This window comes from Vulpes lagopus, chromosome 3 (assembly GCF_018345385.1).
Source record: "Vulpes lagopus strain Blue_001 chromosome 3, ASM1834538v1, whole genome shotgun sequence".
Taxonomy (NCBI): Eukaryota; Metazoa; Chordata; class Mammalia; order Carnivora; family Canidae; genus Vulpes; species Vulpes lagopus.
The window spans coordinates 129923055-129995098 of NC_054826.1; the positions used below are offsets into that span (position 1 = coordinate 129923055).

Genomic DNA, 72044 nt, shown 5'->3' on the forward strand with positions numbered 1-72044 from the left:
GTCAAATCTAAAATATATACACATTAAAAGCAGGAAATTGGGCTCACTTGTCCTAAATTTCCAAAAAAAAATGAGCAAGGTTCTCTGTGTGGCACCCTCTTCAGTACCACATGACTGGAGTTAGGGGTTGTTGTTCCCCAAAGGCACTGGGGGTGCTGGCCTGGCAAAAGCCATAGATGCTCGGCGCCGTCCACCCTGTGACTGTCACATGTGCGTGCACAGGCACCTGCTTCTAGGGCCAGTCTAGGGCCAGTCTTTTTTTTTTTTTTTTTTTTTTTTTTAGCCAGAGAGGATTTTTTTTTATTATGTGAGGAATGCAAGAAATTTATTCTGCCATGGGACACAGCCTTCAGCTTTTCAAAGGACCTGTGCGGAGCCCTTTCTCCCACTTCAAAAGTGAGATGGGGGGGGGGGGTTGTCGGACTTGCCTTGGTCTCTCAGAGGCTAGGGCTGGAATGGGAGCCCCTAAAATTCCATTTGCCCCAACCCCTAGGCTGAGTTAGGGCACCAGCTATACTACCTCCCTAACAAGGGGGCTAGGGTGGTGGATTGGGGTACCAGGTGGGAAGGACACATTCCAAGAGGATTAAAACCCCTAAAGCACTCTTGTCAGAATTGATAGCGGACAGTAAGAGAGGTGCAGGCCCAGGCCCCCCTGTTCCTTTATGCTCACAGGGACTGGGCTGACTTCCATCTTTGAGCCATCTTTTTTTTTTTAAGTAAGAAAATACCAAGGCTTTATTATTATTCTTTTTTTATAAAGACAGCCCTGTTGTTGGCTACGTGGAAAGGACGTACACAGTTCCTGTGAGTAAACAAGACATCCCTGCTTCAGACTGCATACCATAATGCCAAAGAACAGATGCCAAGGGGGAAGGGGTAATGCTCTCATCTTCATAGCAATAAAATGCAATATAAAACAAAAATTAAACAGACTTAATTAATGCTAGACATTCCCACAAGGTAAAGACCAGATGAGTTTCCATCAGTCAGTAGTAGTTGGATATCATAAAGATTCTATTAGACTGAGACACCGTCACTCCTCTCTCCAACTCTCCCCATCTGAGGTATTACAGTCTGGAACCAACCAAGCTGGTAGTCAGGAGCTTTTGCTTCAGAGTCCCCTTGAGATGAGAAGGGGAGAATGTCTTGGAAGACCAGATAACCGGACTTTGGTGAGGCACCTATGTGCAGCAGTGTCGCATATGGAAGTTGACAACATACTCAGCATTAGTCCTCTGCACTGAAATAGCGAAAGGCTCAAAAGGGTGAAAGGTGAAGGCAACAAAGCGTTTTTGTTTGTTTGTTTGTTTGTTTTTTCCTAATACCATTCCTGGCACATACAACATACCAGACAAGGATTCACTGCCTGAGTCTGGGGAAGGGCATACTCTTGGCCTGCACTCCCAAAGAGAATGGGGCTTTCTATTTGGTGGGAAGGGAAAGGAGGACTCGCCCCAACCTGTCACAAATAGAGGGACTCCCCCTTGGTGTGCACACAACCTGGTGGCTCACACAACAGTCTTCAGGACTTACTGCAAGATATGGAAGGGGGAGTAACTTTACTACAATTAGTATGTATGGTGCAGAATTTCATGCAAATGAGGTGTGCCAGCAGTGTGGTAATTTAATCGTATTTAAACAACAACAACAAAAAAGAATGCACAAACTTGCTGCTGCTTAGATCACTGCAGCTTCTAGGACCCAGTTTCTTTTACTGATTAAAAAAAAAAAAAAAGTTGTGCCTGAAATGAATCTTGTTTTTTTTATAAGTAGCCACCTGGTTCCTGTGTCCTGTGAAATACAGGCACTTGACCCTTGGCGTAGCCTCTGTTCGACTTTATATCACGGGAACGGATTGGTCTGATTTCTTGGCCCTCATCTTGAATTGGCCACATCCAGGGCCCCTGGCCAGTGGACTGAAGGCTTTGTCTAAAATGACAAGGGCAGCTCAGGGGATGTGCAGGAGGGCGCTTTTATCTTCCCCGTTGTCATTTGAAGTTTTGATCTTCTCTGGGTAAAGAGGCCGTTTATCTTTGTAAACACAAAACATTTTAAAAAAAAGAAGATGTGGTTTATATATACAATGGGATATTACTCAGCCATTAGAAATGACAAATACCCACCATTTGCTTCAATGTGGATGGAAATGGAGGGTATTATGCTGAGTGAAGTATGTCAATCAGAGAAGGACAAACATTATTTGGTCTCATTCATTTGGGGAATATAAATAATAGTGAAAGGGAATAGAAGGGAAGGGAGAAGAAACGGGTAGGAAATATCAGAAAGGGAGACAGAACATGAAGACTCCTAACTCTAGGAAATGAACAAGGGGTGGTGGAATGGGAGGAGGGCAGGGGTGGGGGTGAATGGGTGACCAGCACTGAGGGGGACACTTTACGGGATGAGCACTGGGTGTTATTCCTTATGTTGGCAAATTGAACACCAAAAAAAAATAAATTTATTATTAAAAAAATAAAATAGTGAAAAAATAAAAATAACATGAGGGGGTGCCTGTGTTACTCAGTGGTTAAGCTTCTTCCTTTGGCTCAGGGAGTGATCCCAGGCCCTTGGGATCGAGCCTGCATCCAGCTCCCTGCAGGAAGCCTACTTCTCCCTCTGTCTGTGTCTCTCATAAATAAATAAATAAAATATTTTAAAAATAAAAATAATATGAGTTTAAGGGTAAGAGGGGGGAATTGTAAGCAAAATCAGCAATTATTTTTAAATGAACATATGTATTTTTACTAACTTGTGGTTAAATATAGATTATTACAACCAAGTCAACATGATAAGCTTGAATCTATATAAAGAGCTAACTCAGGCATTGTCTTGTTTATCTGTAGCCTGGATAAGACAACTTTTTCCTGTTTTGTCAGTTCCTACTGTCTTAGTTTAGAATGAATTAGACCTAAAGAATAAACTTGTCTTTGTATACCCGCAGAATTATGTTGTTGCTGTTGAAACTTGGCCTTTCATTTCACTAGCCTTAGAAGAGTCCAGATGCTTGGCAGATGTTCAAGAAGTAATTGAATTTGTTCATTTAAAATCCTCATTAGCCTTTCTAGGAAGGTTCTTTGAATAAATAATGGAATTTTAAAGCAAAAGTTGTCTGTTTGTTTTAAAGCTAGGAAACAATTTGAAAATTTTATGGAAAAGCTAAAGTTTCCATCATGAGAAATGTCAGCAAAATAACAGTTACATGCATTTATAGTCAATGGTACATTTTAGGAGACCAGTGGTATCTGATAAATGTTAGAGCAGGTGGGGAAGGAAATTGTAAGGAATTATAATAAATATGTCTTTATGTTATTTTTCTTCTGGGTCATGGTAAAACAATAAATTATCACCTCTAGGTGAGAAGAAGAAGAAGAAGACAACGACAACCACCTCTTCTTCTCAAATTTTTCCCAAAAATTGAAATAGGAGGGAAATTTCCTAACTCATTTTATAAGGCCAGCATTACATTGATACCAAAACCAAATAGAGACCCCACTAGAAAGAAAGACAGAACAATATCTTTGACCAACATGAATGCAAAAATTCTCAATAAACAACTAGCAAATTGAATACAATAGTAAATTAAAAGAATTATTCACCATGATCAGTGGAATTTATTCCTGGGCTGCACGAGTCATTCAATATTCACAAATTAACCAATATGATTCACTACATTAATAAAAGAAAGGATAAGAACCATATGATCCTCTCAATGGATGCAGAAAGAGCATTTGACAAAATTCAGCATCCTTTCTAGATAAAAACTCTCAAGAAAGTAGGGATAAAAGGAAAATACATCAACATAATACAGGCCATATACAAAAGACCCACAGCTAATATCATCCTCAATGGAGAAAACCTGAGAGCTTTCCCTGTGGTCAGGAATGTGACTGGAATGTCCACCCTTATCACTGTTGTTTAACACAATACTGGAAGTCCTAGAGTCAGCAATCAGACAACAAAAATAAGTAAAAGACACCCAAATTGGGAAAGAAGAAGTCAAACTTTCACTCTTCACAGATGACATGAGACTTTATGTTAGAAAACCTAAAAGTTGTCATAAGAAAGATTGCTAGAACTGATACACGAATTCAGCAAAGTCATAGGATATAAAATCAATGTACAGAAATCCGTTGCTTCTCTGTACACTAATAATGAATCAGCAGAAAGAGAAATCAAGGAATCAATCTCATGTACAATTGCACTAAAAAATGTAAGATACTTAAGAATATAAAACTAACCAAAAGGCTAAAAGATCTGTACGCTGAAAACTATATAGAATAGTTATGAAAGAAATTGAAGAGGACACAAAGAAAAAGGATTCCATGCTCATGGATTGGAAGAACAAATACTGTTAAAATGACTATACTATCCAAAGCAATCTACATATTTAATACAATCCCTATCAAAATACAAACAGCATTTTTCATAGAGCTAGAACAAACAATCCTATAATTTATATGGAACCAGAAGACCCTGAATAGCTAATGCAATCCTGAAAGAGAAAAGCAAAGCTGGAGGCATCACAATTCTCTACTTCAAGCTATATTACAAAATTGTAGTGGTCAAGACAGTATGGTAGTGGCACCAAAAAAAGAGACACATAGATCAATGGAACAGAACAGAAAACCCCAAAATGGACCCAAAGCTATATGGTCAACAAAACAAGGAAAAATATCCAATGGAAAAAAGACAGTTTCTTCAAGAAATAATGCTGGGAAAACTGGGTACCAACATGCATAAACATGAACCTGGACCACTGTCTTACACCATACTCAAAAATAAATTCAAAATGGAAGAAAGACGTAAATGTGAGACAGGAAACCATTAAAATCCTGGAGGAGGGGACGCCTGGGTGACTCAGTGGTTGAGTGTCTGCCTTTGGCTCTGGGCATAATGCCCGGTACTGAGGAATGAGTCCTGCATCAGGCTCCCGGCTTCTCCCTCTGCCTATGTCTCTGCCTCTCTCTGTGTGTCTTTCATGAATAAGCACATAAAATCTTTCTTTTTCTAATCCCCAGAGGAGAACAGAGGCAACAACTTCTTTGACCTTGTTTTTACAACTTTTTACTTGACATGCCTCCTGAGGCAAGAGAAACAAAAGCAAAAATGAACTTGCGACTTCATCAAGATAAAACACTTCTCTGCGCAGCAAGGGAAACGCTCAACAAAACTAAAAGGCTACTTTCAGAATGGGAGAAGATATTTGTAAATGACATATATGATATAGGATTAGTATCCAAAATCTATAAAGAACTTATCAAACTCAGCACACCAAAAATAAATAATCCAGTTAAGAAATGGGAAAAATACATAAACAGACGTTTTCCCAAAGAAGACACACAGATGACTAACAGATGCATTAAAAGATGTCCTACATCACTTATCATTAGGGAAATATAACTCAAAACCATGATGAGATACCACATCAGCCCTGTCAGAATGGCTAGAAGGAAAAACACAGGAAATAACAGGTGTTGGCAAGGACATGAAGAAAGAACTCTCTTTCACTATTGGGAATGCAATCTGATGCAGCCACTCTGGAAAACAGTATGGAGGTTCCTCAAAAAGTTAAAATTAGAACTACTCTAAGACCCAGCAATTGCACTACTAGGTACTTACTCAAAGGATACAAAAATAGAGATTTGAAGGGGAACGTGCACGCTGATGTTTATAGCAGCATTGACAACAATAACCAAATTATGGAAAGAGCAAAAATGTCCATCAACTGATAAATGGATATAAAATATGTAGTATATATGAAAAATGGAATATTACTCAGCCCTCCAAAAGAATGAAATCTTGTAATTTCCAATGTCATAGGTGGAGCTAGAATGTATTATGCTAAGTGAAATAAGTCAGAGAAAGATACATACCATATGATGTCACTCATATGTGAATTTTTTTAATTTTTATTTATTTATGTATTATAGTCACAGAGAGAGAGAGAGAGAGAGGCAGAGACACAGGCAGAGGGAGAAGCAGGCTCCATGCAGGGAGCCTGACGTGGGACTCAATCCCAGGTCTCCAGGATCAGGCCCTGGGCTGAAGGTGGCGCTAAACTGCAGAGCCACCCAGGCTGCCCTCATATGTGGAATTTAAGATATAAAACAGATGAACATAGGGAAGGGGGTAAAAAAGAGAGGGAGGCAAGCCATAAGAGACTCTTCAGTATAGAGAAAAAACTGATGGTTGTTGGAGGGAGGTGGTTGTGGTTTGGAGTTAATGGGTGATGAGTATTAAGGAGGGCACTTATTATGATGAGCTCTGGATGTTATATGTTAAGTAATGGACCATTTAATTCTATACTTGAAACCACTTTAACATATCTTTTAACTAGAATTTAAATAAAAACTTGAAAAAAGAAAAATAATATCTAGTTTGTCTCATATAATTGTTGCTACTCTGGCTTTCTTCTGATGTTCATTGTCATGATAAATGTTTCTCCAACCCCTCACTTTCACTCTGCAGGTGTCTTTAGGTCTAAAATTAGTCTCTTGGAGGCAGCATATAAATCGACCTTGCTTTTTTCCATTCTGACACCCTCTGTCTTTGGTTGGTGCATTTAGTGCATTTACATTCAGAGGAATTATTTATAGATATGTATTTGGTGCCATTTTATTACTTGTTTTGTCATTGTTTCTGGGATTTTCACTGTTCCTTTACTGTCTTTGTCATTTTTGGTCTTTCCTTTCCACTCAAGGAGTTCCCTTTAATATTTTTTGCAAGGCTGGTTTAGTGGTCACCACCTCCTTTAGTTTTTGTCTGGGAAATTCTTTATCTTGCCTTCTGTTCTGAGTTATAGAGTTGCTGGATAGAGTATTCTTGACTGCATATTTTTTCCTATTCAGTACTTAGAATATATCATGCCACTCATTTCTGGTTTGCTAGGCTTCTGTTGAGAAATCTCCAGGCAGCCTTATGGGTTTTCCTTTGTAAGTTAAGGGCTTTTTTTCTCTTATTGCTTTTAAGATTTTTTTTTCTTTATCAGTATATTTTTCAAATTTAATTACAATATGTCTTGGTGTTACCCTCAGTTTGATGATTTTAAAGAGAGTTCTCTGTATCTCCTGGATCTGGATATCTGTTTCCTTCCCTATATTAGGGAATTTTTTACCTATTATTTCCTCAAATAAATTTCATGCCCCCTTTACTCCTCTTCCCCCTCCCCCTCCCAGCCCCCTCCCCGTCTCCTCTCCCTCTCCCTCCCCCTCCCCGTCCTTCTCCTCCTCCTCCTCCTCCTCCTCCTCCTCTCCTCCTCCTCCTCCTCCTTCTCCCCCTCCCCCTCCTCCTCCTCCTTCTTCTTCTTCTTCTTCTTCTTCTTCTTCTTCTTCTTCTTCTTCTTCTTCTTCTTCTTCTTCTTTCTTCTTCCTCTTCTTCTTCGATTCCTATAATATGAATGTTATTACCTTTGATGGAGTTCCCTACATCTATTCTCACATTCTATAATTTATCCTTCTTTTTGCTCAGCTTCATTATTTTCCATTATTTTATCTTCTGTATCACTTATTCATGCTTCTGCTTCTTCCATCCTTGTGTTCATTACATCATCTGTTGTGAATCTTAACTATTGCAATTTTCATTTCTAATTTAGTGGGGTTTTTTTATTTTTTATTTTTATTTATTTTTTATTTATTTTTAATTTTTATTATTATTTTTTTTAGTGGGTTTTTTTTTAAAAAAAAATTTATCTCCTTGATAGGTGCCTCTCAGAAGTATTCCATTCTATTCTCAAGCCCAGTGAGTATCCTATGATTGTTGCTTTAAAATCTCCATCAGTCATGTTACTTATATCTATTTCGCTTAGATATTTGGCCATAACCTTATCTTATTCTTTTGTTTAGCATGAATTCTTCCATCCTGGCATTTTATGTAAGTCTCTACCTTCTGTGTATTAGAAATTCCTGTTATATTTCCTGCTCCAGAGAGTATTGGCTTCATGAAGAAGAAGTCATACAGTGTCTAGGACCTGGTGTTTCAGAGAGTGTCTCTAGTGTGTCCTGTGTGTGCTCTGCTGTTATGTTTTGGCTGCACTATCCTTCAGATCAGTCATCTGCAGAGTCTCTCCTTGCCTGCAATGGGCAGTGTCTGGACCTTTGCCAGACTGTGGTGAGTTTCACCCAGGTGTGCTCTGGTCTGCTTGTTAAATGAGACCTGATACTACTTCCACTAGAACTGAAGCCCTGAAGAAATGTGTGGTTAGGAGACATGGTATGGGAAGAAGTTTCTGCTAGTCTTCTGGGGAAGGGGCCTGCCATGCTGCAACTTAGAAAAACTTGATGAAGAAGGTCAGTTCCACCAGAGTGCATGGGTGTGGGACTTGATGTAAGCAAGCTAAGTAGCTAATATTTTTGCTGAGCTGCTTACTGCAGGTTTCTCTGCTCTTATGCTTAGGAGTGGGGGAGAAAAATGGGGCCAATCAGTTTCTTTGTCCCTGGAGAGGTGTCTCAATGCGTGCTGCTTCTCTGGGAAGAACTCCAAGAAGAGCAAATAATTTTCTCCTTGTGTCTCCTAGGGATTTTTTCAGATCACCGTTTTCTACACTGTCTGCTTCTGGGTTTTCTGCTGGCATTCCCTCAAGGAGCAGGGAAGTGCCCTCGGAGCTCTACACCCGCCAAGCCTGTTAAACATTAAACCTTCAGTATTTAAGCCCCGGTGGTCACCAGTACTCACAAAACTAAGACCCTCTTGTTTCCCCAGCCAATGGCTTTGGGGAAGTGTTTCCTTTGTGTATTCCACTGTGTTCTCTTTCTGCCTTTCTCTGTAGTCATGGCCCCTTTCCTTCCGCAGCAACCACAACCCATCTCTGCCCCAAACCATGTCTCCCACTTCCTACCCTCCTTGATGTGGATTCTTCTTTCCCTTAGTTGTGGAATTTGTTATGTCAGTCTTTAGGTGGATTTCTGGGGTTTCTAGAATGATTTGATAGTTATCTAGTGTTTAAGTGGTGAGACAGCCTAGGGCCCTCCTACTACACTGTCATCATAGCTCCCTCTTATCCCATATACTTAAAATTTATATAGTTTATTGTATGTAAGTAACACTTTTAACAAATTATTACTTTTATGAATAACATTATTATTTTTTAAAGATTTTATTTATTTATTCATGAGAGACACACACAGAGAGAGAAAGAGGCAGAGACACAGGCAGAGGGAAAAGCAGGCTCCATGCAGGGAGCCCAAGGTGGGACTCGGTCCCCCGCCTCCAGGATAGGCCCTGGACTGAAGGCAGTGCTAAACCGCTGAGCCACTGGGGTGCCCTAAAATTATTTTAAAAATGAAATTCTTGGGGCGCCTGGATGGCTCAGTGGTTGAGCATCTGCCTTTAGCTCAGGGCACGATCCTGGGATCCTGGGATGGAGTCTCACATTGGGCTCCCCGCAGGGATCCTGCTTCTCCCTCTGCCTGTGTCTCTGCCTCTCTGTCTTTGTCTCTTATGAATAAGTAAATAAAATCTTTAAAAATAAATAAAATAAAAATGAAATTCTTTAAAAAGAAATGCAACTTAAAAGGACTCAAGAATCAACACAAATTTCCAAGAAGCATGATCTCACATTCAGAAATATTACTCAGAAACAAAGGATGGCAGAATAAGTTCCTCAAAGATTGAGCTACAAAAGAATATGTTCACTCTATTTGCGAAGTAAATTTAAAGTTGGAAAATATACATATGTATCAAGAAGCCATAAATAAACAGAATTGAAAAGGAACTGGGTTTCTTAGGAAGGAAAATTATAAATATTGAAATTAATGAATCAGTCATCTGTCCTGAGAAAACTTCTAGTTCTGAACCAAATAGTGTAGGTTGTATTTTGCGAAGCTTATTCCATATAAATATAAATATATGTGTACATGTGAGTGTGTATAGTAAACAACCTATATGAAATAAGTATTTAAAGACCTTGTAGAACAGACAATGAAGTCAGGATTGAGGAACTATGCTCCTTGTGAGGAAAAGGCATATAGGGAATGAATCATATTTATTCTGACCTATGTTCTGAGGGCTTTTTCCAACATGGGGACTAGAGTCAAAATATAAAGCACAGTCTTTTCAAAAAAAGATTTATTTATTTGAGAGAGCATGAGTTGGGTATGAGGTAGAGGGAGGGAATCTTTAAACAGACACCTTGCTGAACACAGAGACCAATGTAGGACTTTATCTTATGACCCATGAGCTGAAACCAAGAGTCAGACACTTAACTGACTGAGCCATCTAGGTGCCCTAAAGCATACTCATTTTAGAATGAAGTGGTAGAGATCAAAATTCAGGGGTTCTATGCAGCTGGGATTTAAGAAAATTTTGATAGGGGAAGAAACCATAGAGGAAAAAAGTCAAGATACAAATACACATAAAATCATTGGCTAAATCCCTAGCTGCACATACAAATGATAAATTCATCAAATAACAGCAGCAGGGAGATTAATAAACTGAGCACAAGTTTCAGCATCCACAATTTACTGATTAAATAAAGACTGGAGTTGAAAGCTTTTGATAAATGTTGGGGATTTCAGCTGAGATTCCATAATGGCCACACCCTAGAATTATGAACCATATCATAGAAGTAATAACTTTTATTTATTTGTTTGTTTGTTTAATTTATTTATTTTTACTTTTACTTATTTTTATTGGAGTTCGATTTGCCAACATATAGCATTTCAAACCATTGCTCATCCCATCAAGTACCACCCTCAGTGCCCATTACCCAGTTACCCCAACCACCTGCCCACCTCCCCTTCCACCACCCCTTGCTCGTTTCCCAGAGTTATGAGTCTCTCATGTTTTATCACCCTCACTGATGTTTCCCACTCATTTTCTCTCCTTTCCCCTTTATTCCCTTTCACTATTATTTATATTCCCCAAATGAATGAGACCAAATAATGTTTGTACTTCTCTGATTGACATACTTCACTCAGCATAATACCCTCCAGTTCCATCCACGTTGAAGCAAATGGTGGGTATTTGTCATTTCTAATGGCTGAGTAATATCCCATTATATATAAAGACCACATTTTCTTTATCCATTCATCTTTCGAAGGACACCGAGGCTCCTTCCACAGTTTGGCTATTGTGGACATTGCTGCTATAAACATTGGGGTGCAGGTGTCCCGGCGTTTTGTGGCATCTGTATGTATCATTGGGGTAAATCCCCAGCAGTGCAATTGCTGGGTCATAGGGCATTTCTATACACTAACAATGAGACTGAAGAGAGAGAAAATAAGGAGTCAATCCCATTGACAATTGCACCCAAAAGCATAAGATACCTAGGAATAAACCTAATCAAAGACGTAAAGGATCTATGCCCTAAAAACTATAGAACACTTCTGAAAGAAATTGAGGAAGACACAAAGAGATGGGAAAATATTCCATGCTCATGGATTGGCAGAATTAATATTATGAAAATGTCAATGTTACCCAGGGCAATTTACACCTTTAATGCAATCCCTATCAAAATACCATGGACTTTCTCCCGAGGGTTGGAACAAATCATCTTAAGATTTGTGTGGAACAGCAAATATCATTCTCAATGGGGAAGCACTGGGAGCCTTTCCCCTAAGATCAGGAACAAGACAGGGATGTCCACTCTCACCACTGCTATTCAACATAGTATTGGAAGTCCTCGCCTCAGCAATCAGACAACAAAAAGACATTAAAGGCATTCAAATTGGCAAAAAAGAAGTCAAACTCTCCCTCTTCGCCGATGACATGATACTCTACATAGAAAACCCAAAAGCCTCCACCCCAAGATTGCTAGAACTCATACAGCAATTTGGTAGCGTGGCAGGATACAAAATCAATGCCCAGAAATCAATGGCATTTCTATACACTAACAATGAGATGGAAGAAAGAGAAATTAAGGAGTCAATCACATTTACAATTGCACCCAAAAGCATAAGATACCTAGGAATAAACCTAACCAAAGAGGTAAAGGATCTATACCCTAAAAACTATAGAACACTTCTGAAAGAAATTGAGGAAGACACAAAGAGATGGAAAAATATTCCATGCTCATGGATTGGCAGAATTAATATTGTGAAAATGTCAATATTACCCAGGGCAATTTACACGTTTAATGCAATCCCTATCAAAATACCATGGACTTTCTTCAGAGAGTTAGAACAAATTATTTTAAGATTTGTGTGAAAAAAAAAAGATTTGTGTGGAATCAGAGAAGACCCCGAATAGCCAGGGGAATTTTAAAAAAGAAAACCATAGCTGGAGGCATCACAATGCCAGATTTCAGGTTGTACTACAAAGCTGTGGTCATCAAGACAGTGTGGCACTGGCACAAAAACAGACACATAGATCAATGGAACAGAATACAGAATCCAGAAGTGGACCCTGAACTTTATGGTCAACTAATATTCGATAAAGGAGGAAAGACTATCCATTGGAAGAAAGACAGTCTCTTCAATAAATGGTGCTGGGAAAATTGGACATCCACATGCAGAAGAATGAAACTGGACCACTCTCTTTCACCATACACAAAGATAAACTCAAAATGGATGAGAGATCTAAATGTGAGACCAGATTCCAACAAAATCCTAGAGGAGAACACAGGCAACACCCTTTTTGAACTTGGCCACAGTAACTTCTTGCAAGATACATCCACAAAGGCAAAAGAAACAAAAGCAAAAATGAACTATTGGGACTTCATCAAGATAAGAAGCTTTTGCACAGCAAAGGATACAGTCAACAAAACTAAAAGACAACCTACAGAATGGGAGAAGATATTTGCAAATGACAGATCAGAGAAAGGGCTACTTTCCAAAATCTATAAAGAACTTATTAAACTCAACACCAAAGAAACAAACAATCCAATCATGAAATGGGCAAAAGACATGAAGAGAAATCTCACAGAGGAAGACATGGACATGGCCAGCATGCCCATGAGAAAATGCTCTGCATCACTTGCCATCAGGGAAATACAAATCAAAACCACAATGAGATACCACCTCACACCAGTGAGAATGGGGAAAATTAACAAGGCAGGAAACCACAAATGTTGGAGAGGATGCGGAGAAAAGGGAACCCTCTTACACTGTTGGTGGGAATGTGAACTGGTGCAGCCACTCTGGAAAACTATGTGGAGGTTCCTCAAGAGTTAAAAATAGACCTGCCCTACGACCCAGCAATTGCACTGTTGGGGATTTACCCCAAAGATTCAGATGCAATGAAACGCCGGGACACCTGCACCCCGATGTTTCTAGCAGCAGTGTCCACAATAGCGAAACTGTGGAAGGAGCCTCGGTGTCCATCGCAAGATGAATGGATAAAGAAGATGTGGTTTATGTATACAATGGAATATTACTCAGCCATTAGAAACGACAAATACCCACCATTTGCTTCAACGTGGATGGAACTGGAGGGTATTATGCTGAGTGCAGTAAGTCAATCGGAGAAGGACAAACAGTGTATGTTCTCATTCATTTGGGGAATATAAATAATAGTGAAAGGGAATATAAAGGAAGGGAGAAGAAATGTGTGGGAAATATCAGGAAGGGAGACAGAACATAAAGACTCCTAACTCTGGGAAAGGAACTAGGGGTGGTGGAAGGGGAGGAGGGTGGGGGGTGGGGGGGGTTGGGTGACGGGCACTGAGGGGGACACTTGACGGGTTGAGCACTGGGTGTTTTTCTGTATGTTGGTAAATTGAACACCAATAAAAATTAATTTATTAAAAAATAAAAATAAAAAAATAATAATAATAAAAAAAGATTTGTGTGGAATCAGAAAAGACCCCGAATAGCCAGGGGAATTTTAAAAAAGAAAACCATAGCTGGGAGCATCACAATGCCAGATTTCAGGTTGTACTACAAAGCTGTGGTCATCAAGACAGTGTGGTACTGGCACAAAAACAGACACATAGATCAATGGAACAGAACAGAGAATCCAGAAGTGGACCCTCAACTTTATGATCAACTAATATTCAATAAAGGAGGAAAGACTATCCACTGGAAGACAGTCTCTTCAATAAATGGTGCTGGGAAAAATTGGACATCCACATGCAGCAGAATGAAACTAGACCACTCTCTTGCACCATACACAAAGATAAACTCAAAATGGATGAAAGATCTAAATTAGTGAGACAAGAATCCATCAAAATCCTAGAGAACACAGGCAACACCCTTTTTTAACTCGGCCACAGTAACTTCTCCCAAGATACATCCATGAAGGCAAAAGAAACAAAAGCAAAAATGAACTATTGGGACTTCATCAAGATATTTTTAGACCTGGATTTTCCTGCATAGTCACCATCTGCTGCCTTCCCTCCTCCCCCCATCTATTTGTTCTCACGGAAGAACACCTGCTATTAGTAGAAGCAGCTCTAAGCCTAAAGTGCTTTGTCCTTACTAGGGCAGAAAGAAACCTTACCTAAACTGTTCAGAGGTTGAGGTGAGGAGGAAGACAAGCAGGCAATGAATGACCAACGCATCTGAGTCAGGGGGATTGTAGCAACCTTGTCCTTTCCCTGGACCCAAGGATCTTAACATCCAAGTCTGAAACTTGAATGAAATTTGAGTTTTAATGATACCTTTCAATGACTCACGGGTCTCATTTTTTCTTAGCATCTTAAAACATTTAGCTTCCCTGCTTAATGAGTATCTGCTGAAGAGAGGAACTTTAGCTTTAAGACCAATTAGCTTTGCTGACTACTGTGTAACTGTGAGCCATGATCCTTTAAGTAAACGGAGGGGAGAAATCTTAAAGACTTTAAAAAAAAATTGTTAAAATAACATTGTTTAGGGCAGCCCAGGTGGCTCAGCGGTTTAGCACAGCCTTCAGCCCAGGGCCTGATCCTGGAGACTTGGGATCGAGTCCCACCTACGGCTCCCTGCATGGGGCCTGCTTCTCCCTCTGCCTGGGTCTCTGCCTCCTCCTCCCCACCTCTCATGAATAGATAAATAAAATCTTTTAAAAAATAAAATAATAATAAAATAACATTGTTTAGAAGTCAACCTAATGCCTCTCTTTACCTTCCACTGTTTCAGAATAAAGAGAAAAACATGAGATTTGTGGTATCCACTACTAAACAGAACCATACAATATGAAACTAAGTTCTCACCTTAAAACATTCTGTCAGATGAGATGTCCAAACTATTTTTCCAACTTTTTTTGACCTGCAGAAGGAGAGGGCTTAGCCTCCTTATAGCTTCAAGTTTGTTTTACGAAGCTTCAAAGAGAAAAACATAATTTCATTTGCAGATAAAATAAAAAATGAATTTAAGTAGCTGCTTTTAAATGTACAGTGGTGTGTACATCTTTTTTAATTTATGATAGTCACACAGAGAGAGAGAGAGAGAAGCATAGACACAGGCAGAGGGAGAAGCAGGCTCCATGCACCGGGAGCCAGACATGGGATTCGATCCCGTGTCTCCAGGATCGCGCCCCAGGCCAAAGGCAGGCGCCAAACCGCTGCGCCAACCAGGAATCCCTGGTGTGTACATTCCAAAAGTAAAACCTAAACCTATGTTAGTAAAAGTTTTCAAACAATGCTTTTTATTGAATTCTATAGTAGTAGTTGAAACAAAAATCTGTAACTTCTACAAAAAGATCTATTTATACCACTTAATTTCCTCTTCTCTGATCCTACATTTCACTTTGCAAACTGTAGACCTTCATTTGGTTTCCCAGATGGGGAATCCAGCCCTTTCAGAAATAATTTCATTTAATTCTTCTTTAAATGTTTGGTGGAATTCCCTGGAAAGTCATTCCATAGATTCTTATTTGTGGGGAGATTTTTAATTACTGGTTCCATTTTTTTTTTTGCTGGTCATGGGTATGTTCACATTTTCTATTTCACCTGTTTCAGTTTTGGTAGTACATATGTTTCTAGGAATCTATCTATTTCTTCCAGATTGCCCAATTTGTTGGCATATAATTGCTCATAATATTCTATTCTTATTGTTTGTATTTCTTTAGTGTTGGTTGTGAGTCCTCTTTCATTCATGATTTCATTTATTAGGGTCCATTCTCTTTTCTTTTTGATAAATCAGAATAGGGATTTATCAATCTTTAAAATGCTTTCAACAAATCAGCTCCTAGTTTCATTGATCTATTTTTTATTTCTAGATCATTCATTTCTGCTCTAATCTTTATTATCTCTCTTCTGCTGACTTTAGGCTCTTATTGCTCTTCCTTTTCTAGCTACTTTAAGTGTAAGGTTAGGTTGTGTATTTGAGACTTTTCTTGCTTCTTGAGGTAGGACTGTATTGCAATGCACTTTCCTCTTAGGACTGCCTTTGCTGCATCTGAAAACATTTGGACTTTATGTTTTCATTATCACTACCATTTGCTTTCATGTATTTTTTGTTTTTCTTGTTTAATGCATTCATTCTTTAGTAGCATGTGCTTTAACCTCCATGTATTTGAGGTCTTTCCAAATTTTTTCTTGTGGTTGACTTCAACTTTCATAGCGTTGTAGTATGAAAATATGTATGGTATGATCTCAATCTTTTTGTATTGGTTGAGGCATGATCACCCAGTATGTGATCTATTCCAGGGAATATTCCATGTGTACTCAAAAAAGAATGTACATTCTGCTGCTTTAATGTGCATGTTTTGAATATATTAGTTAATTCAATCTGTTCTAGTGTGACATTCAAAGCCATTGTTTCCTTATTGATCTTCTGCTTGGATGATCTGTCCATGGCTTTAAGCCATGTGTTAAAATCCCAAACTATTATTATATTATTGTCAATGAGTTTCCTTATGTGTTGTTAATTTATTATTTTATATTAATTATAATTATATTAATATTAATTTATATATTATATATAATATTTCTGTTATATATTTGGGTGCTTCCAAGTTGGGAGCATAAATATCTAATTGTTAGGTATTCTTGATTGATAGACCCCTTAATTATGATATAATGACCTTTCCATCTCTTGTTACAGTTTTTGGTTTAAAATATAAATCTAGGGACACCTGGGTGGCTAGGTGATTAAGCACCTGCCTTTGGCTCAGGGTGTGATCCTGGAGTCCTGGGATCAAGCCCCACATCGGGATCCCTGCATGGAGCCTGCTTCTCCCTCTGCCTATGTCTCTGCCTCTCTATCCTTGTGTCTCTCATGAATGAATAAATAAAATATTTTTTAAAATCTAAATCTAGCTTGTCTGATGCAAGTATGGCTACTCTGACTTTCTTTTGACATCCATTAGCATGACAGATGGTTCTCCATGCCCTCACTTCAATCTGTAGATATCTTTAGGTCTAAACTGAATCTCTTCTAGGTGACATATAGATGTACCTTGGATTTTTTTTTATACACTCTGGTACCCTATGTCTTTTGGTTAGAGCATTTAATCAAAAATATTTGATTCAGAAATATTATTGATAGATATGAATTTAATGCCTTTGTATTACCTGTGAAGTTGGTGTTTCCGGTGATATTCTCTCTTTGTTGCTTTTGGTCTTTTTCTCACCCAGGCAGTCCCCTTTAACATTTCTTGCAGGGCTGGTTTAGTAGTCATGAACTCCTTTAGTTTTTGTTTGTCTGGGACACTCTTTATCTCTCCTTCTATTCAGAATGACAACATTAGTGGATAAAGTATTCCCTTCTGTCCTGCCAAGGTTTTGTGGACACATCTGTTGCAAAGCTGACTTGTCTTCCCCTGTAGTTTAAGAGATTTTCTTCCTTTCCTGTGATCAGAATTCTTTCTTTGTCTGTGTATTTTGTGAATTTGATTATGACTCATCTTGGTGTTTGCCAGCTTTGTTGAATTTGATGGAAGTTCTTTGTGCCTCTTGGATCTGGATGTCTGTTTCCTTCCCCAGATTAGGGAAGTGTTCAGCTATAATTTGTTCAAATAAATCTTCTGCATCCTTTTCCCTTTCTTATTCTTCTTCTGGGACAATGATATTATGCCTTAAGTAGTTGCGAGTTCCCTCCTAAGTCTGTAAATTTGTAATCCAATATTTTTATTTCCCTCTCCTTTTCAGGTTCATTATTTCCATAATTCTATCTTATATTACTGATTTGTTTCTCTACTTTGTCTAGCCTCATGGCCATTGCATCCAGTCAGTTTTGTATCTTGGTTATAGCATTTTTCATTTTGGCGTCAACTAGGATTTTTTCTTTTACCTTTGCAGTAAGGAATTCATTATTGCTGGATCATAGGGTAGCTCTATGTTTTTTAATTTTTTAAATTTAAATTCAATTAATTAATATATAATATATATTAGTTTCAGAGGTAGAAGTCAGTGATCCATCAGTCTTATTTAATACCCAGTGCTCATTACATCAGGTGCCTTTCTTAATGTCCATAACTCAGTTACTCCATCCACCCCCATGCCCCTTGCCTCCAGCAACCCTCAGTTTGTTTCTTATGATTACGAGTCTCTTTTTGCTTGTCTCCCTCTCTGATTTCCTTTTGTTTTATTTTTCCTCTCTTCCTCTATGATCCCGTTTTGTTTCTTAAATTCCACACATGAATTAAATTATATAGCAATTGTCTTTTTCTGATTGACTTATTTTGCTTAGTAATACCCTCTAGTTCCATCTATAACATTGCAAATGGCAAGACTTCATTTTTTGATGGCTGAGTAGTATTCAATTGTACATATGTACCACATCTTCTTTATCCATTCATCAGTTGATGGACAAATGGACTCTTTCCATAATTTGGCTACTATTGATAATCCTGCTATAAACATTGGGGGTGCATTTGTCTCCTTGAATAAGTATTTTTGTATCCTTTGGGTATATACCTAGTAGTGTAATTGCTGGATCAGAGGGTAGTTCTATTTTCAACTTTTTGAGGAATCTCCATACTGTGCTACAGAGAGTGGTTGTACCAGTCTCATTCCCACCAATAGTGCAAGAGGTTTCCCTGTGTCCACATCCTTGCCAATTTCTTGTGTTGATTTTAGCTATTTTGATAGATATGTGGTGATATCTCATTGTAGTTTTGGTTTCTTGTTTCTTTTGTTGATTTTAGCCATTCTAACAGGTGTGAGGTGATATCTTGTGCTGATTTTAGCTATTCTGACAGGTTTGAAGTGATATCTCATTGTAGTTTTGGTTTGTATTTCCTGATGATGAGTGGTGTTCAGCATCCTTTCATGTCTCTGTTGGCCATCTGCATGTATTCTTTGGAAAAAATGTCGTCTGCCCATTTTTAAACTGGATTATTTGGGGGTTTAGACACTGAGTTTTAGAAGTTCTTCGTATATCTTGGATACTAACCCTTTAGCAGATATGTCATTTGCAAATATCTTCCGCCTTTCCAAAATGGTACTCTCTCTATAAAACCCAAAAGAGACCACCAAAAAAATTTCTAGAAGTAATACACAAATTCAGTAAGGCCACAGGATACAAAATCAATGTACAGAAATCTGTTGAATCTTTATACTCTGATAATGGAGCAGTAGCAAGATAAATCAAGGAATCACCCCGTTTACATTTGTACCAAAGACAATATGATATCTAGGAATTAACCTCAGCAGAGAGGTAAAAGATCTGTACTCTAAAAACTACAAATAATGGATGAAAGAAACTGAAGATGACACAAAGAAATAGAAAAACATTCTATGCTCATGGATTGGAAGAACAAACATTGTTAAAATGTTTATACTACCCAAAGCAATCTACACATTTAATACAATCCCTATCAAAATACCAATATCATATTTCACAGAGCCAGAATAAATGATTCTACAATTTGTATAGAACCACAAAAGGCCCCAAACAGATAAGTGATCTTAAAAGCAATTCTGGAGGCATGAAAATTCTCTACTTCAAGCTATATTACAAAGCTGTAGTGGTCAGGACAGTATGGTACTGGCACGAAAAAACAAAGACACATAGATCAATGGAACACAACAGAAAACCCAAAAATAGACCCAAAGCTATATGGTCAACTAGTCTTTAACAAAGCAGGGAAGAATATCCAATGGAAAAAAGGCAGGGTTTTTTTTTTTTTTTCAAGAAATAGTGTTGGGGAAACTGGGTAGCAACGTGCATAAGCATGAAACTGGACAACTTTCTTACACTATACTCAAAAATGAATTCAAAATGGAAGAAAGACCTAACTGTGAGACAGGAAATAATTAAAATTCTAGAGTAAAACACAGGCGACAACCTCCTTGACCTTGGCTATGTCAACTTTTTACTAGACATGTCTTTTGAGGCAAGGGAAACAAAAGGGAAAATAAACGTTTGGGTTTCATCAAAATAAGAAGCTTCTGTACAGCAAGGAAACTATCAATAAAACTAACAGGCAACCTTTAGAATGGTATAAGATCTTTATGATTTATTTATTTTTTCTTTTATTTTTGTATATTTTTATTGGAGTTCAATTTGCCAAAATATATCACCCAGTGCTCATCCCATCAAGTGCCCCCCTCAGTGCCAGTCACCCCAGTCACCCCATCCCCTGACCCACCTCCCTTTCCATTACCTCTCGTTCGTTTCACGGAGTTAGGAGTCTCTCATGTTCTGTACCCTCTCTGGTATTTCCCACTCTTTTCTCTCCTTTCCCGTATAATCCATTTCTCTGTTTTTTATACTCTCCGTATGAGTGAAACCATATAATGATTGTCCTTCTCCAATTGACTTACTTCACTCAGCAGAATACCCTCCATTTCCATCCATGTTGAAGCAAATGGTGGGTATTCATCATTTCTAATGGCTGAGTAAAATTCCATTTTATACATAGACCATCTTCTCTTTCCATTCATCTTTTGATGGACACCAAGGCTCTTTCCACAGTTTGGCTATTGTGGACATTGCTGCTATAAACATCGGGGTGCAGGTGTCCAGCCAATTCAATGCATCTGTATCTTTAGGATAGATCCCCAGAAGAGCAATTGTTGGGTCATAGGGTAGCTCTATTTTTAACTCTTTGAGGAACCTCCACAGTTTTACAGAGTGACTGTACCAGTTCACATTTCCACCAACAGTGTAAGAAGTTTCCCCTTTCTCCACATCCTCTCCAACATTTGCTGTTTCTCATATTGTTAATTTTCCCCATTCTCACTGATGTGAGGTGGTATCTCATTGTGGTTTTGATTTGTATTTCCCTGATGGCAAGTGATGCGAAGCATGTTCTCATCTGCTTGTTGGTCACGTCTATGTCCTCTTTTTTTTTTATTTACATTTATTTTTTATTGGTGTTCAATTTGCCAACATATAGAATAACACGCAGTGCTCATCCTGTCCAGTGTCCACCTCAGTGTCCGTCACCCAGTCACCCCCACCCTCGGCCCACCTCCCCTTCCACCACCCCTAGTTCGTTTCCCAGAGTTAGGAGTCTATGTCTTCTTTGGTGAAATTTCTGTTCACGTCTTCTGCCCATTTCATGATTGGATTGTTTGTTTCCTGGGTGCTGAGTTTAATAAGTTCTTTATAGATGAAAACCCCAAAATAAACAAATTTCTTTTTGTTGCTTAATTGCTGAGGCTAGGACTTCTAGTACTATGTTGAATAGCAGTGGTGAGAATGGACATCCCTGTCGTGTTCCTGAACTTAGGGGAAAGGCTCCCAGTGTTTCCCCATTGAGAATGATATTTGCTGTGGGCTTTTCGTAGATGGCTTTTAAGATGCTGAGGAATGTTCTCTCTGTCCCTACACTCTGAAGAGTTTTGATCAGGAATGGATACTAGCCCTTTATCTGAGATGTCATTTGCAAATATCGTCTCCCATTCTGTAGGTTGTATTTTAGTTTTGTTGACTGTTTCTTTTGCTGTGCAGAAGCTTTTTATCTTGATGAAGTCCCAATAATTCATTTTTTTTAATTTTTATTTTTTACATGTATTTTTTTAAATTGGAGTTCAATTTGCCAATTATAGCATAACACCCCGTGCTCATCCCATCAAGTGCCCCCTTCAGTGCCCGTCACCCAGTCACCCCCACCCCCACCCCTGCCCACCTCCCTTTCCACCACTCCTTGTTCATTTCCCAGAGCTTCGTAGATGTATCTTGCAAGAAGTTGCTGTGGCCAAGTTCAAAAAGGGTGTTGCCCATGTTCTCCTGTAGGATTTTGATGGACTCTTGTCTCACATTTAGATCTTTCATCCATTTTGAGTTTATCTTTGTGTATGGTGTAAGAGAATGGTCTAGTTTCATTCTTCTGCATGTGGATGTCCAATTTTCCCAGCACCATTTCTTGAAGAGAGTGTCTCTTTTTCAGCGGATAGTCTTTCCTGCTTTGTCGAATATTAGTTGACCATAGAGTTGAGGGCCAATTTCTGTATTCTCTATTCTGTTCCATGGATCTATGTGTCTGTTTTTGTGTCAGTACCACACTGTCTTGATGATCACAGCTTTGTAGTACAACCTGAAATTCGGCATTGTGACGCCCCTGGCTCTGGTTTTCTTTTTCAATATTCCCCTGGCTACTCGGGGTCTTTTCCGATTCCACACAAATATTAAGATAATTTGTTCCAACTCCCTGAAGAAAGTCCATGGTATTTTGATAGGGATTGCGTTAAATGTGTAAATTGCCCTGGTTAGCATTGACGTTTTCACAATATTAATTCTGCCAATCCATGAGCATGGAATATTTTTCCATCTCTTTGTGTCTTCCTCAGTTGCTTTCAGAAGTGTTCTGTAGTTTTTAGGGTATAGATCCTTTCGCTCTTTGGTTTGGTTTATTCCTAGGTATCTCATGCTTTTGGGTGCAAATGTAAATGGGGTTGACTCCTTAATGTCTCTTTCTTCAGTTTCATTGTTAGTGCCACTGATTCCTGGGCATCGATTTGGTATCCTGCCACATTACCCAATTGCTGTATGAGTTCTAGCAATCTTGGGGTGGAGTCTTCAGGGTTTTCTATGTACAGTATCAGTCATCTGTGAAGAGGGAGAGTTTGACTTCTTCTTTGTCAATTTGAATGCCTTTTACTTCTTTTTGCTGCCTGATTGCTGAGGCTAGGACTTCTAGTACCATGTTGAATAGCAGTGGTGTGAGTGGACATCCCTGTCGTGTTCCTGATCTTAGGGGAAAGGATCCCAGTGTTTCCCTATTGAGAATGATATTTGCTGTGGGCTTTTCGTAGATGGCTTTTAAGATGCTGAGGAATGTTCCCTCTGTCCCTACTCTCTGAAGAGTTTTGATCAGGAATCGATGCTGTGTTTTGTCAAATGCTTTCTCTGCATCTACTGAGAGGATCACATGTTTCTTGTTTTTTCTCTTGTTCATGTGATCTATCACGTTGATTGTTTTACGAGTGTTGAACCAGCCTTGCATCCCGGGGATAAATCCCACTTGGTCATGGTGAATAATCCTCTTAATGTATTGTTGGATCCTATTGGCTAGTATCTTGTTGAGAATTTTTGCATCTGTGTTCATCAGGGAGATTGGTCTATAATTCTCCTTTTTGGCGGGGTCTTTGTCTGGTTTTGGAATTAAGGTGATGCTGGCCTCATAGAACGAGTTTGGAAGTACTCCATCTCTTTCTATCTTTCGGAATAGCTTTAGGATAATAGGTATTTTCTTCTTCTTTAAACCTTTGGTAGAGTTCCCCTGGGAGGCCATCTGGCCCTGGACTTTTGTGTCTTGGGAGGTTTTGGATGACTGCTTCAGTTTCCTCCCTGTTTATTGGCCTGTTCAGGTTTTCTGTTTCTTCCTGTTCCAGTTTTGGTAGTTTGTGGTTTTCCAGAAATGCATCCATTTCTTCTAGATTGCTTAATTTAATGGTGTATAGCTGCTCCTAATACGTTTTTAAAATCATTTGTATTTCCTTGGTATTGGTTGTGATCTCTCCTCTTTCATTCTGATATTATTAATTGGAGCCTTTTTTTTCTTTTTAATAAGGCTGGCTAATGGTTTAACTAGCTTATTAATTCTTTCAAAGAACAAACTTCTGATTTTTTCACCTGTTCTACAGTTCTTCTGGTCTCTATTTCATTGAGTTCTGCTCAAATCTGTATTATCTCTCTTCTTTTTCTTGGTGTAGGTTTTATTTGCTGTTCTTTCTCCAGTACCTTTAGGTGCAAGGAGAGCTTGTGCATTTCAGTTTTCTCCAACATTTTGAGGGATTCTTGTGGTGTGATGTGTTTCCCTCTCAGAGCTGCTTTTGCTGTATCCCAAAGATTTTGAATGGTTGTATCTTCATTCTCATTAGTTTCCATGAATCTATTAATTATTTTCTAATTTCCTGGTTGACTCTTCATCTTTTAGCAGGATGCTCTTTAACCTCCACGTGTTTGAATTTCTTCCAAATTTCTTCTTGTGATTGAGTTCTAGTTTAAAGCATTGTGGTCTGAAAATATTCAGGGGACAATCCCAATGTTTTGGTATCTGTTGAGACCTGATTTTTGACCCAGAATGTGGTCTATTCTGGAGAAAGTTCCATGTACACTTGAGAAGAATGTGTATTCAGTTGCATTCAGATGCAAAGTTCTGTATATATCTGTGAAATCCATCTGGTCCATCATATCTCTTAAAGCCCTTTTTTCTTTGGTGATGTTGCACTTAGAAGATCTGTCATTTGCAGAAAGTGCTGTGTTGAAGTCTCCTGCTATTAGGGTGTGAGTTTCTAAGTATGTCTTAACTTTGGTTATTAATTGATTGATATACTTGGCAGTTCCTACATTAGGGGCACAAATATTCATGATTGCTAGGTCTTCTTGTTGGATAGACCCTCTAAGTATGAATGTTCTTCTCATTTAGTCCCTGAATGTATCCTGCCAGCCTTTTCTGGCCTTGCCAGGTCTCTGTGGAGAGGTCTTCTGTTAATCTAATATTTCTCCCCATATAAGTTAGGGATCTCTTTCCTCTTGCTGCTTTAAGGATTTTCTCTTTGTCTTCGGAATTTGCAAGTTTCACTATTAAATGTCAGGGTGTTGAATGGTTTTTATGGATTGGGGTGGGGACCTCTGTGTCTCCTGGATATGAATGCCTGTTTCCCTCCCCAAATTAGGGAAGTTCTCAGCTATTATTTGTTCACATATGCTTTCTGGTTCCCTATCCCTCTCGGCATCCTCTGGAACCTCAATTAAACATAGGTTTTTCCTTCTGAGTCTGTTGTTTATTTCCCTTAACCTTTCCTCATGGTCTTTTAAATTTTTTTTTCCCTCAGTTTCCTTCCTTGCCATAAACATGTCTTTTATGTCACTCTCTCTTTCTTCTGCCTGTTAAACCTTGTGGTTAGGACCTCCAATTTGGATTGCATCTCATTTAATTGATTTTTAATTTTGGCCTGATGAGATCTGAAATCTGCAGTCATGAAGTCTCTGGAATCCTTTATGCTTTTTTTTCAGAGCCACCGGTAGTTTTATAATCATGCTTCTTAATTGGCTTTGTAACATAAAATTGTAATCCAAATTCTGTAACTCTGTGGCAGTGAGTACTGTTTCTGACTCTTTTTTTTGTGGTGATTTTTCCTTTCTAGTCATTTTGGTCAGTGTAGTGTGGCTAAAAAGGAGTAGTACTGGAAAAAGGAAGAAAAAGAAAAAAAAGGAAAAGAAAAAAAAAGGAGGGGTATCCTTTGGTTCTATGTACTGTAAATTCCTCGACTTCCCCTGGAGCTTTCCAGCGCTGCTTGGTCAAGAACTTCCTCTTCCCCTGTCCTTCCAGCTGGTCCTGGGGAGAGGCCTGTTGTGCTGATTCTCAGGTGTGTGCACCTGGGGGAGCTGCCCCACCCCCTGCCAGGTGCAGGGCTCAGTGGGAGCTGTTTATCCTATGTTGTCCCTGTTCCCTGGTGGCATTGCTCCAACGCAGGGACAGAGTGACACAAGGAGGAAGGACAACACTGGCGGCGGCCAGCTCTCCAGACTGGAGTCAGCTCCTACAGTAACTACTGCAGTCTCCCAGTCCACACTGGCCTGGATGCTCCTGCTGGTGGTGGGCTGTGCTGATCTGCACAGCTTGGTGGCACCTAGTGGCAGGAGAGTCCTTGCTCTCCTGTGACCTCCCTGCCTCCTGTTGTCCTGGAGGGAACACTGGATCCTTGGCTGTGTCCCCTTGGCGCCCTGGGATCCGGGGCCTGTGCTGCTGGAATCCCACTCCCAGGGCCACAGATCCCGAAGGCAGAAGGGCGCAGCCCTCTCTGTCCGGAACCACCGACTGAGCTTCTTCTGAGGCCCCAGCAGCTGCACGCTCCAGGCCTTTACTGAGATAGGCCCACAGGCTGTGGCATGCTCTCCCCTGGGCGCATATCCTCTGTTAGTGACCCGGGAAGCCTGGAGGTTGCACTGCCCATCCTGTGACCCTCCTTGGTTTCCCTGCTAAGCGCCTTTCCATCAGGAAAGAATCTGGTGAGGATTTTTAACGTTCCTGCTTCTCCCGGGCTGGTCTTTCCTGTCCTAGATACTTTCGCTGCCCAGCCTTAGCCTGGCTCCTCGTGGGGGCCCCTCCCCAACTTGATATTTTTTATTCATTTTTTCCCACCTTCCTACCTTGTTAGAAAGGCAAACTCTTCTTTCTGTAGCATTCCAGCTGTTCTCCCTTTAAATATCAGGTCAAATTCATAGGTTTTCAGTATGATTTGAAAGTTATCTAGGTAAGTTGGTGGGGACAGGTGACTTGGGACCCTACTCCTCCACCATCTTGCCCCACCCCCTTGGGCTTCCAATTCTTTTACAAGGTCCTCCTTATTATTACTTGCAGAGCTGGTTTGGTGGTGACATATTCTTTCAGTTTCTGCCTATCTTGGAAGTTCTTTATCTCTCCTTCTATTCTGAATGAGAGCCTTGCTGGATAGAGTATTCTTGGCAGCATGTTCTTCTCATTTAGGACCCTGAACATATCCTGCCAGCCCTTTCTGGCTGCCAGGTCTCTGTGAAGAGGTCTGCTGTTAATCTAATATTTCTCCCCATATAAGTTAGGGATCTCTTGTCTCTTGCTGCTCTAAGGATTTTCTCTTTATCTTTGGAGTTTGCAAGTTTCACTATTAAATGTCAAGGTGTTAAACAGTTTTTATTGATTTTGCGGGGGTGGGGGACCTCTGTGTTTCCTGAATCTGAATGCCTGTTTCCCTCCCCAAATTAGGGAAGTTCTAAGCTATGATTTGTTGAAATATGCTTACTGGCCTTCTGGCCCTCTCAGTGCCCTATGGAACCCCAATTATATGTAGATTCCTCCATCTGATGCTATCATTTATTTTCCTTAATCTTTCCTCATGTCCTTTAATTGTTTTCCTCATTTTTCCTCAGCTTCCTTCCTTGCCATCAACTTGTCTTCTATGTCACTCACTCTTTCTTCTACCTCATAAGGACCTCCAATTTGGATTGCATCTCATTTAATTGATTAATTTGGCCTGATGAGATCTAAATTCTGCAGTCATGAAGTCTCTTAAGTCCTTTATGCTTTTTTCCAGAGCCACCAATAGCTTTATAATTGTGCTTCTGAATTGGCTTTCTGGCATCGAATTGTAATCCAAATTCTGGAACCCTGTGGCAGAGAGTACTGTTTCTGCTTCTTTCTTTTGTGGTGAGTTCTCCTTTCTAGTCATTTTGATCAGTGCAGAGAGGCTGTATGAGTGGGCCAAGTCAAGAATATCAACCAGGACCTAAGTAAATTTCACTGTAGAAAATTCTGACAAGGTCAGAGACCAGAAAATGAAAACAAAGATCAGAACAAAATAAAACAAAAGGACCATTAAAGTGAAAAACAAATTTTAAAACAAGTAGTAAAAAATAAAAGGCCAAGAATCCCAAAGAAAAAGAAAAAAAGAGAAAAAAGCAAAAATAAAGAAGAAAAAAGCATAGAAGGAAAAAGGGAGGGGACTGGGAGATAGTGATGGTGAAGAAGTTTCAGTGGAGGGAGAATGTAGTTTACCTGAGTGGTCCTAGAGTTTGATCCTCTTGGTTCTTAGTGTAGTGTTCTGTATGTTAGAAGATGCTCAGTCCCAAACTTACATAAACCAGAAATACTTGTAGTAAGCCCTAATATTGACCATCAAAACATTAATGAGATAAAAGTGGCAGGCAGAATGGGAATGAAGAGAAAGTATATTCTCACAGAATGAACCAGCACGGTATTCCACTTGGTTCTGGGTGCATGCTAGTCATGTTATAGAAGATATTAACCTAGAGGCGGGGCAAGATGGTGGAAGAGTAGGGTCCCCAAGTCACCTGTCCCTACCAACTTACCCTAGATAACTTTCAAACCATCCTGAAAACCTACGAATTTGACCTGAGATTTAAAGAGAGAATAGCCGGAACACTACAGAGAGAAAGGTTCTCACTTCTAACACGGTAGGAAGGTGGAAAAAATAAAATAAAAAAGAATCAAGTGGAGGAGGGGCCCCATGAGGAGCCCAGTTAAGGCCTGCGGCATGAACCTCAAGGACAGGAAAGCCTAGCCTGGGAGAAGCGAGAACTTTAGAAAATACACACCAGATTCTTCCCAGGTCAAAGGGGCTCAGGAGGGGAAATCGAGCAGTGAAGCCTCCAGTCTCCTGGGGTCACTAATAGAAGAAGTGAGCCCCAGGGTAAACTGTACCACACACCGTGGCCCGATCTTGGTAAAGGGCTGGAGCTGTGCCCAGTGGGGCCTTGGGAGAAGCTCAGGCGTGGTCTCTGGGCAGAGGTCTGAGCCCTGCTGCCTTCAGGAGCTGTGACCCGGGAGTGTGATTTCAGCAGCACAGACCATGGATCTCAGGGCGCTGGGGAATACAGCCCAGGATCCTGCCCTACCCTCCAGGACAGGCGAAGGTGGGGAGGGCACAGGAGAACGAGGACTCTCCTGCCGCCAGTTGCTCCCAAGCTGTGCAGATCAGCGCCCCTGCCCTGCCCCCCGGAGCATCTAGGCCAGTGCAGACCGGGAGACTATGGTAGTTACTGGGGAAGCTGATCCTAGAGCTGGAGAGCAGGCTGCTGCCAGTGGGTTGTTCCTCCTGTTGTCATCCTCTGCCTGGGAGGTGCGGGATCACCAGGGAACAGAGGCCTCATAGGGTCAACAGCTCCCACTGAGCCTGGAACCAGCGGGGGGTGGGTGGGGGAGGGGGCATCTAGCCCGGTGCACACACCTGAGAATTAGTACAGCAGGCCCTTACCCCAGAAGACCAGATGGAAAGACAGGGTAAGGGCAAATTCTGGATGAAGCAGTGCTGGAAAGCTCCAGGGGAAGTAAAGGGATTTACAGTATATAGAACTAGAGGGTACTCCTCCTATTTTTTTCTTCCTTTTTCTAGTACAACTCGTTTTTATATCATACTGTAAATTTCCAATATTTTTTCTTTTCCACCTTAACTACAATATTTTACCACATCCTCATTTTTAAGTATCTTCTTTTTGACTTTGATATTTGTACAATTATAGGTTTAGATATATTTTCCACCTCTAGATTACTTTCAACATACTAAATTTAATTTTGGGAAAAATCCAAGATATGTTTTGTTTTGTGTTGTGTTTTTTGTTTTCTCTGTCTCATTTTGTTCTACCATGGCAGAAGTTAATACCTTCTAAAACATGACCAGCATCCATCCAGAAACAAGTGGCATACTGTGCTTGTTCATTCTGTGAGATTCCTCATTCCCATTCTGCCCCCCCTTTTTATCTCATTTATGTTTTAGTGGTCAATGTTGGGTCTTCCACAACTATTTCTGGTTTATGTAAATTTGGGACTGAGCATCTTCTAACATACAGAACTTAATGCCCTCAGAACCAAGAGGATACCCTCTAGGACCCCTCAGGTAGACTACATTCTCCCTCCATTACAACTTCATCACCACCACCATCTCCCAGTCCCACTCCCTTTATTCTTCTCTTTTTCTTTTTTCTTTTTTTTTTTCTTCTTTACTTTTGCTTTTTTTTCTATTCTTTTTTTTTCCTCTTTTTTTTCTGTTTTGGGATTCTTGGCCTTTTATTTTTTATTACTTTATTTAAAAATTGTCTTTCACTTTAGTGGTCCTTTTCTTTTATTTTGTTCTGATCTTTGTTTTCTTTTCTTTCTTTTTTAAATAAATTTATTTTTATTGGTCTTCAATTTACCAACATACTGAATAACACCCAGTGCTCATCCCATCAAGTGGCCCCCTCGGTGCCAGTCACCCATTTACCCCCACCCCCCGCCCTCCTCCCCTTCCACCACCCCTAGTTCGTTTCCCAGAGTTAGGAGTCTTTATGTTCTGTCTCCCTTTCTGATATTTCCCACACATTTCTTCTCCCTTCCCTTATATTCCCTTTCACTATTATTTATATTCCCCAAATGAATGAGAACATACACTGTTTGTTCTTCTCTGATTGACTTACTTCACTCAGCATAATACCCTCCAGTTCTATCCTGCTAAAAGATAAAAGGGTCAACCAGGAAATTAAGGAAGAATTAAAAAGATTCATGGAAACTAATGAGAATGAAGATACAATGGTTCAAAATCTTTGGGATGCAGCAAAAGCAGTCCTAAGGGGGAAGTACATTGCAATACAAGCATCCATTCAAAAACTGGAAAGAACTCAAATACAAAAGCTAACCTTACACATGAAGGAGCTAGAGAAAAAGCAGCAAATAGATCCTACACCCAGACGAAGAAGAGAGTTAATTAAGATTCGAGCAGAACTCAATGAAATCGAGACCAGAAGAACTGTGGAACAGATCAACAAAACCAGGAGTTGGTTCTTTGAAAGAATTAATAAGATAGATAAACCATTAGCCAGCCTTATTAAAAAGATGGGAGAGAAGACTCAAATTAATAAAATCATGAATGAGAAAAGAGAGATCACTACCAACACCAAAGACATACAAACGATTTTAAAAACATATTATGAACAGCTATATGCCAATAAATTAGTCAATCTAGAAGAAATGGACGCATTCCTGGAAAGCCACAAACTACCAAAACTGGAACAGGAAGAAACAGAAAACCTGAACAGGCCAATAACCAGGGAGGAAATTGAAGCAGTCAAAAACCTCCCAAGACACAAGAGTCCAGGGCCAGATGGCTTCCCAGGGGAATTCTATCAAACGTTTAAAGAAGAAACCATACCTATTCTACTAAAGCTGTTTGGAAAGATAGAAAGAGATGGAGTACTTCCAAATTCGTTCTATGAGGCCAGCATCACCTTAATTCCGAAACCAGACAAAGACCCCACCAAAAAGGAGAATTACAGACCAATCTCCCTGATGAACATAGATGCAAAAATTCTCAACAAGATACTAGCCACTAGGATCCAACAGTACATTAAGAAAATTATTCACCATGACCAATAGGATTTATCCCCGGGACATAAGGCTGGTTAAACACTCGTAAAACAATCAATGTGATTCATCATATCAGCAAGAGAAAAACCAAGAACCATATGATCCTCTCATTATATGCAGAGAAAGCATTTGACAAAATACAGCATTGATTCCTGATCAAAACTCTTCAGAGTGTAGGGATAGAGGGAACATTCCTCAACATCTTAAAAGCCATCTACGAAAAGCCCACAGCAAATATTATTCTCAATGGGGAAGCACTGGGAGCCTTTCCCCTAAGATCAGGAACAAGACAGGGATGTCCACTCTCACCACTGCTATTCAACATAGTACTGGAAGTCCTAGCCTCAGCAATCAGACAGCAAAAAGACATTAAAGGCATTCAAATTGGCAAAGAAGAAGTCAAACTCTCCCTCTTTGCTGATCTTTGTTTTCAATTTCTGGTCTCTGACCTCATCAGAATCATCTAGGGTAAATTTACTTAGGTTGTGGTTGATATTTCTGACTCAGTCTACTCATACAGCCACTCTGCACTGAGCAAAATGACTAGAAAGAGAATTCACCACAAAAGAAAGAATCAGATATAGTATTCTCTGCCACAGAGTTACAGAAGTTGGATTAAATTCAATGTCAGAAAGCCAATTCAGAAGCACAATTATAAAGCTACTGGTGGCCCTGGAAAAAAGCATAAAGATTCCAACAGTTCATGACTGCAGAATTTAGATCTAATCCGGCCAAAATTAAAAATCAATTAAATGAGATGCAATCCAAATTGGAGGTCCTAACCACGAGGGTTAATGAGGCAGAAGAAAGAGTGAGTAACATAGAAGACAAGTTTATGGCAAGGAAGGAAGCTGAGGGAAAAAGAGAAAAACATTTAAAAGACCATAAGGAAAGGTTAAGGGAAATAAACGATAGCCTCAAAAGGAAAAATCTACATATAGTTGCAGTTTCAGAGAGCCCCAAGAGGGCCAGAAAGCATATTTGAACAAATCATAGCTGAGAACTTCCTTCATTTGGGGAGAGAAATAGGCATTAAGACCCAAGAGAACTAATTATAGCTGAGAACTTCCCTAATTTGGGGAGGGAAATAGGCATTAAGACCCCCGCCCCGCAAAATCAATAAAAACCATTCAACACCTCCACATTTAATAGTGAAACTTGCAAATTCTAAAGATAAAGAGAAAATCCTTAAAGCAACAAGAGACAAGAGATCCCTAACTTATATGGGGATAAATATTAGATTAACTGCAGACCTTTAAACAGAGACCTGGCAGCCAGAAATACTGGCAGGATATATTCAGGGTCCTAAATGAGAAGAACATGCAGCCAAGAATACTATACCCAACAAGGGGATGGGGTGGGGTAATTGGGTGACCAGCACTGAGTGGGGCACTTGACGGGATGAGCACTGGGTGTTACACTATATGTTGGCAAATCGTACTCCAATAAAATAATATACAAAAAAAAGAAGATATTAACTTCTGCCATTGTAGATCAAATGAGGCAGAGAAAAACAAAAAACACAAAACCAAAAACCATATCTTGTATATCTCCCAAAATGAAATTGAGTATGTTGAAGGGAATCTAGAAGTGGAAAATATATGTAAGACATGTAATTGTAGAAATATGAAAGTTAAAAGGGAGGAAACTTAAAAATAAGGAGGTGATAAAATATTGTAGTTAAGGTGGGAATAGAGAACAAATATTGGAAATTTTTAGTCTGATACAAAAACGAGTTGTACTGGAAAAAGGGGGGGGAGGAGAGGTACCCTCTGGTTCTATATACTGTAAATCCCTCGACTTCCCCTGGAGCTTTAAAGCGCTGCTTGGTCCAGAACTTGCTCTTCCCCTGTCCTTCCAGCTAGTGTTCTGGGGGAGGGGTCTGCTGTGCTGATTCTCAGGAGTGTGCACCTGGGTGAGCTGCCCCACCCTCCGCCAGATGTTGGGCTCAGTGGGAGCTGTTGACCCCCTGAGGCCTTTGTTCCCTGGTGGCCCCGCCCCTCCCAGGCACACAGTGACACCAAGAGGAACAACAACACTGGTGGCGGCCAAGTCTCCAGCTCTGGAGTCAGCTCCCCGGCAGTAACTACCGCAGCCTCCCAGTCCACACTGGCATACATGCTCCAGGCGCGGGGCGGGGGTGCTGACCTGCACAGCTTGGGGGCACCCAGCGGCAGGATACTCCTCGCTGTCCTGTGCCCTCCCTGCTTCTCCAGGGCTGGGCTTTCCTGTCCCAGAGGCTTTTGCCACCTGGCTTTAGCGGGGATCCTCGCAGAGCCCCTCCCCCACTTGATTCTTTTTTATTTTATTTTATTTTTTTGCCTTCCACTTCCTAGAAGCGAAAACACCTCTCTTTTTAGGGTTTCTGCTCTTCTATCTTTAAATCTCCAGTGGAATTTGTAGATGTTCTGGATGATTTGAAAGTTATCCATGTAAGTTGGGGGGACCAGATGAGTTGAGGACCCTTCCTTTCCACAATCTGGCCCTGCCCTATATATGGCAGTTTGTTATAAATGGCCTGAACTGAGTAAGATATTGTTCTTCATTGTCTGAGTCCAGTGTCTTGAAAATGTCTCATGTATTCTTGAAAGGTTGTTGTTATTGTTGCCTGAAGTAGGAAGATAAATTCAGTCCCTGGTACTCTGTCTTGTGGAAGCCTTATAGATGTTTATTTTTAATTACCTTTGCAGTTTTTATATAACATAACATTACATTACTAAAATCACCACACTATGCAAAATTAAAATCCCATTATGCTCATGGGAAAATGAGGTGAGGACCAGCACACTAAAAAAATCTGAGACATTGAACAAAGAGATAGGAAGAAATAAAAATGGAAGTGCTGTTTTTTAACAGGTAAAATGGTTAATAAATACACAAATAGTATAATAAATATTGTACTTTATCTTCTAAAACAACTGAGATTTATTGTGGAAGCCCATGCTCATTCTCCTGCCAGGCAGTCCATCTCCTGACTCCACCATGCTTCAGGAGAGACAAGGAGAGAGATTTTTTTAAAAGGAAAGAAACTGTGCGTGAGTGCCTCTGTGTGTGTGTGTGTATGGAATATTACTCAGCTATGATAAGGAATGAAATTTAACCATTTGCAGTGATGCGGATGGAACTAGAAGGTATTATGCTAAGCAAAATAAGTCAGAGAAAGACGAATACCATAAGTGCAATATAAGAAACAAAACAGATGAACATAGGAGAAGGGAAGGAAAAATAAAGGAAGATAAAAACAGAGAGGGAGGCAAACCATTAGAGACTCTTCACTATAGGACACAAACTATGGGCTGCTGAAGAAGAGGTAGGTGAGGGGATGGGGCAATTGGATGATGAGCATTAACAAGGGCACTGGATGTAATGAGTACTTAGTGTTATATGCAACTGATGAATCACTAAATCCTACCCCTGAAACTAATAATACACTATATGTTAACTAAATTGAAATAAAACTTTAAAAAACAGCATGCCGTTCCTCAATACGACAAACAGCATTTATGGAAAACCCACAGTGAACATCATCCTCAATGCTGAAAGACTGAAAAGGCTTTCTCCCTAAGATCAAGTATGATTTTCTCACCACTAATGTTATTCAACATTGTACTGAATGTTCTAGCCAGAGCAATTAGACAAGAAACATCAATCTAACCATCAAAAAGCAAAGGAAAAAATCATAGTCTCCATTCACTGATGACATGATCCCAAAAATCCACAGTAGCTAACCATGAACTCAGCAAAATTGTGGAGTACAAGATGATCACACAAAAATCAGTTCTCTTTCTATCTACCAGCAACGAACAGTAATCCTTAAAGAAAATTAAGAAAGCAACCCCATTTATGATAACATTTAAAGAATAAAATACTGGAAATGAATTTAACCAAGAAGGTGAAAGACTTGTATACTGAAATCTATAAAACATTATTGAAAGAAATTAAGGAGGACCCAAAGAGGACATCCTGTATTCCTAAATAGGAAGACAAATATTGTTAAGATATTAATACCACCCAAAGTGGTTTACAGATGATTATAATCCCTATAAAAATTCAAACAACCTTTTTTTGTAGGAAAGATGTGATGGGCACAGGTGTTATAAACAACCAATGAATTATTGAAAACTGTATCTGAAACCAATGATGGCAAATTGAATATAAATGTTGGCAAATTGAATATAAATAAAAAATTAAAAATAGAGCCACCTTAATATTGCTGGATCATACTACTGGGTATTTACACACAAAATGCAAAAATACTAATTCAAAGGGATACATGCACCCCTATGTTTATTGTAGCATTATTTACAATAGCCAAATCATGGACGCAGCCCAAGTGTCCATCCACTGATGGATGGATAAAGATGTGGTGTATGTATATATAATGGAATACTATTCAACCATAGAAAAGAATGGAATCTTGCCATTTGCAACAACATGGCTAGTGTGAAGTGAAGTAACTCAGTCAAGAAAGGCAAATACCATGTGATTTCATTGATATGTGGAATTTAAGAAAAAACAAATGAACAGGTGGCTTAGCGGTTGAGCATCTGCCTTCAGCTCAGAGTGTGATCCCAGGATCATGGGGAGCCTGCTTGTCCCTCTGCTTATGTCTCTGTTTCTCCCTCTCTCTGTGTCTCTCATGAATAAATAAAGAATTCTTTTTTTTTAATTAATTAATTTTTAAGAAGATTTTATTTATTTATTCATGAGAGATACACAGAGAGAGGCAGGGACACAGGCAGAGGGAGAAGCAGGCTCCATGCAGGGAGCCTGACGTGGGACTCGATCCCTGGTCTCCAGAATCACGCCCCGGGCTGAAGGCAGCACTAAACTGCTGAGCCACCGGGGCTGCCCAAATAAAGAATTCTTTAAAAAACCAAATGAACAAAGGAGAGAGAGAAAGAGGGAAAGAAACCAAGAAACAGACTCTTAACTATAGAGAACTGATGGTTACCAGAAGGGAGGGGGAGGAGGAAGCAGTGATAGGGATTAAGAATACACTTATCATGGTGAGCACTGAGTAATGCATGGAATTTATACTTGAAACTATAGTGTACACCTGAAACTAATATAACACTGCATGTTAAATATACTGGAATTAAAACTTTAAGCTTTTTTAAAAAAAGAATTGAGAGTCCAAAAAAAGGGAAAGAAATTGAATTTAGAGAGAAATAATGGAGAACATACAGAAAAAAAAGTACAAATAGGCTGACAGGAAACGAGAAAACTAAAAGGAGAACATGCAGGGCTGAGCAGTCCAGATGGCCATCTGAAGGACTGCAACTTGTGTACCATTGTTAAGTCTGGAAGAAGGGCATTTGATCTAAGATGGAAAGTTGTAATACCAGATGTGGATGCGTATGACTCATTCCCTTGAAGTATGTGGGGGCATGTTTTATGGTCTTACACTTCTCAGTTCAGCTGAGTATAATCTTATGCATTCACCTAGTGTTTCTAAGGTATGTAACAGTGTTTAAGGAATTAGAAAATTAATGTCATGCTCAATTCTTCTATAATGTGTCAACTGCATAGGAATAAATCATGTGTTCAGAACAAGCATTATGGAAGAACTAATTGTACTTTCCTTATTTTTTCCATATTTTCAAAATCATTTATCTTATTATTATTTTAGTTTTTAATCAAAAATATTTTAGGGACACTTAGGTGGCTCAGTGGTTGAACGTCTGCCTTCAGCTCAGGGCATGATCCAAGGGTCCTGGGATCGAGTCCCACATCAGCTCTCTGCAGGGAGCATATGTCTCCCTCTGCCTCTGTCTCTGCCTCTCTCTGCGTGTCTCTCACGTATAAATAAATACAATCTTTTAAGAAATATCTTAAATTTATATCTTAGAGTAAAAAATTCTTTTTTTATGTTGCAGGGTGTTTTTTTTTTTTAGTTAACATATAGTGTAATATTATTGCAGGAATAGAATTTAGTGATTTATCACTTACATATAACACCCAGTGCTCATCACATCAGGTGACCTTCTTAATACCCATCAACTGTTGAACCCATCTCCCTGCCCACCTCCCCTCAGCACTTTTCAGTTTGTTTTCTGTAGCTGAGTCTCTTATCGCATCCCTCCCCCTCTTTTTTTCCCCTTTCCCATATGTTCATTTGTTTTGCTTCTTAATTCCACAGATGAGTGAAATCATATGGTATTCGTCATTCTCTGACTTATTTCCCTTAGCACAATACACTCAAGCTCCACCTACATTGTTGCAAGTAGTGAGATTTCATTCTTATTAAGGGCTGAGTAATATTCATATATATATATGTATATATATATAAATTCCGCTTATACCACATCTTCTTTATCGATTCATCTGTTGATGGGCATTTGAGCTCTTTCCATGTTTTAGCTATTATTGACAATGCTGCTATAAACATTGTGGTGCATGTGCCCCTCCTACTTAGAATTTTTGTATCCTTTGGACAAATACCTAGTGGTGCTAGAGATCTTATGAAGCTTTGGATGTCATATTAAATGACATTTTGCTGCATACAAATTTCTTGGTTATTTCAGAAAATTTTGCAAAACCCTTAAAAGGGAAGAAAAATGGTGTTCTTTTATTGGAGTGCTGGATATTTTCTAGAACATGTTTTGGGATTATCAGATTCTATAGGGTTTGCACTTTCCATTATCTTTGGTCAATCTTTAGTGATATAAGTTAACTTGTGGAGGGGTGGTAGTGATGATACAGATGGTTCCAGTTCACAAGGATGCACATGAATTTTATATGGTGGAGGTGCAATTGATTCCATGCTCCTCCCCAAGCCTCTGTGGAAGAGATGAATTAAAATGGTTTAAATGTTACATTTAATTTTACTGCCCTGTGGATATTGATCAGTTCTACACCTATTATTAAATTATATCTATTAGCATTTAAACATTATCCATTGCCTAAATAGATGTCTGTTCTTGGGATTTTGTTTTGTTTTGGATCTACTTTAACATCCTAATGGTTCCCTTATTAATTAATGAATTAAGTGAAATCATAAATATGGGTTCATTTAATTTTGCATAAGAGCCATAGTTTCACCTTTTCAATTGTCCGTTAGCAGTTCAAAATTCCATTGTTGTTGGTTTTTTTTTTTTTTTTATCAACGTTCTATCGGGATATCCGATGCCAATACAATTTTTTTTGCCAATACAATTTTTTTTAATGCTTGCTCATTCGTAGGTGACTGCATGATGGCCTCCAATGATCCCCACCTCCTAATATTCACATTCATGTGTAATCAACTCCTTTTGAGTATAGGCTGGCCTAATGACTTTCTTCTAACCAAGAGAATTCATCAAGTGTGATGGGATATCACTTCTATGTTTAGGCTAAGTAAGATTATAACCTTCATCTTGCTACTTGACTCTTTCTTATTGACTTTGGTAAAGCAAGCTGCCAGTTTGGGAGGCTCTGAGTGCGGATGAGCTTTCAGAACATAAAGACTCCATCCAAATCTCTGCACTAGGAGACAGCCAAACCCTAGTATGACTTTAACAACATGACCAAAGCTGTGTCCTTAGGAAGACTCTAACTACCCCTTAAAATGCCTGCCTGAGAAAATGCTATACTACCAGAAGAATTTACTCTCTGTTCTAACCAATATCTAATGAAGGTTCCTGGCGTCCCTCTTATAGCATTTTCTAAAAAGGGCTTACAATTTTGAATCATTCCTCTGTCTCTTTGAGATATATATGTATCTTCTACAACTCAGATGTGTGTTTTTCAGGACCTGAAAGTCACTTCTTTGAGATATAATCATCAGGAAGTATAGGGCCCCTGTCTCCCAGTCTCTGTGGGGGCATAGAATTCTATCTTTGGTCATTCCCAGCTAGCAGACCGGCTAGCCTAATTGCATTTACTCTGACCCACCTTTTGTAATTTTTCACTTCATTGACCCCCCTTGAGCCTTCACTCACCCCTCCCCCACACTCTCTTAAAATAATCAATCACTTCTGCACAAATTGGAGTGGGTTTCAGATCTTTCTCGTACTATCAGTAGTTACTGGATAAAATCTTTTTGGTAGTCCACATAGCAAAGAACTGAGAGAAACCTCTGGCAAAACAATCATCAAGAAAGTGAGGTCCTTAGTTCAACAGTCACAACGAACTGAATTCTGCCAACCACCTTAGGAGCTTGAATTTGGATTTTTGACTAATTGAGCCTTCACGTGAGACCCCAGTCCTGGCCCATACCTTGATTGCAGCTCTGTGAGAGACCTGAAGACAGGTAAGTCAGCTGAGCTGTGCCTGGACTTCTGGCCCACAAGAATTGTGAGATAATAATTGTGTGGGAGTTTTTGAGCTGCTTAATTTATGGTAATTTGTTATGCGGCATTATATAACTAACATATTCTTCCTCTCTGGAAGCTTTACAAAATTCTCTTTATTTTTAATATTCTTAATATTCACTACTTTTAGGGGCACCTATGTGGCTCACTTGATTAAGTGTCCAGCTCTCGGTTTTGGTTTTGATCTCATGGGTAGTGGGATCAGGCCCACCTCAGGCTTGTGCTCCACGGGTAGTCTGCTTGAAGATCCTCTCCCTCTGCACACCACCTCAAAAAAATAAAAAATTAAGACATATATATTTTAAAAATATTCAATATTTTTATTCATTTTTTTCTTATCTTCCTTACTCATTTCCATTTACGCTTTTATTTATTCATTCATGAGACACACAGAGAGAGGCAGAGACACAGGCAGAGGGAGAATCAGGCTCCCTACGGGGAGCCTGATGTGGGACAGATCCCAGGACCTCAGGATCACAACCTGAGTGAAAGGCAAACGCTCAACCACTGAGCCACCCAGGTGTCCCTCCCTTACTCATTTCTTGGTGGCTCTTTTCATCTACAGCTTTCTACTTTCTTTAATACTGGAAAATTAGTTTTTAGAGCTTAAAAATTGTTTTTTTCTCCTTCTGCAACTCATATTATCTAGATATTGGCACTTCTACTTTCATCTTTTATTTTAAACATTTTCTTTTCCCACGTTATCTCTACACCCAACATGGGGCTCGAACCCACAACCCCAAGATTAAGAGTCTCATGCTCTGCTGACTGAGCCAGCCGATTGCTCCACTTGTACTTTTATCTTACACAGATATTAACTTTTCCTTTTATATTTGCTTTCTTTTATCCTTCCCTACTGCCCTTCAACATTTCCATTCCTCTGTTTCCTAAGTTTTTCTTTATCTGTATGCAATCTACCATTAATCTCATGTATTTTATTTTTTAACTCGTATGTCTTATACCCTGTATTGTTCATTTTGTTCTTTTTCTGTATTTTACTTGGGGCAGTTTCCTATTGCTTTAATTTTCCTTATAATCTTAACTTGATTGATAATGCATAGTATAAATTTTGGTATGGTTTAGTAACTCTTCTTCAGGTGGTATTGTGTTTCAATCATTCCAATCTCTTTCTTCTGAGGGGCTTGTACTCCTTCAGTTTTTGTTACTTTGGTTTGTGATGTCCTAGTTTCCTGTTGATTTTGGCTGCTATACCTGGTAATGTGTTTTGGGCAAGGGCCAATGGCCTGACCCTTATCTATGCCATTTTCTAGTAAAATGGGGGAGGTGAATTTGAGCTCTAGGACACAGAATTCTAGGTGTCTCCAAATCAGTTAATAATTCCTACTTGCTGCCTACCCCCAAACCAACTCCTCCAGTCAAGGTATTGCTGGACTTAAAGACGGAAATTTGAAACAGGCTGTGTGTCCCTGTGTACTGTCTTAGGATTTTGAGGAAGAGAGATATAGAAAAATGAATGCCTGAGTCTCTCGGTAAAATTAATTTATTTTATTCAATGCTTCACTTCAGTTTCTTTTGCTGACTTTCCCAGAGGTCTGGATTATTTCCTTAAATTTCTTCTGAGGAGACATTGATTGTCCCAAGACAATGTGAGCAGCCTTTCTCTAGGCTGTTCTTTCACTGTGTCCTCTGTTCTCCACCCCAGACTGCAGCTACCTTCTTCCCTTGCCGTATACACTTATTTCTTTAAAACAGCCTTCAGCTCCCTCAGTTTTCAAAATTTGTCTTAGTTCTTAAAATGTTTCCCTTTTATAAGCTAGATAAAGGAACCAGCAGCTAATGGTAGTTAACATTGTAGCAGGATTCAGCAAGTGGTGTGTTATAACTGCTGTTCATAATACTTGCAAAAAAAATCTGTTGTATTTATAGTATTTATAGCTATTTTCCCTTTTTATTCTGGATTTTGCTTACTTGTATCTTCTTTTTTTCTTGCTCTATCAATCTTGCTAGCAGTTTATCTTTTTTTTTTTTTAACAGATTTTATTTATTTATTTATTTATTTATTTATTTTGGGGGGCAGTGACAGAGGGAAAAGGAGAGAATCTCAAGCAGACTCTGCACCAAGCACAGGGCCTGATGCAGAACTCGAGCTCATGACCCTGACGTCATAACCTCAGCTGAAAGAATTACTTAATAAATTTTAAAAATAATAGTGAACTATATACCTTGGAGTTACTTACACATCTACTGGCTTGATCTCGTTTTTTGTTTAGAAATTTGATACTTATGCCATTTTTTTTGTCTGCTTCAACTATTAATTTCTCAGAGATGTATGTAAAATCATCCTCTACATGTGCTGACTTATGAATCTGCTCATTTCTGTCAGTTGTTCCTTAAATTTGTCACTATCTTTTGCTATCAAGATACATACTTTAACACACTCTAACTTCTCTTAATTGGCACGTAGTATTACATAAGTGTTTAGTCAGGATAGCAATGCGTAGAAGTGGTGATTGAAGCTTTGAGCATGCCTGAAATCACGTGAGACACAACAGTTCGAGAAAATAAGGGGATCAATGATCAAGACTTAAGAAACTCTTTTACTTAATGGCTGATAAGGAAGGGATAAACCTCCAAAAAAGAATGAGGAGTAAGTAGACGAAAAAGGAGGAGGAAAACCAAAGAAGCATATTCCCAAATGCACCCAGAGTGAAGGAATAATTGATAGTGCTGCTGAGTACAGATCCGAATGAATGTGAGATAAATGGAATTAATTACAACAGTTGAATGAGGGATTTAATGACTACTGCGGATGCTGTGATGTATTTCTGGGGCCTCCCTCGAGGACTAAAGGTCTTATTTCACCGGTTGCTGGGAGTGCTGCCAGCAGACACGTCTCAGCTACCAGCCTCCTTGAGTAATTGCCTTGGCTGAAGAGAACCTCCTTGCCTAAGGTCACACAGCTTTCCTTGGCAAGGCCTGCATTCCTACTGGGGAAACCGTTGAAAGTCCATCGTATTCTAGAGGTCTCTGTGGGATAGGCTAAGGCCTTTGTTGAGAGGAGGCACCACAACCGAACTTCTCCGTCTTCCCAGCTTCACTTCCTTTCTCTCCCCTCCCCAATACTGATCCCTCATAAACTTCCCTCACGCCAAAATACACCGGACAAAGTTCGTTTCCCAGGGAAACCAACCTGTGACAATGAGTTTTCGTACATAGGAAGAGATGATGGGTAGGAGGAGAATTGAGTGTGGAAGGTAAGAAATAAATGATGAAGCAGGGAAGAAGCCAAGAATGGGCAACTTATTCAGATCGGAGAATGACGGAAACCCAGCCCCTATGAAGGGCTGAGCACCTCGCCCCCCTTTAGTACGGGAGATACTCGACTGAAAGACAGACGCCAGCTACACACGCAGGATTCTGTGCCACCGAAACTACCACAGAGCACCGCGCTCAGGAAGTCGTGCTTTCTCTTAACCTGTTGGAACACTGTCGTTTCACTGCGCTCACCACGGAGCTAGGGGATGAGGGGCCAGGCGACTCGGCCCCCAAGGCCGGACAGTCAGGATGCGCCAGTTCACACTTCCACCGCCCGTCCCTCCTAAGACGCCCTCATCGGCCGCTCCTGCCGCCGCCTCCCTGCAGCCCCGGCTGAACGGCACCGCCCGCCCTTCCACCAGGGGCTTGGCCGGTCTCTCGGATGCAGGATTCAACACCGGGAGCCGGGAGACTTCTGAAAAGAATTTCTCTGGAGAGCCAAGTGAAGAGGAAAAAAGATGTCTATGGAGGGCGAACTCTCTGACGATAAAAGACTTTGACCGAGGCATGAGATGAACGCGCGGTGGAGGGAAAGGTCAGGTTAAGAAGAGAGGCAAAACTTCAAGAAAGAGGAAATGAACGAGAAAGCGCAGGAAGCGGCAATAAACAGAGCGCTGCCCACCGGCAGGCGTCTAAGAGGCGCGCACAGCGCCAGGCACGGGTCCAGAACCGCCGCCGACGTCTCCTCTGGCGCTGGCGGGAAAGAGAAACGTGCAGGAGCGGCGAGCGCATTGGCAGAAAATTTACCAATGACCCCGGAAACGTTTTATTTTGCGTAGGCATCTTGAGCATATCCTCTCGTGATTCGTTCGTTGATCCGGAAGAAGAGATACCAAACGTCCTCTGCGATTGGATCGTAGCATCGGGGCGGTGCTTTAGCGAGCCAGTCACCTCGGCGACCGGATGTGACGATGCCGGAAGCCGCTGACTGAGCTGGGCCAGGCTGCCGGCTGCGGTGGGCGGGGTCGGCCGAGCCCGTCCGGCGCGGTCTTCCCCACGGACCAGGAGCTGCTGGGGGCGGCGCCATCAAGGCCCCGCCTCCTGTGTCGACTCCGATTGGCTCTGGCGCGACGCCGTCGGCTCGCGGGGGACGGAGACTCGGGCCGCTCCTCCCAGAGGCCGGGGCCGGGCAGCGTCGTCAGCCGCTGCGGTCCTTCCGGTTTTTGGTGGCCGCGTCGCCTCCTTCCGAAGGCTGGGGCCTTCCTTTCGCAGCGAACCCGTGTGGGTCGCGCCGGGGCGCCGTCCAGCCCAACACCGGGTCGCTCCGGGTCTCGCCCCTCGGGAGGCCCTCGGCCCCTCGTTGCCCACTTCCCCGGAGGTGCCGGCCCCTCCCGCCCCTCTAAAATGTCCAATCACCTCCAGAGGGTCTTCCTGAAACCCGCAGAGGAAAGCTCGGGCAACGCCTCGCAGTGGTAAGTACTGGTTGCGACTCCCCCTCAACACGCCTGCCCCGGCCCGCCTCTTAGCACGGTGCCCAGGCGGCCTTCGTGTCCGGGCACCCTGGCCCCGTAGTGGGCACGCCTGGGGGGCGAGCGCCGGCCGGCGGGGCGCTCACGGCCCTGGAGCCCTCCGAGCGCTCGAGCGCGCCCTTCCTGGAAACGTGCAGCCTCGGCCCGCCCCGGCCCCGCACGACTCCTGCGACGGAGCAGCTCTCCACGGGAGAGGAAGACCAACATGGCCGGCGCGCCCGCGTGGACGGAAGCCTTCTGGAAGGTTCTCGCGCACTCGCCGGAAAACACGCAGCGCGGACCAGCAGGTGCCGCCCAGGTGGTGTGGCCCAGGTGGCGCAGGACCTCCCGTGTGGACGGCTGTTCCTTCAGAGGAGTGAGAAGGAAAGGAAGAATGTGTGCAGGGGATGCTTAGGGTATGAAACCAGAACCTGAAAAATTGATCTCGACTGAGGGAATGGATCTTTTCTTTTTTAAAAAGGATTTTGCTTATTCATGAGAGACACAGAGAGTTAGAGACGCAGGCAGAGGGAGAAGCAGGCTCCCCGCGGGGAGCCCCATGCGGACCTCGATCCTGAGACCGGGCTCTTGCCCTGAGCCGAAGGCAGGCGCTCCACCACCAAGCCACTCAGGCGGCCCTGGATTTTGTTTCTAAATTTTAAATAGTTGTTTTATATGGAAAGGAAGAAAAGTAGAATGATTGCCACGTGAGGTCGGTGGTTGGGAACAGCGTCTTTGAAGCAGCTGTAATGAGAAAGCCCTCTCTCGTTGGATATCTCCCTATGTGACATAGGGAGATTCCAGGATTTCTTTTAAAAAGACGTACGTGGTTGCACATTTACAAAACAGTTTATCACTAAGTCAATTTTTTTTTAAAGTTATGTTAGTCAACATGAAATAAAAGGGGAACAAAACTGTTAGGGAAGATCGACTGTTTTAAGTTGTAGACTCCATGGTTAGTGGATATAGTAAGCGGTGAGAAAAAACTTAATGGGTCTCTGCTGAAGGAAAATGTGAAGAAAGATGGAAATTGAGAGGTAGAATTCATGGAAGAGGATTTATATTTGAAGAACGTCAAGCTGCTTAAATTTAATCCTAGCTTTGACAGTTAACAGTTCGTGAGACCAAGTGCCTTTCTCCAGTCTCCTTTCCAGTAAATTAGAGCGCAAAAATATCTCTAGGATATTTTTAGAGTTAAAAGAATGAGTATATGTAGAATACTTAGTATAGAAAAAAAAGCAGTACTTATGTGTTAGCTATTATTATTAGAATACGAGTTTATGTCTCTACAAATTTTAGCTCAGTAAGGTTTATTTTAATTACAAGTATATGCAAAATGGAATTGTAAGAAGGACTAAAAAAGCATGCACGGCATCTTAAGAAGAAATGGTCACTAAATGCGGTGAGCCAAAACAGCATTGAAGAGCTGCCAAGAACCATTGGGATTCAAATCGTAAACAGAGCCAGCTTGTGTGTACGTATATCGTTTTGGTTTACTTTTGGTGGAAGCTAGGAGGAGAAGCAGATGTAGTGTTCTGTATAGATAATGCAAAAGTAAAAATACTTTCTGATGGTTGTTCATTTCTTCTACCTTTGTTTTGGCCTGGGTATTTGATGACGTCTAACTTAATACAATTTGTTTTAAGAATGCATTGTTCTGCAATGTTAGAAATAAGATAGTATAAGAACCTAACCTTTTTATTTATTGTGACTTTAACTCTTTTACCCAATTTCTAAGCCTTCGGCTATATGTATTTGGCATTTTTAAAAACTTTACAAAATGAATTAGGTTTTGGTTACTTACGTATGTAAGTCTTTGGGAGTTCATTAACTCATTGGTTTATGAATTGTGTACATCATCTTCAAATGCATTTATTTCTTCAAATCACTGAGATTTGACATCACATATTCTGAACATTACCAGATGTTTTTTTGATGCCATTTGACTCTTGTTTTGGTTATTGCTTGCGTGTTTGATTCTGTTCTGTTTTGTAAGTAATAATCTTCATGACTTGCAAGTATAATTTTATGAATCATTTGATTAATTTCAGCTCCTTAATTGGAAGCACAGTTTCTTGATTTTTTGATAATTTTGATGGTACTAAATCATTATTTTCATGAACTTAAAATGAGTATGATTTTCTTATTTTCTGTAGATGCTTGGATTTTTCGCGAGTTACTGCTGCTTTTCTTTTGTAAAGCTTTTCACGATTGCATTACAGGTTTATTGTTTAACACGTGTCTAGTTCATCATGGCATAAAGTATAAGAATCAGACCTAATCTTAGAATACAAAGGAAAAATCTGGAAGATATTTGTGATAGCTGGCATTCAGTTCATTTAGATTGGGGCTTTATTTGCAAAGAACAAAGCAGGAGTTAGAATGGTTTAGTAGAAGACAGTAAGCTTTGGAGTTACAGCAGTCTAGGTTCATATCCTCGTTTACCACTGTTATCCATATAGTTCTAACACTTGGTTAGAAAATTCAGTGAGTGCCTACATGACAGACTGTGCTAAATGGAGAGACTGACTAAAGAAGAGGATATGAACCATGCTTGTGAAAAACCTTATAGTCTGAGGGGAGGTGATGTAAGACACTTTTAAATAGCATTATGCACAGGATGCTGTGAAGGCATTAAGAAAGGAAATCATAGGGAAGGTTTCTGGAGCACCTGAGTTTGGGAATGTTAAGTATCAGCTGCCTAATTAAAGATGAATGTGGGCTGTGCTCAAGCAGAGGGAATTGGTTAATAGAGCACCAGTGTGACTTATTACCAAGAGTCCATATTTTTGTTTGGTTCTGTACTACAGGACAAATAGATGGGTTTGGTTTGCTGTGCTAGAGAGGCTAGACTTCATCTACTGGAGAACATTCAGAGGATTTTAAGAAAAGGTCATGTTCCTGTCTGCATTTTAGAAATCTGGTGGTAGTGTTGATTTGAGGGTGAGGGATCCAGGCATATAAAGATTCTGTGTAGGTTGTCCTTTCAGGGATTTTGAGGGCCTGAACTAGCTGATGTAGAATAAGGGTGGGATTCAAAGAAATACAGAAGGGAAAATAGGCAGACTTTCAGCGAGTTGACATGAGGAGAAGAGGATCAATTATAATGCCAGTTGTCTGAATAGATGTTGGTAAATTAATTGAGATGAGGAGAACTTACCAAAAAAATAATCGGGGAGGTATTTGAATTTGAAAGGCAGGGTCAAGCGTGAAAATAGAGACTTGAGTCATCAGCTTAGAGGTATTATAATTAAAGCCTGTGATGATAGATCTCATAATAATAAGTTAGGATGTGATTGGCAACTGGCTTCTGTCTGCTCTTAAGCCTTTGTCCTTAAAGGGGGAGCTAAAAATGAATGTCCTCAACAGTGGGCTTGGTTTGGTTAGAAACATGATATTTCATTATCAGTTTATTGTGCATTTAGTTTTGTACAATATAAGTGTCTATTATCTTTACTGGTTTAGTAAATAAGACAGAGACATTGAGATGTATACCTTACAGGCTAACTGAAATCTGTTTCTCCTTAATCTCTCACTTCATGCAGTTGAATTTTTTGGACCATGTTATGTTTGATATATGCTAAAGTAAATTTAAGAAAGTGGATGGGATTATCCAAGAGAGCATGTAATTCTGAATAAGTTATTTAATACTGAATCTCCAGCTATAAAATAGTAATGGCAATACCCACATTGCCGGGCAGTTTATCAGAATTAGAGTTAATAACAACTATTTATGATAATGTATCTACTAGGTATATGATATTATGTAGTATATATTATTGTACGTAATTCATTGCATATATTGTGTAGTCACATAATGTTAAGTCCCATATAGTGAGATGCAAAAAAAAGTCTGGCAGTTGAAAAGGTATGTTTTGCAAAAATATCTGCAAAGTGCCCATCAGCCTGCAAAATTTTTATCATTTCTACACTTGAACATTTTATGTCAATATTAGAATAATCAAAAATGTCAGAAGTTATATAAGTATGTTTAATATACTTTTAAAATTATCGTGCCTTTTTATTCAAGTTCTTACATTGCCAAAACTATCAGATTCATTTCCTTATTCTTAGATGCCAATTCTATATTTTAATATAATATAACTAGCATATATTGGAAGTTTATCATAATTCTGGCCACTTATTTCATTTACTTATAGCAAGCCTTCTTGTCTCCATTTTGCAAATGAAGAAACAGAGATTCAGAGAAGTAAATTTACTCAAATTAATTAACAATTGGAAAAACTAAGATTAGAGAAGCCTGTAAACTTTCTAATCTATTTCTCTTTTCATTTTTTCAAGTCTAAACTTGTTAACTGTTTTTGCAGTATAGTTCTCAGTTCAAATACCAACTGGTTTAAAGTAATTAGCACATTGATGATTTTTCTAAAATTTTAAGTGACCAAACCAAAGCATGGGATGGAGAATCTGATTGTAATTTTTGTTCTAATATTAACTAGCAGAATATGACATTTAAGAAGACAGAATCCAAAAAAAAAAAAAAAATAAGAAGACAGAATCCTTAAAATGTTTTTGTTATAGTTACTCTTTTAAATGGAAGATCTCTTCTGGATCTGAAAAAAAAAAAAAAGCATATTGGTTGAAGAAGTGTGAATTTCACCCCGATTTATTATTTCTCTTCTTAGCATTCTATAGAGAGGTTTCAGTTTAATTTTTAGAACTCATTCCATTTGCTACTAGGAAATCATGGTGGTGTTGTTTTTTGTTTTTAATGATGATTTGTAAGAATTAATTCAGCCAATAGCATTGTTTGCAATGTGCCAGTTGCTCTATTAGGTGTAGAGGATATACACATGAATTGGAATAACCTACCCTTAAGGAATTTATGGTCTGTGGCAGATGATGTGAAAATCTCTCTCTCTCTCTCTCTCTCTCTCTCTCTCTCTCTTTTTTTTTTTTTTTTTTTAATTCATGAGAGGCAAAGGCAGAGACACAGGCAGAGGGAGAAGCAGCTCCGTGCAGGGAGCCTGATGTGGGATTCGATCCCGGGTCTCCAGGATCACGTCCTGGGCTGAAGGCGGCGCTAAACTGCTGAGCCACCCAGGCTGCCCGATGTGAATCTTTATTAATATACTGATATAGAAAAGCTGTATTTTCCTTCAATTTTTGAAGGAGAAATGGAAGAGAAGAAAGGCAAAAAAAAAAAAAAATCAATGAGTAGACTTGAAAATAGTTTGTGCAGTATACATGTTGTACAATATAAATGTTTTCTGTAAAGCAGAAACATAGAGGCCATATAATGAAGTATGTGAATGAAGTATCAGAAGCCTAAAGTCCTTTGGTTAAAAACCATAACAATTAAAAATGTACATTCCCATATGCAAATAACTATAAAAGCATTATAAAAGTTCTGTTAAAGCTTCTAATGTGTGAACCACATGTTATCAACAGATTCATTGACAAAAGTATGTTAAATACACCCAAGGAGACTAAAGAAAAGAAGTGTGAAGAAGTGTAAAGAAAAGTATTGAGAATAGTTAAAATGGAGATTTGAAAGAGCATATAATTTTTTTGAGGGCTTACTAGGCATTGGGAGAATGATTACAAAGCAAACAGTACAGTCTCTGACTATGAGAAAAACAATACTCATTTTTTAGAAGACATTGTATAGAAGGCATCATGTAACTCTTAGCATTAGTGGCACCAGTGGGAGTGCTTTGGGGATTTTAGGTTGGAAGAAATTAATGTGAGTTTGAGGACGTGCAAATATTTTCATAGAGAAGATGGAGTTGATCCTCAGTTTATCATTGTGTTTTAATTTGTTGGAGAAGAAAAAAAATAACCTGAAGAATACTTGGGATAATCCAGAATAGCAAAGAGACCTCTCTGGGAAGATCAGAGATTTTTACATCAAGAAGTTATAGATGGTACTGTTACAGAGATTGTTACTGTCTATTTTAGATGATTTTCAAATCAAGCTGAATTGGCAATGATGAATTATTGGAACTTTGGGAAAGGAGGTAACAGGATGAAAACAATGCTTTAATCTGCCAGACATACATTATAATAGTTGCTGCAGTCAGAAAAACTAGTTTAAAAGGCAAGCAAAATAGAGGAATTAGATAATGAGGACTAGACACAAGGTGATACAGGTCTGATCTGGGTAGTGGAAGTGACAATGGTGAAAGAGAAGAATGAGTAAGAGCTGTAAAAAGGGAAAAAAAAAACTTTACAGACTCAGTGATTCACTGTACATTTATTGAATGTTTGCCCTTTGTAAGCATCTATACAAGGTGCTGTGGGTGAGTCAAAGGTAAATATCAGAAGGGTGATAAAGGTAAGTCAGAGATGACTAGATGACTTAAAACCTAAGTGACTTGGGAAATGGTGCTGACATATGACTGGGTGATAGGATTAGCATACTAGTTTTCAGTAGAGAGTAATTTGAACTTTATTTTTTTTTAAGATTTTTTTTTAATTTTTTAATTTATTTATGATAGTCACACACACACACACACACACACAGAGAGAGAGGCAGAGACACAGGCAGAGGGAGAAGCAGGCTCCATGCACTGGGAGCCCGACGTGGGATTCGATCCCAGGTCTCCAGGATCGTGCCCTGGGCCAAAGGCAGGCGCTAAACTGCTGTGCCACCCAGAGATCCCTTTTTTTTTTTAAAGATTTTATTTATTTATTCATGAGAGACAGAGAGAGAGAAAGGCAGAGACACAGGCAGAGGGAGAAGCAGGCTCCATGCAGGGAGCCCGACATGGGACTCGATCCTGGGTCTCCAAGATCACGCCCTGGGCTGAAGGCGGCGGTAAACCACTGAGCCACCAGGCTGCCCTAATTTGAACTTTAAAGTCGTGGTTTAAAAAACAGTCATGGTATTTAAAAGTGAAAGTGTTTGGTAAGACAACATAAATATGGAACTGAGGTCAATATTAGAGGAAAGGAATAAAGGATATAACTAGGAGTCATTGCAAAGAAAAATGAAGCACTGGACACAATAGTTGAAACAATTGGTACAGTCTTTTAAGGAAGAATGTCTTGAAAAAGAAACAGACTCAAGAATTGTACTTTGGGGGACACCTGGGCGGCTCAGCAGTTGGGTGCCTGCCTTCAGTTCAGGTCGTGAACCTGAGATCTGGGATTGAGTCCCGCATCGACCTCCCCACAAGGAGCCTGCTTCTCCCTCTGCCTATGCCTCTGCCTATGTGTCAGTCTGTCTCTCATGAATAAATAAATAAATCTTAAAAAAAAAATTGTGCTTTGGGGAATAGTCATGGATGCTTAAAATGCAGAAAATGAGTAAGAAAGGAAACATTAAGAAAAATAAGCAAGTTGTGCACATCAGAAATCATGTTAGGTAGAGATTCATAGTTCATAATTAGCAATGTCAGTATCAGTGGGGAGCACCTAGAGAATGACGATAAAGACATTTAATTGTGAGAACATATTTGGTAATCTTTGAGAATGAGATACAGTAGAAGAGTGGGAAAGAAAATAGACTGCAAAAAAGTGAATTTCGAGACAGCTTTTTAGCATATCAGTAACAGGAAGTTGGTAGGTTGTCTTAATTGTGGTTCATGAAAAAAAAAAAAAATTGTGGTTCATGAACATTATCTCCCAACTTCCTGTCATTGAATTTAGCACCTAGATCACAATTATCTCTAATCTTATGTGACTTTAGTATCTATATGGATAATCTCATTGTCATCTAGTCTTTCTGTATGTAGTTCTTTTTCTCAGTGATTTTATTCTCCATTCTGTAACTATCCATCCACTTCTGTAGTTCTTGTTGTCAGATGAAATTGCTGCATTTATGAAATTCTTGATTCAGGCAATTTCTTTTCTAAACACCAGTTCAGTATTTCTAGCTTATTTGTTTAAATATTCCCACTCTGTTTTTTAACTTTATCTGGACCTCCAGTCCAATAATCTCTTTATTTTCTGCTTATACTTTTGTCTTTTGTGTTCTCATTTTCTTCTCATCCTGTTCAGATTTTATGTTAGATTATGTTTCATCATTTTAATAATTTTTACCAGTATCCTAAACTATTTTCTCTTTGATTTTTTTTTTTTTTTTTTTTGCCCCACAATTCTTCTGAAGCTACTCCAACCCTGGACGAACTCAGCGATTTTCTTTCTCTTTGCTTATGCCTGGTGAGATAAGGAAAATCTCACAAGAGCACAGATTGGTCTCACTATAAACTCATAATCACTACTTATATCCTTAGGCCAACAGCATTGTCTGATGACTCTTAATATTTTCCGAACTCAAGTTGTTCTTTCTCAAAGACTCAGATCTTCTTTATTTGCCTCAAATTTGTATTTTTACTCCTATTTTTAGCAGATGATGTTATGTCCTTTTCACAGGAAAATTAAAGCCTTTGGATCAGAATACTTCAACCCTTCTCTATCAAAGCTATACTGCAGATCTGCCTAACCTGTTTTTTCAGTGTCAGTAGCAGAAGATATTTCTCCACGTCTCTTCAAGGTTCAATTCCTCTACCTGGCTGCTGGTTCCAATTTCCTATCTTCTTATCAAACCTTGCGCTTATTAGCCCTCTTTATCCTCTTATTCTTGATAACTCATATGAGCCTTAATATATGCTCTAGTTCATCTAACCTTAGAAAAAAGAAAACAGATTTCTTCTTGACCCCATTGAGCCTCTATCTACTTGACAGTCTTTATCTTCTCTTTTACAGTCAAAGTAAGAGTTGTCCATACTTTCTATCTTACTATCCTTTCTTTATATTCACTCCTCTACAATTTTTTTCCCCACCAAACTGCTTTTTTTTTTAAAGCCATCAGTGACCCTCATGCAAGTATACATTTTTAATCTACATCCTACTTGGCCTCTCAGAAACTTGTAAATAGACTTGCCCATTTTCTTAAAACTCTCTTCCTTTGGCTTCCATTGCATCAAAATCTCTTGGTTTTCTTTCTGTTGCTTAAAGAAAATGGGAAGCTACTGAAGTATTTTAAGCAAAGAAAGATCAGTTTTAATGTGATTAAAGCTTTCAAAGGGAGAGGATTTGGCTGAAGAAAAGACCAGTTTTGAAGCTACTATAATAGTCTTAAGCCAGAGATGATATTTGCCTGGATTAGAATGGAGACAGATGGTTTGGAAGAAATTGAAAAGATTAAGGGAAATTTAGAAGGTAATACCAACAGGATTTTGTGATAGATTAAAAATAGATGGTTAGGAAGCAGGAAATTGCTTGTTGTGACTTAGGCATCTAAGATAGATGGTATGCCATTTATCAAAGGGGAAAAAAAACATTGGAAAAGACCATGTTGAGTTATAGGTGCATTTGAGATTCTGAATGGAAGCATCACGAGGGAAGTTGGATATGTAAGCCCGAATCTCAAAAAAACTAAGTTATAAATCTTTTAATTGTTGCTGTTTAAGTGGTGATTTAATTGAAGTCACATAAAAGAAATGCACATAAAGAAATAATTGGGAAAAGCTTAAGAGTAGGAAGAGAACTCAGCCTAAGCTTTGGTGAATTCCAGCACTTGAAGGTTTGTTTATTCTGGTAGGATGAATTGGCAAGGAAGACCAAGGAATCATGGCAAAAGTGGGAGAATGTCCTAGCTAAGCCTTGGGAAGAGAATGTTTTAAGAAAAGGAGCAAGTATTTTTGTTCTCATCCAAATATAGTATATCATTTATCTCACTTAATGATAATTGCCTATATGTGCATACAACCAGCAGTATAAGTCCTTTTAGGGATTGTGGGTTGAACTAGCTTGGAGACAAGCAAACATTTTCTGTTAAGGGCCAAATAGTAAATCTTTCAGGCTTTGTGGGCCATACCAATTCTGGTGTAACTACTCAACTCTACTACTGTAGCATGAGAGCAGCCCTATACAGTGCATTAAAGTTGAGTGCTACAGTGTACTAATAAAACTTTATTTATGGATGCTAATATTTGATTCTCATAATTTTCACATATCACAAAATACTATTCTTGTGACTTTTAAAACCATTTAAAATAGAAAAAAAAGATTCTTAGCTTGTGGACTACGCAAAAACAGGGAGGGGGCAAATTTGGCCCAATGCTGTAGTTTACTGACCCTTTTCCCATAATCAAGCCTGGTACCTGAACCATAAGAGACATTCAAGTAAACGTTTGTTGAATAAATTAAAGCTGAATTAGTTCTGGTCCAGTTTCTATGTTTCTTGGGGGTAGGGAGGTGGTAAAGGTAGACTTTCTTTTAAGTCCTGAAAGTGAGAATTCATACATTTGTGTTCATGCTTCTCTTTAGAGATTAACTTTTAATTTGCTAAAAGTAAATTTAACATTTTGAGACACTGTCAAGTGGCCAGAAAGTAGTTTTAAATATTTAAAAGGATATAATTATATTATTTTGGGTTGCAGAAAGGTAAAATTGAGTTCCAGGGCTTCCTAGAATGCATAGAATTTTTGGCTTTGGTATTTATTGATATGTATGTTTTAAAAACACCAATAGGCAGTAAAACACCCCTTTACATCATTGAGAATTCTAATTATTGTCTAGAATTTTTGTTTTCATTTGATCTTAGTCATATAAGGGCATACTGTTGGTAGGGCATGAACTCTGCATTTATGTTGCTAGAATTTAGCATGAGAGACAGTCTATAGGCAAGTGAACAAATAGATTAATATATATTGACAACTTGTGATATGTACCATGAAGGAAATTAACAGGTGTAATATTAGAGACTCATTATGAAAGATGGGCAGAGATAGTTATGGTGTTCAGACAATGTATCTCTTGGGAAGTATTATTTACGTTGAGACTTGAGTTATATGAGTGGGAGAAGAGAGGAGTACCTAGGTAGAGATAGCATGTGTGATTACTCTGAGACCCATGAGAACTGAGTATTTTCCAGGAACTGAAAGGTGGTTTTAGGCCAAAATAACTTGAGGTATCTGCATTTAAGATATGTACAAATAATTGATTATATAACAGAGATTGATATATTTTGGGTTTTTAAAAAATCAGACAATCTGTAGTAAGATATAGCTCATAAGTATCAGGATCAAAATTGGCTAGGCTAAAAGGAAAATTTCCAATGCATTCCATGTTCATTGAAAACCATTTAGCTGAAATGATGTTACTATTATCTATATGGATTGACAGGCAGCTGAAACTAATGTAATTCCCATACCAAGGGCTGTTTCAGCACATGTGCTGAAATAATAAGTCAAAGAAGAAAATGGTTCCTACTTGAGTAATTCCATTTAGTCTCTGAAATGTACCACACTAAGGTTATCACCGTAAGAGATGCCTGAAGCAAAAGAAGGATGGCCTAACAGTAGGACTTCTGAGTCATTGTCAGTGGGAAGAGCACAACAGATTGGAAAGAGGGTAGAAAAGAATGAGGGAAATAGAATAAGCATAAAACAAGGTGAAATGGAATCCTGGGCAATCAGAGTAAAAGGAGGAGGACAAGAAAAAAGAATTCAAGTAAAGAAGGAAGGGAGGATGCTAATAGTTTAAGAGGAAAATATTCTAATAGGCATAATTTTATACAGAGTAAAATCTTAGAAAAGTCTAATTCACCCATTGCCTAGTCATTGGAGAAATTTTAAATCAAAGCTGATCATCTTTGATTATCTCTTCTACTTAAAAATATGTTTTACAATATTTCACTTTGAAAACTCAAAGTGACAAATTACATATCATTTTATAATTTTGTATCTTTTAAAATATTTGTAAATATTTGTTTTTAAATAAAATGTATATACCGTCTAGTATATTGTATTTATTTACTCAATGTTCTTTTAAGTGTTTCAGGCTGCATGTACCAAGTAGTTCAGACGATTGGCTCGGATGGAAAAAATCTTCTGCAATTACTTCCAATTCCTAATTCTTCTGGAAATCTTATACCGCTAGTTCAATCTTCAGTCATGTCTGATGCTTTGAAAGGGAATACAGGAAGCCCAGTTCAAGTTACTATTCAGACTCAGATTTCCAGCTCTTCCACAAGTGCATCAGTTCAATTGCCCATTTTTCAGCCAGCCAGTTCTTCAAACTATTTTCTTACAAGAACAGTAGATACAGCAGAAAAAGTTAGAGTTACTTCTGTGGGAACTGAAAGTTTTACCTCATCAGTTTCTAAAGTTCAGAGTCATGGTGTGAAAATTGATGGACTCACCATGCAAACATTTGCTGTTTCTCCCTCCTCAACACAAAATGATTCACCTTATATTTTAGTAAATACTCAGAGTCTTCCAATGACTGTGAAGTCTCCAGTTTTGCCTTCTGGGCATCATTTACAGATTCCTGCCCATGCTGAAGTGAAATCTGTACCAGCGTCTTCATTGCCTCCTTCAGTTCAGCAAAAGATACTTGCAACTGCAACCACAAGTACCTCAGGAACAGTTGAGGCCTCCCAAATACCAACTGTTATTTACGTATCTCCTGTAAACACAGTGAAAAATGTAGTTACCAAGAACTTTCAAAATATTTACCCAAAACCTGTTACAGAAATAGCAAAGCCAGTGATACTAAATACACAAATTCCAATGAATGTTGCTAAAGAGACACAATTAAAAGGTGGTCAGCATTCTCAAGCTGCTCCTGTGAAATGGATTTTTCAAGAAAATCTACAGCCTTGCACTCCATCTCTTGTTCCTGTTAAGTCTTCAAATAATGTGGCTTCAAAGATTTTAAAAACTTTTGTAGATAGGAAAAGTTTGGGAGATAATACTATAAATATGCCATCATTGAGTACTGTGAGTCCTAGTGGGACACAATCCAAAAGTATGCCTATTAAAGATAATGCTTTGGTTATGTTTAATGGGAAAGTCTATCTGTTGGCTAAAAAGGGGACAGATGTTTTGCCATCACAAATTGACCAACAGAATTCTGTTTCTCCTGATATTCCACCAAGAAATGATACATCACAAATAGTGAGTTCAAGTGCAGTGACAGAAATATCCAGAGAGGTTGTAAATATTGTTTTGGCTAAAAGTAAATCTTACCAGATGGAGACAAAATCACTCTCAAATATTCAGCCTGCTTCCATGATCAATCTAAGGGCAGAGAAGAATAAAAAAGTGGAGAAATCATCTCTTTCTACCCCAAACCCACATAATATGAATCAATCCATTAACTACTTAAAACAGAGTAAGACTTTATTCACAAAGCCAGACTTTCCAGATGGATTTAGTACAGTACAAAATGCCCCCAGAAAAGGAAATACCATCCAGAGCAGAGAGAAAATAAGTTCCTCTGTTGATGCAACAACTCTTACTTCACAACAGTGTGTTTTCAGAGACCAAGAACCAAAGGTAATTTTCCCATGTCAGGGTGTTCTTTTTATCTATTTATATAGAAAATTTTTCTTTCTTAATTCTCAAAGTTACCTATGACACCTCTCACCCCCCCCCCCCCCGCCGCAACCTCCTTTCCCATCTTCCACTCCATCACACACATACTGAACACACATGAATGCTTAAGTCAAAGCTTTTATTTGAAGGAAATGTTTGAGGAACATAATAGAGTCCAAGCAGCATCTTTCTCTTAAATCATTTGGCATGCCAAATCTTTAAAACAAAATCAAACAAACAAAAACCTCAGAGCAATAAGGTTTAAGAGAGTTGTTGAATGATAATGTGAATTCAAAGCTTGGTAAAATTCTGTATCTGTGTGTATATATATATGTGAACACACATATATATATACATATGTACATTAATAGATTATTGTTAGCATATGAAAAGATCAATATGCATCTAGGAGAGCTGGGTTTTTTGTTTGTTGGTTTTGTGATAGTAGGGAGATATCTGGCAATTTTAGATAGATGGTAGAAGGGATAGAATGGGGCTTAATACCTTTCATTTGCAGAAATAGGATTTATCAACATTTTTTTTTTAGTAGACCGTTTCCTTTTTTTTAAAACCCTTTCTGACTCTTCATTTATTCAACATATCCACATAGTTACCTTTCTGTTCTTTTAAAAAATGTTTCTCTGTGCTAAGTATTTGTGCCTGTTCTTTTCTTTCATAGAGGTCTACTTAATAATGTCAGTGTTTCTCCCCTTTGGTATGGAATTCATTGAATTCCAGATATGTAAGAGGGTAAATTCTGAAGTATAAGATTGATTGAAGGCATAAGACTTTTCCAGAAGACTGCAATTTCCAACTAATGTTTTATAGATTATTTTTAACTTGTCATTAGTCTGTGTTCTTATTTCAGTTGTTTGGAAATCAATGATTTGTTAACTTTTCTAGTGCAAGAAAGCAACATGAGAAATTTTAGGGGAACAATTAAGTTTGTACTCAGTTAAGTTCGTTTTTTTGAGTGTGGGTGGTAAGGCAAGGGTAATGCAAACCAACCACTTAGGACTTTAGAGCATGATGTTTTGAGTAAGATGAGATGAACACTTAGTTGCTAGTCTGATAAAATAGCTTAAGTAATTAGCAGTATTGTTTGTGTGTTTTGTTTTCCTAATTCCAGATACAGAATGAGATGGCATCAACATTCAAAAAAGTTACTCAAGAAAGAAATGACAAGAACCATTCCCAAGGAGGAAGCAATAAGACATCATATCTGAAGAATGATGCTGAATTTAAAAAGATATTTGGTCTCACTAAAGATTTGAGAGTGTGCCTTACTCGGATTCCTGATAATTTGGGCTCTGGAGAAGGTTTTGACTCCTTTAGCAAGAGTGATACTTACAAAGAGACAGAGTTGATAGTGAAGGAGGAAAAGAAAAAACAGGTAATAGATTTTTGTGTCCTTTGTAGTTACTCCAAAGCTTTATGGATGTATTTATTGATTTGGGGTTTTTTTAGTCTTTGCATTAATAGGAATAATAGTTGTTATCAAACTTGCATATATGTATATTTTATACCAAATCAGTGTTAAAGAGAACCATATATATAAATGTAAAAATGCATCCCTAGTTAATTAGAGATGTTGCATTAAGTGTTTCTATTCATCTGTTTGTATTTTTTTTCATCAAATAATTAAAATAGCCATCACTTTCTAAACTAGTTACCCTACTTTGAAGACACTATCTAAAATAATCCAAGTGTAGGGAAAATGGGGAAAAGTGTAGATATTCCTTGTAGTATCACCCTTAATACAAACATTTTAAGAAACCTACTTGGTCAATAATGATGAAAAGAAACATCCCTATAACTTTGCCTATTGTTATTCTACTTAGAAATATATCATTATACTGTTTAATATCCTGAACTTTAGGTCAGAGACCAGTGAACAAGTTCTTTACGTATGGCTGTTATATTTTGATATATTTGATACATCAAATTTGATACTTTGATAATATTTTGATATTTTGATAATAGATCAATTCATCTAATACTTAAGCAGGAAAATGTAAATTAAGCAATTTATTCTCTGGGAATATCATTAGGACATTGCTATTCATTTTAGTACTGTACAGTGGTAAACAATTTTTTGCTGTAGTTTTAATATGTTTTGTTGAAATTAGTAAGTATTTGTTACTTGCAGACTTAAATTTGAGAACACACTGTCTATATGGCAATAATTTGTTTTTGTTTTGGAATCTTACTCAACAGGGTTTTGATAAGAAAAGAAAAGCAAAAACCGTTAAGAAGATGGATCACACAAAGAAGAGAAAAACAGAGAGTGTTTATAACACAGCTGTAAATGGAGGAAATAATGTCACCATGTCCCAACTTGTCAGCAGTATTTTACCAGCTTCAGATGTATCACATCATAACATTCTCACAGGCCACAACAAAACCAGAGAAGAAAAGAGAACTGAGGTTGAACACTATACCCCAGAGAACCAGGAAAAAGGCACATTGAGTTCAAATGCAGCTTTTGAACAAAGTCATTCCTTTAATAAAAATTATACGGAAGATATTTTTCCCATAATGCCACCAGAGTTAGAAGAAACCATTCGAGATGAAAAAATAAGAAGACTTAAGCAGGTGCTGAGAGAGAAGGAAGCGGCTCTTGAAGAAATGCGTAAGAAGATGCACCAAAAATAATAAAATACTTCTGTACCTAAAGACTGCAATGAAATATATGTGTGTTTCTTTCATATAGTTTTGCATTAAGTTAATTATGGATGCATTCTAAAAGTGTTTTGAATATGAAACTTGTTCTTTCATCAGTTGGTGATTAAATTTTATTTAAGGACTACAAAAAAAATTGATTCACACACTATGAAAAAAAAAAAGATTGATTCACACATGACTCTTGTGAATAATCTACCTGGGGTATCTGAATCTTTGTCTAGATACTTTTTATGTTCTATTTTTCTATTTTAATTAGAATTCCTGAAATTTGAATATTTGTGCGAGGTTTTTGTTATTTGCATCTTTAGCTGAACTGCTCAGGTGTTATTTCAACAGTAGATAATTATTGTATACTACTGAAATTATACATTGCAAGGGAGGAAATCAGCTCTAAACTTAGCTTTGCCAATTGGCTTATATATGTACTCACTTAGTCTGTATTCATAAAATGATACCATTGTTGTATTTTTTTTTATTTCCTAAAAGAAAATGTATTATAGCAGTATTATTTAAAAATGCAAACATTTCTCAAGAGGGAGGGGTACTTGTTTTGTGGCTCTTACAAAGTAGTTTTATATAATCCAAAATGGGTTTTAGAATCCAGGCTGTATAATGTATTTGCTTAAAGTTATGCATTATTATTCTTAGGTAAATGGTTTTTTTTCTTCTCCTCCTCCTCTTCTCCTTTTTTGGAATGTGTATATATGTAACTGTGAAAAGTAAATCTGATCAATGGCCACATTTAATACTTTTTAAAATTGTCAAGTATACTTTTTCTTAATGGAGGCAAACATTTTTCTGTCTAGTTATGTTTGATTTGGACAGTTCGGGAGTTGTGTGGAGATAGGGATTAATGGGAAGAAGGAAAAGTTTGCCCCCCAAAAAGGAAACACCCCCCCCCATGAACGAATTTCCAGAAGTAAGGTCACATAAAATCTATACACACTGAGAAGGAAGTAGAGCAAATCCAAACTGATCAACTAACTTTCTCCTGCCTTTTGTTTATTGTAGTAGTTTTGTTGAGATGATTCACTTATCATCAGTTCACCCTTTAAAAGTGTACAATTCAGTGGGTTTTATTATAATAGTTACAGAATTGTGCAACTATCAACGTGACCTAATTTTAGGACATTTTCATCACTCCCCAAAGAACCTTATACCCATTAGCAGTCACTCCCCAGGCCCTCCTCCCTTCAGCCGTAGGCAACCACTATCACACTTTATGTCTCTGTGGATTTGTGGAAATTCATAAGCATGGTATAAATCATTCAGTATGTTTTCTTACGGGATTGATTTCTTTCACTTAATGTTTTCAAAGTTCATTTGTGCGGTGGCATGTATTAGTACTTAATTCTTTCTATAAATTATTGAATAATATTCCATTGTTTGAATATACCATACTTTGTTTTCCACTCATCTGCTTACGGACATTTGGATTGCTTACACTTTTGGCTCCTAGGATATTATGTTGCTGTGAATGTTTGGATATAAGTTTTTATGTGAACATATGAGTGTATACTTAGGAGTATAATTGCTGGGTCATAATCCTAATTCTGTTTAACATTTTGTGGAACTGCCAAACTATCCCTGTCAGGTTTTTCTACCCTCCACCAAAATGGATCTTGTCAAGCACATCAGTGACTTCCCATGTTGCTAGGTCTAGCAGTCCCATTATCAGTTGTCTTTATCTTTCGGGGAAAGTATAATTTCATGAATCATTCATTACCTCCTTTGAAAAATTTTAAAGCATTTTATTACAGAAGCAGTATATGTGCTTTGCACAAAATTTTAAAATACAGTGAGCTTTTAAAAGTATTAAAAAATGAAGCTCTAATATAAAACACTAATGTTGGGGCTTAGAGATACATAATTACCTCTTTCGTTGGGTTTATTCATAGGTATCTGATGGTTTTCAGTGCAGTTGTAAATGAAGTAGATTCCTTAATTTCTCTTTTTATTGGTGTACATAAATGTAGATTTCTACAATGATTTTGTGTCTTGTAATTTTACTGAATTTGTGTATCAGTTTTAGCAGTTTTCTGGTGGAGTCTTGAATTTTCTGTATATCCATAGACAAGGTTTGACTTCTCCCTTGCCAATTTGGATGCCTTCTATTTCTTTTTGTTGTCTGATTGTTGTGGTTAAGACTTCCAGGACTATGTTAAATAACAGTGGTGAGAATAAACATCTCTGTCTTATTCCTGACCATGGAGGAAAAGCTCTAAGTTTTTCCCCATTGAGGATGATTTTTACCTGTGGGTTGTTTTTTTTTTTTTTTTTATGTTGAGGTATGTTCTCTCTAAACCTACTTTATTGAGGGCTTTTATCATGAGTGTATATTATACATTATGAAATGCTTTTTCTACATCTATTGAAGTGATCATATAGTTCTTATCCTTTCTTTTATTAATGTAGTGTATCACATTGATTGATTTGTGAATATTGAACCATGCTTGCAAACCAGGAATAAATCCATTTATCGCAGAGAATGATTCTTGTAATGTACTATTGGATTCTGTTTGCAAGTATTGAGAATTTTTGCATACGTGGTCATCAGGGATATTGGCTTATATATACTCTTATTTTTTGTTGTGTATTTATCTGGTTTTGATTTCAGGATAATGCTGGCCTTATAAAATGAATTTGGAATTTTTCCTTTTTTATTTTTTCTGGAATTATTTGAGAATACATATTAACTCTTTAAATGTTTGGTAGAGATCTCCTTTGAAGCCATCAGGCCCTGGATTTACATTTTTTAGGAGTTTTTGATTATTGATTCAATTTCTTTGCTGGTTATAGGTCTGTTCAGGTTTTTTATTTCTTCCTGTTTCAATTTTAGTAGTTTATATGTTTCTAGGGATTTATCCATTCTTCCAGGTTGTCCAGTTTATTGGTATATAGTTTTTCATAATATTCTCATAATTTTCTGTATTTCTATGGTGTTGGTTGTTACTTCTCTCACTTGTGATTTTATTCATTTGCGTCTTTTTTTTTTTTTCTTTTTGATAAGTCTGGCTAGAGGTTTGTCAGTTTCTTTTTTTTAAATCTTCAAAGAACCATCTCCTGGTTTCATTGATGTGTTCTATTGGGTTTTGGATTTTGGTTTGGTTTTGTTTTAGTTTCTATATCATTTATTTCTGCTCTGATCTTTATTTCCTTCTGGCTTTATGCTTTGTTCTTTCCCAGCTCCTTTAGATTGGAGATACAAAATTAAAGGCTCTTAGTACATATTTGAAGTCATAGGTCTGAATAACATCACTTAAGGAGATGGTATAAACAGAGGGTAAAATTGTGGACTCATGTCTGAGTATATTTAAAGGTTAGGGAAAGGACATTTATGAATTTTGAGGAAGAAATGTATTTTGAGTGGATTGTATTTGTAAATCCTTGAATAGTGTCTGACACAGTAAACAATATATCAGTATTCATTAAATAAATTCAACTAAAATCACCCTGATATATTGCATTCATCTCCCATTTCATTTCATTTTCTTGCTTGTTTTAGCCTTTTTCCTTTGATTTTTCTGCTTTATATTTAAGGTTTTGTTGATCATGAAATCATCAAGCACCTACATTTCTTCTGATATTATACTGAAAGTGGCTTGAATCCTTTACAGCAAAATCTCCAAAGTTTGTCTGGACTGATGGTCTCAGACTCCTACTTTCTCATTCTGAAATTCACTCAAATTAGAGTTTTATCTTTACCACTCCACCAAGACTTTTTTTTAACAGTTTTTCTCCAACAACGTTAAAAATATGCTAATTCTAATGTCAGTTATTAGTCTCTATCTTACTTGACCTGTCCGTAGCATTTGACAATTTTTACCAGTCTCTCAGTGAAATGTGTTTTTCACTCTGCATCCAAAGCACCATATTCTTGTTTTCCTACTACCTTACTGGATGCTCCTGTCTCTTTGGCTGATTCCTCACTTTCTCCATAATTCCTTATTGCTGGAGTTACTTATATGGCTTAGTGCTTCTGTGTCTTTTATGTCTATACTTGTATTGATCTCATCTAATTCTTATGCATCAGTACTTCTGCATAGTATCTTCAGGAACTCTCCTTTGAACTTCAACACTATATATCCAATTGTCTTCTTGCATTACCACTTAGAAGTTGGGCATCTCAAAATTAACTAATGGATCGGACCCAGCTTTTGATTATCATCCACACCCAAAATTTACCTCAACCAAGATTTTCTCTAAGTTAATGAATCATCATTGCAAATGCCCCAATAACTATTGCAGACAAAATTCACCAATGGATGCTAAAATGAGTGGGTAAAAGTTTGAGAGGAAACAGGATTTGGAGTCTCTCTCCAAAGATGTTTATTATTAACTGTAAATTTAAGATAGTAACTATTCATGGTGAAACCTAGAAGACACCAACCCATGCAAATGATCAAGGTAAATATCACCAGTAATAAGACATACTGATACCACAAATTCATTGTATGATGCATAAAGTGTGTGTGGTAGTCTTTCCAAAAATATAAGACCTTTCTGCTAAGAGTGTTTGTTTCCCCCTAAAATTCATACATACGAAGCCCTCACCCTCAGTTTGGCTGTATTGGATACGGGGGCTTTAAGGAAGTAATTAAGGTTATGTGAGATAATAAGGATAGGGCCCTAATCCAATAGAATTAGTGCCTTTTTTTTTTTTTTTTTTTTTAGAGATTTTATTTACTTATTCGAGAGAGGCAGAGACACAGGCAGAGGGAGAAGCAGGCTCCATGTTAGGGGCCTGATGTGGGACTCGATCCCTGGACTCCAGGATCACACTCTGGGCTGAAGGCAGACATTCAACTGCTGAGCCACCCAGGCGTCCCAGGATTAGTGTCCTTATAAGAGGAGACATCAGAGTGCAACCCTCCTCTGGATACACTCACCCAAGCACAAATGCACTAAACCAGTATGCTGAAACTGAGGAAATGTTATATGAGGACACAGAATGCTGCCATCCACAAACCAGGAAGAGGACTCTTACCAGAAACTGAATTGGCTGGAACATTGATCTTGGACTTCTTGAACTGTGAGAAATATTTTTGTTGCCTAAACCACCTAGTCTTTTGTTATGGTAGCCTTAGCAGACTAATACACTTTCAAGGACGAGAAATTATCAGATAAACTCATTTTCTGGGGCATTCTTCAAAATTACAGATTAGTATTCTTGCAAAGTGTCAAGATCCAAAGACAAGAGAGTGAAGAACTGTTACAGACTGGAAGAGACTAAGGATGGGGGGGGGGGGGGGGACAACTACATGCAGTATGGGACCTAGGATAGGATTGTGGAACAGAAAGTTGACATAAGTGGAAAAAGTATGTGAAATTTGATTAAGGCCTGTAGTTTAGCTAATAATATTGCACCAATGTTAATTTCTTGTTCTTGTTGCAAGGTGTTAAATTGAGAAGTGGGGTAAGGGATATAAGGGAAATTTTTGTACTAGCTTTGCATTTTTTCTATAAGTCTAAAAAAAGTTTAAAAACAGAAAATCTTTTAAAAATGTAAATCAGAACGTTTCCTGCCCTGTTCAAAATCCTCTAGTGGCTTTCTATCTCACTCAAAATTAGATACCAAATTCTACACAATGGCCTAATAACTCTGTACTAATTGACTCCCTGTTTTCTCTATGACCTCATATCCTGCTAGTACCCCTATCCCTATGGAACTTTAGCCAAACCAGCTTCTTGCTGTTCCTTAAATATAGCAGGCACCTTTCTGGCTCAAGTCCTTGCATTGGTTTTTCCCAACCCCATTGGCTGTTTCTCCTCTAGCTAACTGCATGACCTGCACCCTCACTTTTTTTGACTTTACTCAAGTATCAACTCATCAGTGAGGCATTCCTCATCACCCTGTTTAATGTTGCACCAACCGCCTCCTGCGAATCCAAACTCTGATATTTTTTCCCATAACCCTTATCAGTATTCTGCATATTTCATTTATTTAATTCTATTATTATATGTTGATATACTGCACCTAAGTTTAGGAAAGAGGCTTTTGACTGTTTTGTTCACTGATGTGTTGCCAGTAAACATGAATGAAGAATGGCTACATGGAAGCTGCTTTATCTCCAATGTCTCATTCCAGTTTCTTTTTTTTTTTTTTTAAGATTTTTTTATTTATTTACTTATGATAGTCACACACAGAGAGGGAGAGGCAGAGACATAGGCAGAGAGAGAAGCAGGCTCCATGCACCGTGAGCCCGACGTGGGATTCGATCCCGGGTCTCCAGGATCGTGCCCTGGGCCAAAGGCAGGCGCTAAACCGCTGCGCCACCCAGGGATCCCTCATTCCAGTTTCAAGAGCAGGAAGAAAGAAGCAATAAGGAAGAGATATATGAAGAAAATAAAACCCTCCTTCATGTGTTATTAGATCACTGGCCAAATTGTGTTACATGGCCACCTTTAACTACCATGAAGGTTGAGAATATTACTGTTCAAAACAAAATTCACTTTCTGTTGATAAAGAAGAAAGAGAATGACTGCTGGGTAGATTGCTGAAAATGCCTGCCGCAAGAACCATATCTACCACATTTTCACAAAAAGTTTAGGTGATAAGGACAATAAAAACTGTAACTCTTCAGACAAAAGAATTAGCCCAAAACTTTCATAATTTCTACTTTTGTTTCAGAGATACTAAGGGTTAAAAAACAGCCTTTAGAGTTCTGAGGAGAAAAAAAGTGTAAATCAAGATTTTTCTACATATCCAAGTTAAAAAAAGAAAAGATTTATTAGAGAAAGAGCACGAGTGGGAGGAGCAGAGGAAGAGGAAAGAGATCTCAAACAGACTGCACTGAGTGTGGAGCCCAACGCAAGCTTGATCTCATGACCTGTATAGAAACCAAGCGTCCAGAGCTTAACTGACTACACCGCACAGACACCCATGCACATCTAAGTTTTGAATGATGTATGATATCAACAAAAATGTATTCTCATATATTCGAGAGCCCAGAATATATACACTTCATTTTTTCTTCTTGAATAAAATTACTTAAACATGTACTATTACAACTGCTCATTGTGTCATCTTTAAGAAAAATATTCCTACTTTTGGTCCCTTTGCAGTATGTCAATTTGGCTAGGCTGAACTACATTTCCCAGAATTTCCTTTGGTGTCCATTTCCAGTTAGGGTTACAAAGAGATTCTTGTGGGAGAATTGCTTCTTTGAGCTCTGACTGATACACTACTCTGAAGTTTATAAAGAAATTCTCCAATAATTTCTTCTAACAGTTTTAGAATTTTACTTTATTATTTTTTTAATAAATTAATTTTTTATTGGTGTTCAATTTACCAACATACAGAATAACACCCAGTGCTCATCCCGTCAAGTGCCCCCCTCAGTGCCCATCACCATTCACCCCCACCCCCCGCCCTCCTCCCCTTCCACCACCCCTAGTTCATTTCCCAGAGTTAGGAGTCTTTATGTTCTGTCTCCCTTTCTGATATTTCCCACACATTTCTTCTCCCTTCCCTTCTATTCCCTTTCACTATTATTTATATTCCCCAAATGAATGAGAACATACACTGTTTGTCCTTCTCCGATTGACTTACTTCACTCAGCATAATACCCTCCAGTTCCATCGACGTTGAAGCAAATGGTGGGTATTTGTCGTTTCTAATGGCTGAGGAATATTCCATTGTATACATAAACCACATCTTCTTTATGCATTCATCTTTCGATGGACACCGAGGCTCCTTCCACAGTTTCGCTATTGTGGACATTGCTGCTAGAAACATCAGGGTGCAGGTGTCCCGGCGTTTCATTGCATCTGAATCTTTGGGGTAAATCCCCAACAGTGCAATTGCTGGGTCGTAGGGCAGGTCTATTTTTAACTCTTTGAGGAACCTCCACACGGTTTTCCAGAGTGGCTGCACCAGTTCACATTCTCACCACCAACAGTGTAAGAGGGTTCCCTTTTCTCCGCATCCTCTCCAACATTTGTGGCTTCCTGCCTTGTTAATTTTCCCCATTCTCACTGGTGTGAGGTGGTATATCATTGTTCCAAATTCGTTCTATGAGGCCAGTGCTTTTTCACTCAGTATTATATTTTAAAGATTCAACCATTAGTTCATTCATTTTCATTGCCATGTGATATTTCATTGTATCATTGTATGTATATACCACAACTTATTCATTCTTTTGTTGGTATGTGTATATATATATATATTATATATATATATAATATACCTTCTAGTTCCATCCATGTTGTTGCAAATGATAAAATATTATTTTTTATGGCTGAATAACATTTAATTATATATATATATTATTTCTTGGATTCCTAATGAGTTTGAGTAATTTATCATATGTTTAATGGTCATTTGAATTTCCTTTTTTGTGAAGTGCCATTTTAAGTCTTTTGCCTATTTTCTGTAGATAGATTTTATCAATTCTATAGATTTTCTGTAGATTGTATTTTTTAAAAGATTTTTAAATTTATTTTATTCATGAGAGACAGAAAAAGAGGCAGAGACATAGGTAGAGGGAGAAGCACACTTCCTGTGGGGAGCCCAATATGGGACTCAATTCCAGGACCCTAGGACCATGCCCCAAGCCAAAGGCAGACATTCAACCACTGAGCCACACAGGTGTCTCAGATTGTAGTTTTGTATTTTTATTATCTATTTGTAGGAATTCTTTTTATACTCTGAATATGAGATTTTTGTTCACTGTGATGCAAATATTTTCTCTTCCTCTGTGGTTTGTGTATTCAATATCTGGAGACTTTTTTGATAGGTGGAATGTAATCAAATTAATCAGTCTTTTCCTTTTTCACGTATCAAGTCATATTTTTGAAAAGCCCTATTTCCTCCAAGATCATGAAAAAATTTTTCTATTATTTCTTTAAAAACCTTATTGTTTTTCCTTTCATACTTAGGTATTTATTTAACCTCATCATGAAGTGATCTTCATAAGAGAATATATTTTCATATTGATACTAAAATGTCACAGCACCATAGTAAGAAATCCATCCCTTCTCCAGTGTTCTCTAGTACCACTTCGGTTATATATCAAGTTTCCATGTATGCATGAGTATTTCTGTATTTTGTGTTCTGTTCCGTTAGTCTTTTTAGCCCTATGCCAACATTGTGTTGTCTTCATTACCCTAACATAAGTCATTTTTTTTTCATATTTTATTTTTTTAATTTAAGTTCAATTAGCCAATATAAAGTACATACTTAGTTTCAGATGTAGTGTGCAATGATTTATCAGATGAATATAACACCCAGGGCTCATCACATCCACAATGTCTTTTTTTTACTGAAATACAGTTGGCCCATAATGTACAGCATAGTGATCCAACAACTTTATATTTTATGCTACAATCACCAAAATGTAGTTACCGTCTGTAATCATACGATGCTATTACAATGCCTTGACTATATCCACTATGCTGTATCCTTCATCCTCATAACTTATTTATTCCATAATTGGAAGCCTGTACCTCCCACTCTCCTTCATTCATCTTGCCCATCCTCCCTCCAGCAAACACTAGACTGTTCTCTGTATTTATGGGTCTGTTTCTGCCTTTTTAATTTGTTTTGTTGTTTTTTTAGATTCCACATATGAGTAAAATCATATGGTATTTGTCTTTCTCTGACTTATTTCACTTAGTATAATACCCTCTAGTTCCATCCATGTTGTTGCAAGTGACAAAATCTCATTCCTTTTTATGACTGAATAACATTTCATTATATTTATATGTATGAATGTGTGTGTGTATATATATATGAAAATTTCTTTATTCATCTGATTTTATGTTTTATTTAAATTTCAGTTAGCATACAGTGTAATATTAGTTTCAGGTGTGCAATATAGTGACTCAACACTTCCATACAATACCTGGTGCTCATCAAAAGTGTACTCCTTAATACTCATCTCCTATTTAACTCATCTTCCATTCTGGTAACTATCAATTTGTTCTCTATAATTGAAACTGTTTCTTGGTTTGCCCTCTCTCCTTTCCCACCCTTAGCTCATTTGTTTTGTTTCTTAAATTCCACATATGAGTGAAACCATGTGGTGTCTTTCTCTAACTGACTTATTTCACTTAGCATAATACTGTTTAGCTGCATTCATGTCATTGCAAATGGCAAGACTTCATTCTTTTTAAGGCTGAGTAATATTCATTTAACACTGTGTATATATATTACATATATATATATCACATTTTCTTTAGTCATTCATCTATTGATATAGACAGGTTGCTTTCATATCTTGGCTACTGTAAATAATGCTGCAATAAACATAAGCATGCCTATATATTTTCAAATTAGTGTTTTTGTTTTCTTTGGGTAAATACCTAGTAATAAAATTATTGGACCATATGGTATTTCTATATCTAAATTCTTAAGGAACCTCCATACTGTTTCCCAGAGTGGCTGTACCAATTTACATTTCCACCAACAGTGCATAAAGGTTCCTTTTTCTCCACACCCTCACCAACACTTGCAATTTCTTATCTTTTTGATTCTAGCTATTCTGAAGATATTAGGTGATGTCTCATTATGGTTTTGATTTGCATTTCCCTGATGTTGACTGATGTTGAGCATCTATTCATGTGCCTATTGGTCATCTGTATGTCTTTGGAAAAATGACTATTCAGTTCTTTTGCTCATTTTTACACAGATTATTTGGGTGGGGTTTTTTTGGTATTGGATTGTATAAGTTCTTTATATATTTTGTATATTAACCCATTATCAGATATATCATTTGCAAATATTTTCTCCCATTCAATAGTTGCCTTTTTGTTTTATTGATGGTTTCCTTTACTGTGCAAAAGCATTTTATTTTGATGAAGTCCAAATAGTTCATTTTTGTTTTTGTTTTCCTTACCTGAGGAGACATATCTTAAAAAATGTTGTTAAGGCCAATGTCCAAGAGATTACTGCCTATGTTTCCTTTAAGGAGCTTTATTGTTTCCAGTCTCACCTTTATGTCTTTAATCCATTTTTGGTTTACTTTTGTGTATGATGTGAGAAAGTGTTCCAATTTCATTCTTTTGCACGAGGCCTGCAGTTTTCTCAACACCATTTATTGAAGACACTGTCTTTTCTGCATTGTATATTCTTTCCTCCTTTGTCATATATTAATTCACCACATAAGTTTGGATTTATTTCTTTATTCTGTTATATTGATCTCTGTGTCTATCTTTGTGCCAGTACCATACTGTTTTTATTACAATACTTTTATAGTTTGTCTTGAAAACTGGGATTCTCATACCTCCAGCTTTGTTCTTTCTCAAGACTTCTTTGGCTATTTGAAGTCTTTTATATTTTCATACAAATTTTAGCATTATGTGTTCTAGCTCTGTAAAAATGGTTTTTGGGGATTTTGACAAAGATTTCTTTTTTTTAATAAATTAATTTTTATTGGTGTTCAATTTACCAACATACAGAATAACACCCAGTGCTCATCCCGTCAAGTGTCCCCCTCAGTGCCCGTCACCCATTCACCCCCACCCCCTGCCCTCCTCCCCTTCCACCACCCCTAGTTCATTTCCCAGAGTTAGGAGTCTTTATGTTCTGTCTCCCTTTCTGATATTTCCCACACATTTCTTCTCCCTTCCCTTCTATTCCCTTTCACTATTATTTATATTCCCCAAATGAATGAGAACATACACTGTCCTTCTCCGATTGACTTACTTCACTCAGCATAATACCCTCCAGTTCCATCGACGTTGAAGCAAATGATGGGTATTTGTCGTTTCTAATGGCTGAGTAATATTCCATTGTATACATAAACCACATCTTCTTTATCCATTCATCTTTCGATGGACACCGAGGCTCCTTCCACAGTTTCGCTATTGTGGACATTACTGCTAGAAACATCCAGGTGGAGGTGTTCCGGTGTTTCATTGCATCTGAATCTTTGGGGTAAATCCCCAACAGTACAATTGCTGGGTCGTAGGGAAGGTCTATTTTTAACTCTTTGAGGAACCTCCACACAGTTTTCCAG

At 38.4% G+C, this 72044-nt stretch overlaps 1 protein-coding gene across 2 annotated transcripts; it reads left to right on the top strand.

Annotated features, from left to right (window-relative positions):
• Positions 1-43636: 43636 nt before the first annotated feature.
• On the top strand, positions 43637-60075 carry LRIF1 (ligand dependent nuclear receptor interacting factor 1). 2 transcript variants are annotated; one of them, XM_041750409.1, is made up of 4 exons: positions 43637-44071; positions 55854-57360; positions 58529-58792; positions 59617-60075. In XM_041750409.1, exons 1-4 carry the CDS (start codon positions 44004-44006, stop codon positions 60052-60054), a joined length of 2277 nt encoding a protein of 758 aa, XP_041606343.1. In that variant the 5' UTR covers positions 43637-44003; the 3' UTR covers positions 60055-60075. The 2 variants fall into 2 exon arrangements, with proteins under 2 accessions (XP_041606343.1, XP_041606344.1); XM_041750410.1 differs by lacking the exon at positions 55854-57360 and having other exon boundaries at positions 43657-44071.
• Positions 60076-72044: the final 11969 nt, after the last annotated feature.

What these genes read in the sequence shown, in the direction of transcription:
- LRIF1 (XM_041750409.1), top strand. Translation starts at nt 44,004, where the DNA reads ATGTCCAATCACCTCCAGAGGGTCTTCCTGAAACCCGCAGAGGAAAGC. An exon ending in TCAGAGACCAAGAACCAAAG is followed by an intron (nt 57,361 to 58,528) that starts GTAATTTTCCCA and finishes TCCTAATTCCAG; the next exon opens with ATACAGAATGAGATGGCATC. An exon ending in AGGAGGAAAAGAAAAAACAG is followed by an intron (nt 58,793 to 59,616) that starts GTAATAGATTTT and finishes CTTACTCAACAG; the next exon opens with GGTTTTGATAAGAAAAGAAA.